This window comes from Daphnia pulex, chromosome 4, assembly GCF_021134715.1.
Source record: "Daphnia pulex isolate KAP4 chromosome 4, ASM2113471v1".
Classification (NCBI taxonomy): Eukaryota; Metazoa; Arthropoda; class Branchiopoda; order Diplostraca; family Daphniidae; genus Daphnia; species Daphnia pulex.
This window is the reverse complement of record NC_060020.1, coordinates 7,866,418-7,937,182: the sequence shown is the minus strand read 5'-3', so window position 1 is coordinate 7,937,182 and position 70,765 is coordinate 7,866,418. Positions and strand designations below refer to the sequence as shown.

The window sequence follows — 70,765 nt, the reverse complement described above, 5'->3', positions numbered from 1 at the left end:
GGTCTCTTATTATTACTCTTTTCCCTTTGGGTTGGAACTAAAGCTTACTCTCCAGCAGACCGGCGACCGGGGCAGCACAGGCACACTCTGCCCTGTGTGTCTCCACTCGAAAATGAAAAGAAGAAGAAGAAAAAGAAGGACCATATCTTTTTTTATGACGACTGCAACAGCACTCTTGATGAATGTGGGAAATAGCTCACCTTTTTCTCTCTCTCTCTTTCTCGTCCCCATCTTCTTTTCGACTGGCCATCATCAACATCTCTCCGAACTGAGCAAACACACAAGACTCTGGCCGGCACTGATGTGCTCTGCTGTGTGTTATTTCGTTCCAAAGGTTTTTATGATGTCTATATACATTTGCGATGGCTGGGCGAGAGAAAGAGAGAGAGAGAGAGACTCTATAGTGGCCGAGACATATTCCCAGCGTGTGAATACGGCTTCTTGGGCACACATCAGCGTGGGCTATATATATACATTCTATAAGTATTTACCTGGTGCTGACGATGCCGCCGCCGTTTGCTGCTGGCAGGGATTATTTGGAACTAAAGGAGACACACAGCGAGACGATCATCAGTTTGATCTGTTCAATGAATACCATCTCCGGAATGGGGATAGAGTACCGGCCAGACTGCAGCAATAACGTCAAAGCTGTTAAAGCTTTTAGCTGACACGAACCAGCAAAGAGCCCAGCAGCCAGCAGTCAACAGTCGAGGAACGAAACCAGAACGAATGGGCCGCCGCTTCGATGAATGCTTCATACTGTCCTTTTGGCTCCAACGGAATAATATAAGACCATGCCCACCCCCCTCAAACCATACGCAAAAAAAGGAGAGAAAGATATATATATTATTATTCCGGTTTGCGGAGGAGAGAAAAAAAAAGAAAAAAAATATTAGAGAAAATATACTTAGCGGAATTTTACCGCTAGACATCGCCGCTGTCTTTTTTTATTATAACATTTCAAAAATGCTGCGCGCTGGATGCTTGAGCCATTTATGCGTGTTATCTCCTGTTATTGTGCGGACTGCTGACTTTTCTGTTAACTCACCGGCATAACTCGACACGAGAATATTAAGGGCGGGGTTGTTATAAATCCCTTTCTTCTCTCCCCTTTTTTTCAGGCGGTAATGGGTTTGCATCTGCACTGGAACATCTTTCTTTATCTATTATTATTATTTTTATTATTATTTCTTCTCCAAGGAAGAATCCGGGCGACATCTGAGGATATCCAGGCACGAAATGTTACAAAAGTGTGTTTCCACATTGGAATGATGTCAACACTGCTGAAGGCATGCTAGGATATACACACAATACGAGGGAGGAAATATTCTTGACGTACCATCTAGAGGAATGTCAACATTTTCTTTTTTTTTCTACCATGGAAAATGAACAAATAAAAGCTACTATCAGTATCTTGACGTGAGACGGTATAGAGGTAAGGCAAGGGGGGACCAAGATCCGGCTTCGTTCAATCAACTCTTTGCCTTGTTATCTACTTTCGTCTTCTTCTTCTTCTTCTTCTTTTTTCTGTGTTTGTTTAGCAAGTCAAGTCCAACAAAAGGCCAATAGGGCGGCCCATGCCATCGGTGCTACTATTATGTACATGTGCCGAGTTATTGGGAAACCAGAAGCGACAAGGGAGAAGGACAATTCCTCGGCAAAGAATTTTCAGGAATGTCCGGAATCCTGAAATGTTGTTGTTGGAGCACGCCAAAGGAAACGACGACACACAAGAAAGAGATAGAAAAAAGGAAAAGAAAGAAAAAGAAAAAATGGAATGGTGGGTTAAAGAATAAATATATATTATAAGGACGATGGCCGGGTTCTCTCTCAGTCTCTGTGTGTGTGTGTCTTTCTTCATTCCCCAAATGACTTTAGAGTTCTCTTTTAGCTTATCGTGTATGTATGCAGCATATTTCTGATGATATTCTTTTTCGACGACTGCATGTTCCTCCTTCATTCAATGGCTTCGCTATGCCCCCCTCCCTATCAACTCCCACCCGTTGAGAGATGGCCCCGGACCTTGCTGCATACTGCTGCATGCTGCTGCATACCCTGGGCGAGCTGGCCTGACTGGGCTGGCTGCTCTTTTTTCTCAATAAGATGTGACAAAAGATTTCCCACACCGGCGATCTGGCTTGGCTTGTATTGTAACCCACGGTGAACCAAACGCACGCACCAAAGGCGACCGAACACGCACAGTCGCACACAGCACCGCCAGGCGGAACTTCAATGCTCCGGTCAACCCGCTCTCTCTCTCTCTCTGTGTGTCTCTCTGTGTGTCAAACTCTGAAAAATATTCAATGGATGAGAAAGAAGAGATATAGTTATATTATAGTATGGGGGCCCCCACCAATATAATAGAGAAGCCCCCCTCCGAAGTCCCTAAAAAGAATGTCACCCTTTTTCTCTCTCCAAGGAAAGTTATTTCTCCTGGAATTCCGGAGGAACGTAAGGGGACACACACACAGTAGAAGACAATCACATCAAGGGGGGGCCGTCCAGTCAAAGAAGCAGTTAAAGAGGTATGCACAATATATAGCCTAGGCGCGCTATAAGATGTATATAAATATACGCTACCAACTTTTTCTTGGATGCCATCGATTTACTCGCCATGAAAAAAAAAAAAAAAAAATGTGTGTGTGTCTATTTCTTAGTATAATGTCAAAGTTCTCCCCCCCCCCCCTTTTTTTTTATTTACGATCTCGGACCAAGTGAAGAAGGAGAGAGAAAGGTGAACATTTGGGGTGGACAGGTGGACAGTTTGGAGCTACCTGGATCCGGACTTCCTCAAAACGGAGTCCTCAAAACGTGATCCACTGCCATTGCTTTGGCAATCCCAAAGCAACATGGTACAAGCAAAGGAAATGGCTGTTTCCACTGTGCAATGTTATAAAATTTATGTTCGAAAGACGTCACTTTATTAAATCAATAAGTAACAAATCAAATTGTTCGATAGACTAGACGAATGCATCGACCAAAGAGAAGGAGTACGCGAAAATGCGAAGAATGACTGCTGCCATCCGCTGAAGTGTTTTTGCCAACACTCGCACAGTTGCTTTGCTCGTTTTTCATGTTTTCATGCAACCACTGTTCCTGGTAATATTATATATTCCATAAATTAATTGAATTCTTATAAATATTTTGGTATTCATTTCAGGTTGTTGGAGAAATTCATTCGTTTTTTCAACCACGAAGTCCACATCCTGTGTGCTGTTAATGAAACAGATTTTTGCAAATCGGCTTCAAAGGCAAAATCGTTAAATCCACGTAACGGACTCAATCCACTCCTGGATTCTTGAGTATCGGGAAAAATCAAAGATTTCTTATAAATTCTTGAAGGCCTTCAAGGAACAAGAACTAAAAGAAAGAAGAATTTCCCATATTACTGGTAAGTCTTCAAAACGTGATCCACTGCCATTGCTTTGGTAATCCCAAAGCAATGTGCTACAAAGGAAATGGCTATTTCCGCTGTGCAAAGCTGACTTAAACGCAACTACTTAAAAACTACTTAAACTTTACTCTTCTAACTCATTTTATACGGATGTTCGAAAGACGTCACTTTATTAAATCAATAAGTAAGAAATCAAATTGTTCCTTATTGCAGGGGTTTGGAGCTGTAGGATGCCTCTAATAGGGCAAAAATAGAGCATCTTCATTATAAAATTACCGAAAAAAAAGGGAAATGCTCACTTGGAGAATTACAAAAACTCCATGTTTTCTAGTGTGCCCTCAGAAAAACCTCCATCAGGTGAATAGCATTACATACATGGGCCACCTTCGGCCATTTTTGACATTCTCAAAAGCCTTAGAGAGGCCGAATTAAAAAATGTCGAAGAGAAAGAAAAAGGAGAGGTAAGTAAACGATGTTGTAAAATTTATGTTCAAAAGACGTCAATTTATTAAATCAATAAGTAACAAATCAAATTGTTCGATAGACTCATTTGAGACATGAAGAATGAATTTGCTCACGGCCATAGACAAAATCGAAAGACTTTGTGTTTTTTTTTTAGCATTTGTGACAAGCATATGCTAATACTGGCAGGATCAACCAGGTATTTCGTGTATGTTTTTTTTATATCGGATCCTTGCCGAAGTTTTAAAAGATGCTGCATCGTGGGTAGATAGACCGTGGTATAACTTTAATAAAGGCGGGAAGGTAGTTGTTAACTCAGTTTATTTATCTAAGCATTGCCTCACAATTTTTTTCGGCGGTTTTCATTTTATAATATATACTGAAAAACGGTTTGGTCCCATGAATTCTTTTGCACGTGGTGAACTTATAGTAAGTAAAAAAAATACGTAGACTAGATTTTTTTTTATCTCCTGTCTTGCTCTTGTAAACGAAACTTTTCTTAACGTTCTTAACGTTTAGCCCTACCCATCGGTTCTCCTACCCCAACTACTGGGAGAACTACTTCTACCCTAAATTTGCCCAATTTACCTGGTGTAAATTTGAGATTTGAGACATTTTCTGATCCTTGCCGAAGTTTTAGAAGATGCTGCATCGTGGGTAGATAGACCGTGGTATAACTTTAACAAAGGGGGGAAGGTAGTTGTTTACTCAGTTTATTTATCTATAAAGAAAGAATTTGCTCACGGCCATAGCAAACAAATCGAAAGACTTTGTGTTTTTTTTTTTGCAAAGAGGAAAGAAAAATCAATTTGAAAGGGCGTATCCGCTTTAAAACACCGCGCATCAGAGCGCCTGATACCCGTGATTGCTTCACAATTTTTTTCGGCGGTTTTTATTTTCAAGAATAACCAGAAGCATCCTGATCAGCCTAAAAAACCCACTAACTTCCTACATGTTGTTCTACATGGAACAAAAAGATGCTGTTTTGGAGAAACAACCTGGTCTTGGAATGGTATGAAAAATATGTAATAAAACCTCTGGATATTTTATTGACCTATACTTTTTTTTTAAATCACAGACGGAGTTGAGCAAGATTATTGCCAAAATGTATCATGAACTTAACAAGACGGATGAGGGTCCAGAGAATAAAAGAGAGAGAAAAAAAGAACCAGTTGACCATTTTCATACCTCAAATTTCTATTTTTTGCGCTCTGGACGTATTTGGTGGTATTGCAGGTCACACTACTACTACTTATAGACCCAGTCACTCTAGATGTGTGTACGTGTGTGTTCTCTTATCTGAGTCGAGGGATCGATTTTCTCGATCTTATTACTCGTATACCTCTTTTTTTTTCTCTGCTGTCTGTCTGTCTCACTCTGCCACAGCCAGCAGTGGCTTAGACTTGTGAAACATCTCTCTAGATCTCTCTTACGGATAATGCACCACAAGGCGCTCTCTCTGCGACTTGCTGGCCGGCCTGGCCGGCTCTCTCACATCAGGGGGGTGTGTGAGGGGGTAGACCGTAGACCCCCCTGTCAAGTTCTCCTAGCAAAGTCCTCATTCTTCTTCTTTTACTGACTAATACAATTAAAGCCAAACCTATTGGGCTGTAAATGTATATATTTATATCCTATTCTGTATATTTATGTGTAGCCGGCCGGACGAGAGACCGCGCGGCTATATACGGCGCTGCTGTGTGGGTTCCCTCTCACTTATTGTCTCAATATACCACCACCAAAGCAAAACTGGCCAACATAAAATAAAAATATCAAACCGCCCAGGATGCTGAGCTGACCTACAGTTCAGCCTTTTCAAAGGCGCTTATCAAAATAGAAGAAGAAGAAGGTCCCTTTTTTTTTGACTGAGTATATAGTATAGTAGACCACCGTATTGTTTGTTCTTTATACGTAGAAATATTTTTCTCCCCTTAAGAGAGAGAAAAAAAATTTCTCTTTGTTTTTGAAACTCGTTTGCTTAATGGCCGAGACCACCTCGAGTTGGCTTCCACATTTTCTCCCTTTTTAGACCTAATATTATTTTGCTTTCATTCCCAGGGAGAGGGGGGCAGGTGGTGGGGGGTCGAAACCGACAGAAATATTTGCCTCCGAAAAAGTCGACGACGACGGTCGGTCGGCTGATGGAGAATGGATTTTGATAGCTCGATATGGCGACCCTATTTGATAAATGTGAGGCTCATAAATCTTTCGCATTTCCCGTCTTCTTCATGGAGAAGAGATGAGGACACACTGTGCAGAAGCTCGCGTAAAGAGGCCTTCGACTATAACACACACACAGCAGAGAAAACCCGAAAGGGAAATCATAAAATAAAATTTAAAAAAATAAACCGACTGATGCTGACGACTTGTCCAGGATTTTAATTGATATCATCTTTTCATGATCCCGTGATGGATGGCCGTTTTGATTTTCTCCGGTGGATTTCTCCCTTTTCCCTCCAAATTCAATCGAAGATGTTTTATGGGGGGTGAAGCAAGCAAGAGGTTTAAAAGGGAAACCTAAATGAAAAGAAAATTCAGTGGACGACGGGGTGAGAATATGGAAGCAAAAAAAAGGAGGGAATTGAGAATGCCATAAATCAGGATTGAAAGATATACTCTTACATATCCTTTCTGGTCCGTTGGGTCGTTATTCTTCTTTTCTCTTTTGACTCTTTTTTTTTCCCTTCTTTTCTTCTTCTTCTTAGGTCTCCCCCCTATCTCTTTCTTTTCCTGCACAAGAGTTTTCAAGCATCACACCTTTAGAGAACCAACTTTATTTTTATTCCTCCCCCCGCCCATTTTGCACACATCCACCGCGTTTTCTATACAACTTGCCCAGCAGTGTCGAGGCAAACAACAATAGCAGAGTGATATCCCATTCCAGCAGGCTGGCACACACACAAAAAAGAAGAAGTGGAAAGAAATCCACAGCTGGATGACACTTCCGGAACGATGGGGGTATAGCAGTATATAGACGCGCACACACACATTTATATATGTATGCATATGCACATAAAAGACTGAGCGGCTCCTGGTTAGCCTTTACAGCAGCAGCAGGTAGGCCACTTTATATATCCACCGAGTATTATGTCTCAAAAAGAAAAGCGGAAAGAAAAAATGAAATAAAATGAATTCGACCTCCTTGGAAATAAATATATAGGCCGCCCTTTTGCGGTCTAGTTTTTTCTTCTTCTTTTTCTCCAGCTGGGCCCATCGGCACCGCAACCGCGAAATAGAGAAGAATAGAATGAAGAGATTTTCGGAATAATAAGAAAAAACTCGTTGGCAGCGATTGTATTATCTACGGCTTCTGCGTCGCATAACGAGAGGTGAAAAGGTGCTGATCAACAAGACCCTATTACGCTGCATATACTCGCTTTGCATGTGATGGGATAGGTGAGAGATATTCGGGTTAGATTGTGGCTAGGAGAGAATTGAACAAACGAAAACAAGAATCATCATCCTATGCGCTTTGCTCCGATGGATGGATGGCATCATAGTTTTATAATGGCGAATACGTAATTTTCGAATCGTGCCGTCCAGACCAGTGGCCGCCTAGCAGCCAACCACCTTACTGGTTTTCCCGTCTCGATTCGTATCGGCAAAGGTTGGCCATGTCCAATGTCATTTTCACGCCTTCGTCAGAGAGAGAAGAGCGTCTTATAGCTACACGCTACACCACAGCCTTTCAACATATTGAACAAGTGATAATGATTGGACAAGACGAACAAATAGCGTAATAGTTGAATAAGGACAAAGTCCCACGCATACATTAACATTATGGCGCGGAAAGAGCAGGAATGATAATTCAGAGTCTAAAATGTATGAACTAGCTTTGGCGCCTCGCATCGAAAACTCTCCTCTTCTTCTTCTCCTATTGGCTCGACGTGTTTGTTGTTGGTTGTGCAGGTGTGGAATGCGAGCCATCCTCGTCTTGTTTATCCGTTTGATTTTCGGATGAAATCGCGGCTCAGCCATCTGACGGGTTCACGGGACTGGAGAGAATCGGGGAACCAAACGGACGACCGTGGACACCACGCACCACGTTGACTGCAATTCTCTCACAGCACAGTGAATATCTCTTCAATAATATATACAGCAACTTCAAGTTTCCAAGTTGTATATTTTTAACCCGTCTTTTCTCTAGTCTCTCTCTCTCTGGTCTCTCTATGTACCCATCAGTGAACAACTGACGGTGATTCGATTGGAAACCAACAGCATTCGAACGTATCGATAAATGGACAAATTGTTTGTCGAAGACGGAGTTCGCATTGACCCGGACAGCAGAGAATGTGAAATTTCAGATGCCAACTTCACACCCGGGTTCAACGGGTGTACATCAAGAGTCGAAGATGCAAACGGGAATAAAATTTCGTTTGCATCATCGTCATAATATAACGAAGCGGACGAAAACGAAAGAAGGAAAAACGAAAGAAAAAAATAAAACCGGATTATAACAAGCCCAGCGTGATGATGTATGCGCGTAACTCATGAATTTGAGAATTGCGCACTAACGCGTAATAAATGAATAAAGTGATTAGAGAGGTATACACGCCAGGAGTCGTGGGACTTTTTATTCTAACTCTCTCGGCAACAATTTTCCAACTGGATGGCGTATGTGCAGTAATTAATAACTGCGAGAATATAATTATATCGTTAGACGTGGAATTGTTATTATTATACTGAAATAGAGACAATGACTTGTTGTTTGTTTGTTGGTCGTGCACTGGCGACGACTTTCCTTTGCGAGGATTCCAATGGGCGCGGTCGTTCTCCTTAATACTTAAGGGCAGCCGGTAAACTGGATGTCTCAAGACGAAGGAGTCGAAAACGTTGGAATTGCCGAGTGAAACCAGTCGAGCGGGCACCTCGAAACCAGAAAACGTCTCCTCTCTTTTGTCTTGGTGTGTCTTTAGGTGGTGGGCAGAACTCTTGGAACCCATCTCCAATCCAATCAATCCATCTGCTAGGGGCCTTCATGCTCTCTCGGATTTGTTTTCCAACATCTCCAATCGAATCAATTCATCCAGCAAGGGGTTCAGAATGCTCTTAAAAGATTTCCCGTCTCTCTCTCGTCGTCCTCCTCCTCTTTTTGGCCGCTCTTTTGGTTTCTTATTTTTGTTCTTTTTCTATTCCATGACGTGGCCTCACCCATAGATCCGTCTCCTTCATCGTTGTGTCGTTTATCCCAACTGCTGGCCATTTTCTAAGGAAAAAGAGTTTTGGTTTTTCTCTTTGACATCATCGGTCAGCCCTGCGACAACCCAAGAGCCAACCCTACGGGATGGTGGCGGTGGTGTAGAGTGTGATGGTAATACCCGGCGACAATTTGTTGCCGGGTTCGCTGCTGGCCAAAAAGAGGTCTGCTGGGCGGCTGTGGGAGCGTCCCCCCGCCGTACGTCCCAGCACTCGGCGAGTGTCCGTGAACGCATCGGTGACTCTGTCAATCGAGCGGAAAACATCTCGAAACCATCTCTATATCAAAAGGTATTTTCAGTCCTTTCCCGTTCTTTGACCGAATCCGTTTTTTCTTTTTCTTTCTTCTTCTTTCTCTTCTTCTTCTTCTACTTCTTGTTGGCCGGCTCACTCGTCCTCTACTAACCTTGGAGGCGAGGAAAAGGTAACACAGAGCGCGGAGAAAAGGAGGATTGAGAGGATTATCTGAACTTGAAATCAAGCGAGCACGCACAGCACGAGCAGAATCAAAGGGATGCTATACACAGAAGAGGAAGAAAATGATGACGACGCTCTCCACATATCACTGAAGAATGCAGTCTCGAATAACAAGGCCATCCAGTTAGTCTTTTCAACGGGCAAAGAGAGTCCCTGCCTGGTCGAGCTGGGCCAGAGAGCCAGAGAGCCAGAGAGCTGCAATGCATGGCGGCCATGGCCGCCAAACGAAAAATATGCAGCCGCAACTGTTGGGAAATCAAATACTGACAATGCCGAACGCCGCATATCGGTCGGCAACAGTGTCGTCAAGTCCCGCGCACAAAACGTGAACCCAACCAGAACTGAGAGAACCAAGAGAGAGAGACAAATAAATAAGCGGAACGCGCCTTCCGCTTCTAAAGATGCATGGCACCATTCATCCGGCGACAGGGTCTTCTCTCTGCTATCCTTGACATCACGCAACGTCGATATGAACCCAATCGAGCGTGAGGGAATATATTTAAACATCCTTTCCAGTCCGATCCTGATCTCTATCTTATTATAGCCTAGTTCTATAGCTCTAGCTCTTCAGCCCATTCTTCCTTGGACGTGAAAATACAAACGGTCGACTATGGGACACACGAGCGGTTCATCCACCTTCCACAAACTCTTTAATTTCCCACCTCCGGCTGGATTCAATCGAAATAATATAAAGATAGCCTAGCTCTTTTTTTTATATCCATACGTGTATCCTGGATGTATATTGTATACATATATATACTTATGGGAAGGATAATATACTTTTTTTTAGGGGGGAATTTAAAATATATGATGAGACGTAATATCTTTTAGAGAGAGAGAGAGAGAGAGAGCGGCAGTGAAATATACACAGCACAGGTAAAGTAACGCCAGCAGAGACGACGAGTAGAGTGTCTGGGCGGCTCTTTCGTTTTTTTTTTTTCTTTTTTCGGAACTTCATTATCCCTATTGAATGTGACGCCGTAATTTTGGCAACGGGGACTTGAGCTAACGCAGTCACGCAGCTGGGCGCACCTGGTCCGTGTGTGACGCGCGCCGTGGGTTCAGTCCTTCCGCCGTCACACAACGGAGCCGCAGCCCCACCAAGTTCACGACCGTCTCGACGAAAAGCGTCAAAAGAATTTCAGGCTAGAATTTACGCCTAGACTAGTAGTATACACTTCTTCTTCTTCTTCTTCTTCTTCTTTTGTGCAAGAGTTAGTATATGTATCTGTTTCTCGAACTGAATCCTCGTTCGCAACGATCATGTAGAGCTCGACGCTTTTTTGGGTATTCTTATTATCAAGTGCAAAGAACTTGGGAACGGAAAACACGATGAGACACGCAGCCGCAGTTATGTAGGGACCGTGATTGTGTGATGTTATTCAACGTGTGGCCCAAAGGTGTTGGCAAAAAGGAGCGAACATTTTCGTGATGCCATCCTGTTTCCTTCTATACAGTATTTCATCTTCTTTTTTTCTTCTTCCCCTTATAGTTTCTGCTGTTCTTCGCCAGCTCTTTCGTTTTCTCTTTTTTCTTCCAAACCGTTTTCTTAACCGGGCTATTCAATTGGCCGTCGATAAATTATTTCCCATCCATCGACATGTCCGCCAGCTATTACTGGCCTGTTGCGTATATAGGTGCAACGAGCAACGAGAGCCATGGCTTTTCCTTTCTTTTTTCTTTTTTTCTTTTTCCTTTTGTAGCTCGCGTATACGTATACGCCATTGGATTTCCCCCTCGTTATTCACTGCGTTTCAAGCCAAAAGAAAACAAAAACCTTTGAGAAAAAAAGGAATATACTGGAAACGATGTGTCGTTTTCCCATTGCGCGCGAGGGCTACAGGCTGTGGGTTACATATAGGCATATGGGAGAATACGAGCTGCTGGGAGATATATAATAGAAACACGTCGACCCGATGGAGGGGGTCCTCTCCCACAGTACATCCGCACCAGATTGTCATGGAGATTCAAACCCCCTCTGCATTTTCCCCTCTATCTCTCTTTCATTCTTCTTCTTCTTCTTCTTCTTCCATCAAACTCTCTTCGCCCCCATATAGCCGAGCCTATTCTTTTCCCGAATTCTCTCGCTTTTTCTTCGAGTTATTTCTCTCTCGTCTCTTTAAAAACCTAAAAGTGTGTGTAAGAACAAGTCCTTGGGTCCACCCGGGTGACCGTCAGCTATATATATGTGTGTATAAATACAATCGTCCAGGGTTACACTCGCACACACACAAACACCTTGAAGACGAGAGTCTTTTTTTTTTCTCTCCTTCTTCTTTCAGCCCAGTGTATAGACAAAATGCTGGCTCAGCCCGGCAGAAATTCGGGGTCCCTTCTTTTCTCACTGATGGCCTGTAAGCAGCCAGTTCCCAAACCATTTATAAGAAGAAGAAGAAAAGAAAAGAAAGACTCTTCTTCTTCTTCTTCTTCTTCTTGTCTATTGCGAGTGTGTTGTGCTTGTGTGACTGGCTGTGGCTGTTTCGGTTGGTGTTGGTGTCTCGGTGGTGGGGCTCTATAATACATTGTCACTGCTTAGCTGCGAGGCACCGATGAGGCAGTTTGAATACATCAACCTCCAACACCAGAAGAAGAAGAAGAAGAAGAAGAAGAAGAAGAAGAAGAAGAATTGTTGTTGGGGGGGGATAGAAAAAAAAAGAAAAAAGAAAACGTTTCTTTTGGGGTTCTTGTATTTCCTGGTCCCTTTAGGTCCCCTCTGAGCTGATTGTATTCTCTCAACTCTTATTTCTTATTGTTGTTGTTATTGTTGTTTGGCCATTTGTACTACCCGGCGTGTGTGTGTGAGCTGGGACGACCGGAAAAGCTTTGGCGCGTGATTCGAATGCTCAACTCGAGCGATGGGTCGGACCAACTTGTCCCATTCACTCGTCGTAAATCCTCCTCCTCCTTCTGCTGGCCCGCTTAGACTTGGAGTCCTCCTTCTTCCAACCTCATCGACATCAATCAACCGTCCCCCAACTGGCTAAACGCGCATCCCAGCCGGGACCGTGCCGGTCGGTGGAGGTGCCAGACGCGCTAGAGAGAGTTTGAGCTTTGGCCATCCATCCATCCGGCCAGTTTGAGCTATATCCCAAGATACAACAGCAACAACAACAACAACAATAATGTGTATAGGACTCTTTTTCCTTGTTTCCATGGTCTGTTGCGACCCCCTTTGTCCCCGCCCCCTCCCCTGCTGTTGCGTTGGCTCAATAACAAATCGAGCGGGGAAAGCCGAATCGATAAGTCACAGCGAGGAGCTTTTTTTAAAAAACAAAAAATTTGTATAAATAGTTCCCGCAACTTTATTCTTTTTTTCTTCTTCTCCCGGATAAGTTATAAATGGCCAAGAGAAAGAAAAGAGACTGTTTGGAAGGACCATATAATGCGTGTGCACAAGCGCAGGTGGTGGTGGTGTATAGCTATATAGGTGGCAGTTGGAGTGGAGGTCGGTTAAGATAAGGAATGAGATATGCACAGCTAAATAAATAAATACATAAATAAATCAGAGACGGAAAGGAGAAGAAGAAGAAAAAAGAGAATCAAGGAAACGTCCTTTTAATTTTCAAAGAGACACAAAAACATGACACAGGCTCTCCCACCCGTGTCGAACTCTTTTTTGTTGTTCAACATTTTTTTGGGGCTCTCCTCTTGGCATTTCCTGATGTGTACAACTCAGATAAGACGAAATGTATCAACTCCTCTGTCTTTCCCCTTTCTTCTTTTTCGGGATACGAGGCGTAGAAACACGCTAAGAATGGGAGAATTGAAGAAGAAGAAGAAGAAGAAGTTATTTTTATTCTTTCTTTAAATAAGCGGGGACAATTGGGAGCAGCCAACGACATTTTTTTTTTGTTTGTCTTCTCCCGTCAGCCAAAACAACACAACAAGGAAACCAACCCAAAAGAATATACATTTTTGATATAATTCGAAACTAGGTTGTATGCAAATTTGTCTTCTTTGACTTTTCTTTGGACAAGCGTCACTCGCCAGGTGAGACGGGACGGACCCTTCTCCGGCTACTCTAAATTTCAGAATAATTAAACGGCTATGCCCTCATCTCAAGTACAGCGTGAAACCCAAGAGTTTTTATTCGCCTCTTTTTTCTTCTTACATAAAAATCAAGATAAAAATTGTACAAGGTTGAAATTATTATTTTTAAAAAGAAATTAGATTTAGGAAAATAAAAAAAAATCCAGCCGCTTTGTGGGAGTGTAAGTGTGACACCTTGTTAACCTGCAATCATCCGCACTATTGTGATAATCATGATTAGTGTGGTGTCTAGTAGCAGTGGTGTGGTTGCTTCTCTCCTCCTTCACAAAACACCAGCAACCCAGCAGCAGCGGACCCTAAAAAGTCTATACACTCCTCTATCTCCGGCCCCGGTTATTTTATAGTGATTGCCACACGGCTGTGGCATTAAACGGCCGTGTGCCCAGAGAGAGAGAGAGAGAGAGAGGTGGAATGATGGGACTATATCCACCAGCAACATATATAGTATATATATAGCATTAGGGGGTTGTAGAGAGGGAGGGGGGGTTAAAGAGGTGTGCATCTATCTTTTAGTATGTGTGTGCAGGGTTTTTTTTTCTTCAGGTGGGTGGGGGGAAACACTTTTTTTTCTCTCTCCCTGTATCATATAATTGGCCCCGGAAAGCTACCTGGGTTTTATATACATAGCACTTAAAATAATATATAAGGACCAAAGAAATGTTTTTCTTCTTTTATCGGCTTATGGAAAAAAACAAAAAAAAAGAAAAGAAAAAAGAAAAGAAAACGATGCAACAGTTGCTTGGTTGCGTACAATATAACAGTGATGAAGACCCATTTCCATAAGAGAATACCTTTCCATTTAGCGTGCGGGATTTATTAGAATCACAAGAGAAAGAAAAAAAAAAGATGTTGGAAGTGGAAAGAGAAGAACTCGGCGTCTTGTTCTTCACAAGAATAACTTTTCCTTCCAGCCTCGTTCGAAACCATCAGCATAAAACTTAATTTACTGCGTATATATAAGAGCCTCGTTCTTTCATTCCGCCAGTGTCTTTTATTTTTATCCCTTTCATTCCATTCTTCTTCTTTCTTGTATTTTGATCTCATTTGTCCCGAAAAATCCTCACTTTCTATACGCGCAACATATGAAGACGTTACGAGCACGCGCCGCCTAGTCTTTTCTCTGCCTCATCACGGCGGTGGCTAAACCGTCGACTCTTCAGCGGCTGGTGTTGCTGGTTGTGCATGGCATTTCGTCGTTTTTTTCTTTTCAAATCGGTCTCCTTTGATCCGTTTGCAAGTGTGACGTGATGTTGGCACACTGGTTGTTATGACAAGTGAATAAAGTCGTGGACGGGCGTGTCAATTCGATTGAACATTTTTGTTTTCGTGTTTTCGTCTCTTGCGACTTTGATTCGGTCGTGGATGTCCAAAGTTCCTTTTCTTCAAACTCGGATGGGTGAACCTTATCAACATCAACACCGGAATTCAAAGGAAAAACAAAAACAAAAAAACAAAAAAGGTCGATGGGATAATCTTCTCTCTAGTTTCAGCTCAGCTCCTTCAATGGACATTTTTAATATTTTTTCGGTTAGTACATTTGTAATCTCTCGCCTTGTCTGGCTATCACTCCCTTGTGGTAGCGCGCACTTTCAGCCGAAAAGACGAATGAACCAAACGAAATAAAACGGTCACGGATTTCCGTTTCTGTATTGTACACAAATGCGCGGGATCATTGGCTTTTAATTCCCCACTTTGCGCTGGCGCTAAACAAGGTAAAAAGCATCGAGTGCTGTACAACACTGCTGCTGCTGCTGCTGCAACCTCCGAGGTAAAGATAACAACCCGAAAGCGCGCTGTAATAGAGAGAGAGAGAGAGAGCTGTTGTTGGTCGCACTGACGGAACGCCCTTTAACAGACAAACAAGAAAATAAAGCGCTAAAAAGAATGGAAAGTCTTCATCAGCCGTGAAACAAAAGCAAAAAAGGTAAAAAAGTAAAAGAATAAAAAAAACAACATTTATACACCGTGAGTGACAGATTGGTGGAAATCAGATCCTGTGTCTCTCTGGCTCTACTCTCGCTTTTGCCTTGGCATGCAAATTTCGTCCAACGTTTCGACCACTCTCGCCTCTCTGGATCGCCGTGAAAGGCAAACTGTTGCGCGCTATATCCCCCAAATTTAATACAAATAATAAACCAGAAAGAAAAACTGACGTGCGGCCAGTTAAGGGAGCCCGTGAGATTGGAACGCACGAAGGGTGGGCCCTCGGTCCCGCTCACGCTCGCACAAATGCGCAGATACGTACTACAACAGACTCGGTAGGAAATCTCGGGAGGGGAAAAAAAAGAAGAAAAAGCAGATACAGAGATAAGAAATGGAGAGCTCAGTTTTTTTTCAAAAAACATTCCACACAAATCTAAATCCATCGAATATTATCGTCTGTTTTTTCTTTTTCTTTTGTGAATCAACGCAGTTTTTTTTTCTGCTCTGCTTCTGCAATCTTGTTATTATTGTTATTATCGTCATTATTATTATCATCGCAGCAGTGAAACCGACTGGCAAAATATGGCTGCGGGCTGGCATGAGTGACTTGCCATCTATACATCGCCATTTTCATTTTCTCTCTCTCTCTCTTTCTCTCTTGTCTGCGTGTGTTGTGTAGATATTTCTCGACGTGGGGTGTATAAATACGTAAGTAGGGAGAGAGAAAGAGAACCGGCGAAAAAATAGAAGAAGAAGAAGAAGAAAAAAAAAAGAACCTATCTTATCTTATACATAGCAGCAGCTCACGTTATATACCACATCCAGTCAGCTCCGAATCTCCTTTTTTCTTCTTCTTCTTCTTCTTATATGTTCTCCTCCAGCTCTCTCACAGCTCTTTTTATCCAAGATTTCGATATAGATAGATATAAAACATTTGAAATGGCCTCGTGATGTAGGCCAGCCATCCAGGACACGTTAGTTTTTTCCAGGCAGCCGAAGTGCTGGGCCCCGACATTCCGCAGAATCGACAAAAACAAAATTCAGGAAAAGAAAAATTTCGGGGTTTTATATTTTGTTTCTTCTTCTTCTCTTTTTCGGCGTATTAAAATGGGTCCTGGATTTTAATTCTTCCGTAGAAGAAGAAGCGCGTCCTTGTCGTCGTCGCAGTGGGTCTTTGACGGCGAAAGATATGGGCCGCACTATCAACTGCTGCTGCTGCTGCCGTCCTCCTGGTGGGATTGAAGGCCAAAAGGCCAAAAACGAAAAGAAAAAGAAGAGAAAAAGAAAAAATAACGAATGAAAAGAAGAAAAGAAGGAAAGGAGAAGAAGGAGGAGGAAGAATGAGATGATAAATAGAAGAGCGCCCGAGTAGATATTGTGGATGTGAATGTGTGCGTCCAGGTATCGGGAAAGGGGGCGGAGTCTGTCAGAGAGCCGAAGGTAAAAGAAGAAGGGGGGGGGGAGTAAGAGGAACCGGGGAGGGCGAACTTCTCTCTCTGCTGGGCCCAGTCTCTAGAGTCTAGAAAGAAAAAGATAGAAAACGTGGAAGAGGTGGTCCAGAGCCAGTCAGTTGGGGACACACTACCGCCCCGTCAGCATGCGCCTTCCCAGTCGCTCCTTCAACTCGAAACATTTCGTCTAAACTCTCGAACGAAAATAACTCAAACACATTCCATTTGATTTTCAATCTCTCTGACATTTTTGAAAAAGAAATTTTGACAAGCCAGAAAAGCAAAAAAAGAAAAGAGACAGTTCAGTGCCAACAAGAAATCGAGACTCGCCAATTGTTTAATTGCTAACATAACCTGTTGGGGAAACCAAAACGTGAGCGTGAAAGTGAATTCCTGCGTCAGGGTTAGACGGGTGGTGTTTTTTGTAAGTGGTGGTTAGTAAGAAAACATGCGCCGAGTCGAGATTGCCTAATCTCATCCCGTTCCCTATCGTTCATCACCTCTTTTATTTTGGATTAAAAACCAACCAGAAAAGACAAACGCAACAATTGTCAATCGTCCGCCGGTGAACATTGGCTCACCCGGCTACCTCATGCGGGCTACCACCGATCAACAGGTAAAGAAACACAAACAAACGACGTTGTTCTTTTTTTGTTTTGCTTTTTCGAGTGTGTCTATCGCCGGTTTATTCGCTGGGCAGCCGGCAGCATAGCTCTATGTGTGGCATGTTGTTGGGCCTTGGCTTTGAATGAGTGAAAGCCTTCGTCATAACTGCGTATATGTATTGCGCAGCATCATTCCCGGCATGCCTATAAGAGAGAGATGGAAAGGAAAAAGAGAGAGAGGCTGAAAGCGCGTTCGTTCGTTCGTTCCATGTTTGACAACGCGTGCGCCCCGGTCGTTCAGCGCGAGCGCCAATAGCCAGCAGCCAAGGAATGTCTAGTTCCTCAGAGTCCGTTGAGATCGTAAAAACAAATTAAAACAAAAACACAGAAAGGAGAAAAAAGAAGAAGAAAAAGAGAAAAGAAAAGGGAAAAGATGAGAAGAAAGAAAAGAAAAAAATGTTTTAGATTTATTTTCTTTTTCTTACTATCCCCAATAACGCCCCCGCGTGCGCAAACGTTTAAACGGTCGGGGGGAAAAAATTTCTCCACAGGTAAAATCCTGTGTATACCTTCTCCTCCCTTTTTTTTGGAGCTTATATAGGAAAAATCGACGCGCGGGTTATCTATCTCTGGAAAGATGGAAATTTGTCTTTTTTTTTCTATGCCATGCGAAATGTTCAATGTCCAGCTCTGGCGGACGACATTAAGCGGCGTAACCGAGAAATAATAAATAAATAAATTCCCCCCTCCAGTCGAGTCTTTTATCTTTATTTTCCATCTGCTCAAAAATAAAAACGGGGTTCAGACCTTATTTCTCCCCTTGTAAATCATAACATGTATCAGAGATAGTGTGTCCTCCTGTCTTTTTTCGGCTGGACCTTATAATCTCCATCCGCTTTTTTTTGTTTTGGTATTTTTTGGTATTTTTGTTTCGTCTTCTTCCCCCTGGAAGAAAACAAAGTCGAAAAGACATTCGAAGGGGAATTATTTAAAGAGAAATATATATATATATATCTTACCCTATATATATAATATATAGATATTTTGTTGTCAGATGTTGTAGTACTATGTGTGTACCTGAGGGGGTGGTATCCCCTTCTGCTCCTCAGCTGCCAATCACACGTCATCTCATATACTTTTCGTGGATAACTTTTTTCTTTTTCCGTTCTCCCCACAACAAAAAATGGTGTCCAGTTATTTTTTTTTCTCGCCAGCAGTTTTGATTCCTCGGACTCTTGTTTTCTGTGTGTCGTACCGTGTAACGACTCTTCTCTATCTTTCTCTATATGCGCTCCGGTGCATATGTCGAAGGTCTCGACCTTGCGGCGCACCTATCCGGAACACCGTGATGGTTGGCCCCTCTCTCTCTCTACTATAGACACCACCAGCCCAGAAACTATACACAGAGAAGAAGAAGAAGAAGAAGAAGAAGAAGAAAATAAAAATAACATTCCGGAGCTTATCTCTATCCTTATGTTCCCTCCTCTCCAAGTTCCTTCTATATCTTTTTCTTCTTTTTCTTCTTTTTCTTCTTCTTCTTCTTCTTCTTCGTCTACACACATACACACACCACATTTATCTTTTTCTTCTTCTTCTTCTGACTGACTGCATGCGCTAGCGTGTGTTTTCACCATCTCTCACTCGCTCATATTACTGGCACTAGTGTATACCTCGGAGCTATAATAATTGAATCAGTCGCGCAAATTAGGATTTACGAGTTTTCCTCTCATTGCCCAAGATGGAAAGAGCCCTGGAAGAGATCCCCGCCGCTGTAGATTTCCTTCTGGCCAGCGCGCGACCGATTCCCCCCTCCCCCTTCCAAAAAAAAACTGATGTTGCTGGATGTCGTTAAGTGTACTCTACTACTGCACTTTAACCAGGTAAAAAAAAAAACACATCTAAATAGGGGGTACCCCCATTTGGTTGTCGGGGGCCAACGAGAGAAAAAGAAAAAGGACCAAGTGCAGTTGTGAAAGAGAAAAATCCGAATGGAGCGAGCGAGTTCGGATCGACAGGTTTCGATCGAACGTATCGATTGTCCAGCAACCAGAAAAATAGAAGAGCAGAGACCTTCTTTTTCTTCTTGTGTATTGTTTCCTTCCTTTTCTTTAGGTACTTCTTCTTCTTCTTACTTTTTTTTTAGTTCCCTTTCATCTTTCTCTGCCTATAAGGGCCAACATTTAAAGGAGACGAAGAAGGAGAGCCTCCTTCTTTTTACCTTTTTTTTTGTTTCAAACTTTTATTTTAAACAAAAAAAAAAGTTGAAGGGAAATATGTTGCCTCTATATAGCCGAGCGCTTATGACAAAGGTATTTCCACGGACGTTGCCAAGTGGACAGGAGACCCCCTGCCATCTCTCTCTCTTTTTCTTTTTTACCTTTTTTTATTAAAAAAAAAACTCCCTATTTTCTTTCCTTTACGAATCGCTCACGGCAGACATTTTCCTCTTCTCCCGACTGTTTTTCTCTCTCTCTTTCTTGGTGTAAAAATGTTTTTTTTCCCCTATTTTATAGACATGTACGATTCAAAAAAGGGCCTTCTTCTCTGAAACTCGTCTCCAGCACACACACACGGGAGAAGTGGAGGAAAACTCTGTTAGTTGGTAGCAGTTTGTGTGTCTAATAATCTATAAGCCGTTTTGTACGCGCACACACAGTGTGTTGTACATAACTAGCTCTTTTATTTCATTTGGTTTTTTTTTCTTTTCTTTTTCTCTGCGTGTCCTTTTACTACTCTTTAACTCGTTTCCGTTTGATAAACTCCCCTCAAACATTTTCCAGTCCCACGTTGTGTCCGCGTTATTTTCTTTTTACCTTCTTCTTCTTTTTCTTTTTTTATCCTTTTTTCTTAGCTGGTAACGGTTGAGGAGAGGAATTCTCTCCTTTGGATATTGTCACACCTGTCCTTTTGAATTGCTGCTGGGTCTCTCTTGAAACTCCTCCCCAAAAGAAAAAAGTTCTGTACCCTTCTGCTTCTTCTTCTTCCCACCTTCTTTCCTGTTGTGTCTCACTGATTCTTTTCCACGATTTGGCTCTCTTTTGATTCCGGCAGCTCGGTGCAGTACAGGAAGAATTTCTTTCTTTCCATTTCAACTCGACCCGCGCGCACATGGAAGCGGTTGACTATTTATTATTACAGCACATACGCCACCACCACCGTCGTGGTTATAGGATCTCGCCTGGGCATGATGATGTATAGCCGGAGAATAGAGAGAGAGAGAGAGACGAACCGGGGGTGGTGGTCCAGCTGAGCGGCTCTGAACAATTGGAACTGTTGAGCGCAGCCACAGGCAGAGCCGAGCCAAGCCAGAGAGCTAGCGCACCTGTAAAAATATTCCATCTTTTTCTTTTTCTTCGTTTGGCTGATTCGATTCAAACGGTGGAAAAGAAGAAGAGAGTCAGAAATAGACAAAAAAAAAAAAAAAAAAAAAAAATAAAAAAAATAAAAAAAAAGGTCCTCACCCTCTTGGGGCTGCTGCATTCTCTTGTTCGGGGTCTTGTCGTTTGCTGCAATGTTGACTCTCCTCTCGAGAGAATTTCTTCTTCTTCTTCTCCTTTTGTTCCCACTTCAAGGTTCTTCCAGCAGGTCCTCCTCTTGTTGTTGATTTACATCCAATGACTCGGGCAGGCATATCTACTCGATTCGGCAGAAGAGAAGAACAAGTCGTACTAACAAAATAACAGCTCCGACTCGATTCGAATAATGGAGGAAGACAGCAGCAGCTCAGAGAGGAGCGGCGGCAAGGACGCGATTGTCCGTCTGTTTGAATAGCTGAAAGAAACGCGCCTCTTCTTCTTCTTCTTCTTCTTACTAATAAATCGGAGATATTCATTCGCTGTTGGCCAGGAAGGTGGGGAAGAAGAATATAATACGCCGTCGAATTTATTCCTCGACTGTCAGTTCATTCTCTTGCGTCACAGCTGCCAGGCCACTTGCTGGATGTTGTGTAGTATCTTATAGAAATAGAATGTCGTCGCTATTGATAGAAGAGACAAAAAGGAAGAGGACGAAACCTGAGCCACAAATGGATGGCCGACCGTGATTAGACAACAAATGGCTCTATAATAGTCGCTGCCAATGCTCTTTTGAAAAAGTGGCCATTTTTGTTTGCCTTCCTGATTAATATTTGCTTGGCCATGCATCATTTGATATTCACGGCGATGGGTTATTTATGCTAATGCCGATTTGTGCTTGTCAATAAATATTTAGAGTCGGAGCCAACGTCGAATTTGATTGACGTGCCTCTGTGGCCTGTCAATATTATCTGACGAGTCGCGACTCTTCTGATTTCTTTCTCGGTCATTTGCATAAGCGCATTCTTGACATTGCCAGCGGAAAACTTACATCTGGTCGTCCCCCCGTCCCGTCTCCTTGGAATAATAATAACAATCAAAAATTAATAATCAAAAAGAAAGAAATCGGTTCAAAAGAATTTCCTTTTCTTTTAGTTTTCTTTTCTTTTTCTTTTCTTCTTTTGATTTTTGAAAAAATAATTCGAAATGTTGGCGCTGACCAAAAGGAGAAACTGGTTTGTTGTCTTTGCTTGTCTTGCACGTCGTCGGCCGTAGCGGCGGCGATTGTTTATAACATGGGTCTCTCTCCCGCACGTTGACATTGAATCATTGATCAACCGGCCGGATTCTTCTCCTCCGTTCCGTACACGATTAGATACAAGAGCGTCTAGTAAAACAGCCACAGCTGGGCAAAGCTTTAAAAATAAAAAAAAGGAGAGACGGGATTAAAAACAACAAAAACAACAAAACAAAAACCCCAAAAAGAGAAGGAAAAAGGAGATACAAGGGGTCGAGGGAATAATATAAGACGAGTCGGACCCCAGAAATCGAATCGATTGCGTGTGTCACGAAGGACAACAACCTGCGCCACCAAATATACAAAGTGGTCGGTCTTGCTCGACAAGGCGAACAACACCTTCGCCCAATTAGATTCGATCAATCAAAGCGACACACAAACACACACACAGCATCTTTCTTATTCCCAAGTCGAGAGCTGATGCCCAGACGTTTACGATATGTCCACCTGTGGTTGCCTCGTTTCTTTTTCTTTGCCACATAAAAAAGGCCGCGCCATCGTCAGCAGACCCCACGTCCATTCAGCTGCTGCATGAGGGGAAAAATAGAACTTTTCCATCTCCTGTTTTTTTTTTTCCTTTTTTCCAAGAATATACAACGCAACTATTTCCGTGTCCGTGTTCACGTAAAAACACAAGACTATCCGCTGGTGTATAAAATTGGAGAAGAAAATAGAGACTTACGCGGATGGCCAGCGGGCCCTGTTGCTCGTCCAAGTTCATCTCACCAAAATTTCGAGTTTTTTTTTCTTCTTTTTACGACTTTTCCTCATTTCTCCCTTGGTAGAAAAAAAGATGAACATTTTTTTTCTCTTCTGGTTTTGTTATAGTTTTAGTTGTTGGTATCTACATACGCAACCCCGTGTAAGAATAACAACCCCCCTGCTCCTCGAGTCACTATTTTGACTGGGCCTTTTGTATAAAATTTCCCTTGAGGAAACCTTACGAGTTTCTCATACATAATCCACTCGACCCGATGTCTCGAACAACCACATTTTTCAATCGACTCTGAAAAAAAAAGAAGAAGTCGACATAACAAACGAAACTAACCAACTGCCGTGATAAAAAGGAGATGAAGATTCATGGCGGGATGTTGAGTCAGCAGAAAAACCAAAATTGAAAGCAAAATAAAAATATTTTTACAAAAAAGAAAAACCACAACAACAACAAAAGGGGCGAAACGCTGGGCTGTAGAGTATAAGATGGTAGGAGGAAGAAGAAGAGCTGCGGCGGAGGATGAGGGTCATTAATTCATCAGGTCCGCGCGTACGACAAAAGTGACAGTTCCGTGTAATAACGGTAGCCGGGAAGCTGTCCGACACCTTCTTTTCGGATTAGATGTATTGTTTCTTCATTCGTTGATGATGACCACTTGTGAGCAGGAGACTTTCTCGCCCTCCCTCATCTCCTGCGAGATAATAAAAGAGCGATGATGATGGAAATGAGGGGCCATGGCAACACACACACACACACACAAAAGCACGTGTGATGGAAGCGTCAGCCAACCCCTGCAGCCATCTAGTACAACATTCAGTGGACGAGCCACAGCAACAGCCCGGAATGCTCCTCTTCTTCTTCTTCTTCTTTTGCTTCTTCTTCTTCTTTCCCCCTCTTCTCTTCTGGATAACGAAGACGATGGCACCTGTTGGCTTTTTGGAAACTCTTGGGAAAGGAGAAGAAAACGGCCAGGTCGAGGCTGGCTGCTGGCACCCCGCTATGCGCTGGCAGAGAGAGAGAGAGAGAGGAATTCCTGATTTTAACGGGCACACATCACACCCCACGTTCCTCACAGTTCCCCTCTTTCTTTCTCTTCTTTTTCTTCTTTTTCATCTTCTTCTTCTTCGGCGATTCTGTGGTCGGGAGGATGTTGCGCATATTTTTTCTCTCCTCGTAATATGCGGAGGAATTCGGAATTGGCGGTGGCCATCATCAAGTCAAATTAAGACTTTGCTTTCATTCCCTCCGCCATCGGCCTCCTCCTCCTCCTCCTTCTCTCTGTGATGTAACAGCCATCTGCCGAGTGTTGGGGCTGCAGGGGGGATTGAAACAACACAAGCGCCCAGCAGTTGATGGTAATGACAGGTGGTTGCTTGTTTGTTTTTGGGTTTTTTTTCCCCGGTTCATCATTTGCCTTATTCCTTGTACTGGACACGGCCGTTTGCGTTGTGTGCTGTCCCTGAGTTTGGTTCTTCTTCTTCTTCTTCTTTTTGGGGTTTCCTTCTCGTGTTCGATTCGATAGAGCGGGCGGGCCCGCCTCCTATTTATTTATTAAAAGATGGTCGACACGCAAAGGCTTGTTAAGAGAAAGCCACTCGCATCCATCACCATTAAGGCTATCACGGACGGACAGCGTGTAGAAATTGTGCGCTGAGGGGCCCCAAGACGGAAACAAGTTCCCCCCACCACCACCACCACCTGATCCGTCGATTGAATGACGAGGCACCGGCCGGGCTCTTTCTTTCTCCATATCTAATTACATCAGAGATAAAAGATGTTCCCCCCTTTTTGTTTTTCATTTTGTTTATTGAGGAAACCTTTCGACCGACGTGGTAATGAATCAGTTTGTTTCTCTCTTTTTTTATTTTAGTTTATCCATCGTGACTGGATCGTGCTGCGATTGCTGCTGGACTGACCCTTCAGGCGGTCTGACGCTACACCACCGACTCGCCATCAAACATCATCATCGACACGCTCCTTTCTGTCCAGCTCCTTTCTAACCATCGGGAAAAGAAAGAAAGAAACAAGATGAAGAAAGTGACGAACAACAATTCAACTTCCGCTGCTGGACCCAATAAGACTGCTGCCGGGGCAGCCGCTGCCACTCCGCAACACACGTACCGCTGGATCAGCGTCCTGCTGGTCATAGGGCACGTCGTGGAGACGGCCCTGCAGATCTACTTGATCCACCATTATTGGCAGCTGACGACGCGATGGGCGGCCGGCCTTGCCGCTCTCCTGACGGCCACGGTGGCCATCATCAATGCGGCCAGCATTATCGGCGTCCGCCGAGGCCTCGACTTTGCCGACAGGTGGTTCGGCCAGTGCCTCTGTTACGTCATGCACTTCTCACTGCTGGGCATGGTGTGGCGATTCCTCAAGCTCACCTTCCTCTATGACCGCACCGATTTACGAGAGTTCGCACTCCTCAGATTCGTCCAGGTAAAAACAAAAGACCCCCAAAAAATATCTAAAAAAGAAGAAGAAACGATAAATTTATCAGACAGACACACTGGGTTATTTTCTTTTGGGCTGAACTGCTGCCGGACCTGTTGCAGCAGCACGCACATCTGTGTTGTAGAGTTTCACCACTTGTTGTTGTTCTTCTTCGACTGGGTTTTTGTGTTGAAAAACCATTTTTTCTCTTCTGTTCCTTAAATATTTATTTGAGGGGGTTTTATTACCTCACGAAACGCATAAAGAGTTCGACTTCCAACAGTTTACAAACACACACGCCGATGGTCCCAGCAAAAAAATGTGGGGGGGGGGGGGAAAGAGGACGGAAAAGGGGGGAATAAAAAGGAAAAGTTTTCTTGTATTTTTGTTGAAAAAGTTCCAGGCGATGACCAACTCAAAAAAATGTTATGTCCATCCCTTAAAAGGATTTCTTGTCTAAAAAACAAAAAAAAATACAAACTTGCATCATAATATAAATACGTAGTATATATTATATATTCCCGGCTTAGTTATTTATTCCGACCAAGTCGGCGGCACGGCCGTTACAAGTCTGTCGACATTTTTTTCTTTTTAAAGGAGAAAAAAAACGGAATGAATGAAATTCTTTTTTGAAAAAAAATCTAAACTAAACTCTAAATTTCCATTTTGATGTTGACAGGTTCACTTGCAGACGATGCCTTCGCTCCTGTTGCAGACGTGTCTCATTTACCAGCACGGATTGCTCAATGCGGATGTGACGGCCGTCCCCATCGGCTTGGCCATCACTCAGCTGATCGTCGCTGGAACGACGATCGCCTTGACGACGCTGGTCCTTTCCATGCCGACGAGCGGCATCATTGCGGCCGCTCCGGCTCCTCAACCGCCTCCCCCGCTGGCCACTTCGAGTGTCAAATGCGCCGACGAGGAGAAAATGATTACGGCCTTCCCGTCTCGGCTGCGACAGAAGGAGGAACGCGGATGCAGCGGCCATCAGTGCATCATCACGGCCGTTAGGAGCATCTGCTTGCTCTGGTGCCGGACCGTAGCGGTCGGCGTCTTTATGACGGAATTCCACGTCTGGACGTTGATCGTCTTTGGTGTCCATTGGTGCATCACTCTTCTGTGGCTGGTCCTGCAGGATTCCGCCTCGGAATTGCCCAATTCCGGCTACGCCACAGCCCCACCCTCGCCGGCCGTTTCGCTCTTCCGGCGAGCTCTGGTGGCTTACCTTTTGGTCTTCGATTGGCCTCCGCGCTACCAGCCCAAACATTCGGGTTGGAGTGCCAGCCACAAGGCCGTCAACCCGGCCGCCATCGTTCCGGCTGTTGGATCCTGGTTGGACGTGGTCGGACTGGGCGGTGAGCCCCGTTCGGTGGCCGTCGCTCTTTATTACGGCATCAGTGGCGTCGAGAATGCGGCAATGCTCTCCCTGTGGTTCCATTTCGCTCCTCCTTCCATCCTGGTGCCACCCGTCGCCCGTCTGACGACGCTGGCCACCTGCACCGCCGCCTTGACTTTGGGCGTCTTGTGTGTCGTGGCTTCGACCCAAGGACCCGATGAGGAAACGCCCTCGTCTTCGTCCAGCTCGTCGGCCACTTTGACCTCCAACCGAACGACTTACACGACGTCCGATTCCACTTCCTTGTCCGCCTCTTCCGCATCCAACACCTCCTCCTTGAAACCCGCCGCCGCCGCCTTCGTTCCACCCTGCACTGTCACCCAGCAACGGGAGATCCGCACCGTGGTGGCTCAAGTTCATCCGCCGAGGCCGACGACGACCAGGTTGACTCAAGCGGCGCTCAACATGGCGGCCAATCACAGTCATCCGCCCATGGAGCCGCCACCACCTCCGCCGCCGGAGACGACATGGGAGAGGGCCATCAGTGTCTGCGACGACGAGTCGTCCAACAGCCGCAACACCAACACGATGGATGGAGCCTTGACGTTGGGACCCGGAAGCGGATCCGGATCGTGTCCCAGTCCTCCACTTTACAACGTCGCCATCAGCGGCGGCCCGTCTTCCAGTCCCGTTGTCAACATGAGCACTCACCCAGTGCCGGTCCAGCACAGGAGCCACCAGGCCAGTCCGTTCAGGGACCCCAGCACGTTCACGGCCAGCCAGAACTCTTACCGTGTGGCCAAAACCGTTGGAACGGCCGGATTGGCCAAGACGTCGGCCATTCTGGCCCAGCAGATGGATGTCATGGTCAAACGGCCTTACCTTTCCGGCTGTCCTCTGTCGTCGACGCCGCGACTTGTCCGTCGCAATTCCTCCTTCGGCTCGTCGCTGATGATCAAGTCGACTCGCTCATCCGCAGCTCGCGGAGGAGTTTGCAAAAGCGGAATCCGATCGGCTCACACGACCGGGCGCCATCGCCGCCGCCACCGCGCCCATCAGAACCACCACGGCTGCCGGCCTCGAGGCTCCAAAGGAGCTTGCCACTGCCGGATCTTTGACGACTACGGCATGGGCATCCTCATCAAGGAGAACCCCATTTCCAAGAGCGGGACGCTGACCAGCGGCGGCCGCAACTCTTCCGGCCGCTTGAGTCACGGCCTGTTCACGACGGCCGAGACGGACGCCAGCAAACCGCAGCTGCAAATCAGGTGCGCCAAGTGTCTGGGAGCTCACGATCCTCTGCTGACCAATTGCGTTCGAAGCAAACGCCAGTCGATGGCGGCGGCCAAGGCGACGGGCAGCGGAGTCAAATCTAAAACGCTGCCGTCGCGTCACCACAAGATTTCCGGCGCCCGCACACAGCACCCGCGCCCTCAACTGGACACGTCCATGTGCAGCACCAATTATCCGTCCGACACGGAAGTCACGTGCACCGGTGGACGGAGGTCCGTTTCATCCTCGTCCGGCAGCTCCACCGACGGATCGTCGACCAGCAGTTTGGACTCGGACGCCACTTACACGACGTGGCCGCCTTCCATCCGCATTCCGAGCATGGAGCGTCTACTCTCCGAGAATACTGATCCGTCGCCATGGAATTACGTCCAGGCTTGGCTGGTCAACGCCAACCAGCCGCAAACGCGTCCGCGCCCGCTTCCGGCCGGTGCCGCCAGTGGCACCGGTACGGCAAGAGGTACAATTGCCGCCATTGGGACGGCCAAGCGGATCGTCAAGCGACTTGGCGGCTCTCCGGTTTGCGGTGCCCAGGCCGGTCAGGTCCAGTACTTGATGCGTCCCCATCGACACAACCACCAGGCCGTCGGCGGAGTCCAGGATGTTTACAGCGCCTACTGCACCGTCCCTCCGCGACTCGGTCAGACCGTCAAGGAACTGAGCGTCGTCCGGCGGAGTCAGAAATCGTCGGCCAGCCCGGCAGCTGTCGAGCATCAGTACAGCACGCCTTCCGTGGTGCAGTACAGCACTCCCACCAGCAGTACGACCAGCGCCGGCCTGGAAATTGTCGTTTAAATTCAAATGAAATCCCCTGATATTTTTAAATGTTCTTTTATTTACTTTTTGTTCTGTTGACGTGTAATATGCGAATTTTAAATCTCCGATGAACATTTGTGAGTGTGTGTGTGTTTTTGTCAAACAACGTCATGATAGACTATGTACATTCCGACGTGATTGTGGCTGTCATTTGTTGCATATATTATAAATAAGATGATTATCATAATAATAATACAGTATGTCTGTTTTGCCCTGTCACGCAATTCGTCGCTCATTTCTTACATCATCTCTCTGTCAGTCCGTCTTTCATTACTCGGCGTAATGAAGCCGTTGGTGAAACAATAAGTGAAAAGAAGAAAAAGAAAAAGAGAAAAGAAAAAAAGAGGCGTTGACGCGGGAGGGAGGCGTTGAAGGCTCGGAGGAGGTGCGCAATCATGTAATCAAAAGGCATTTCAAGAGCCCAGTAGTTGTTAGATAGTATAGTGCCCGGTGTGGGTTGTACACACAAGTTTCTTCTTCTTTTTTTTTTCTTCTTTCTTCCAGGCAAGCACTGCGGGCCGGGTTTAATAGCGGGAATGGGAGTGCTGTGTGATTAGGACTTTATCCCGAATTATATAGTGGGGGCAATCTTCTTTTTTCTTTTCTTTTTGTTAAATGAAATGAATGAAAAAGGGGAGCAGTTAAACGATTTTTGGAATGGACTGTGGAGTGTGACAGGATGGCCACTTCATTGCACTCGGCGATATACATGTATACGAATGTGTAACCGTGTACAACTACTGGAATTGTTTCAATTCAATTCGGATGTGGGTTTCGTTTACTGCGCCGCGCTCTTCTTTCTTTCTTTCTTTCTTTTCTTTTCTTTCTTTCTTCTGTATGGCTGAGCTCTGCTGGTGTATAATTGCAGCCGCGCACGAAATAATAAAACCCAACCGCGCCGCAACGACCCGTTGTTCATTACCACCGTGCAGTTGGCCACATCGGCCCACACCCTCCACACACAGAGATGGGGCGGCAGTGCGTGAATAAAGGACGTTCATGGGGAAAGAAAAAGAAAAGAAAAAAACGTTTGTTCTCTCTTTCTTCTCGCACCTGACAAACGAGCGCTCCATACGAGTATACAACTACTTATACCCACCTGGAGTCGAAATAATCATAACAATCAAAAGAGAGAGAGAGAAAAAAAAAAGACTTTGACTTTTGTTTCTTTTTTTTTGTTGTCTTTGATTCCAATTTCTTGGCCAAGAGTCGGAAAAGTCATTTTTATTTTTGTAACTTTTGGCTTGCGCACAGACAACGTCTAAACCACTGCTATATGCTGCGTGTGTGTGTGTGTCTGAGCGTTATAAATGACACAGACAGAAGCCGACATCATCAAGCGGGGCTGGAGAAAGAAAAAAAGAAAAAAAGAGTCTATATGTAATAATTTGCGCAATAGCGCCGCGCGGCTGCTGCTGCTGTTCCCGGGCCGCTACACAAGTCCCGGTCTTCCCGAAACTCCGCCGTAATTGGTCGTTTGCGGGGCTTAATGAACGTCGTTAAATGAATTTCTACAACCTCGGCAGCTTATTCTTTTTTTTTTTCTTTTTTCTTTTTTTCCTTTTGGCCTCGGTCTTTGATTCCAGAATTCTATGGCATTCCCTTATTTTTTCTCCCCCTCCTCTGTCGACATTATCTCAATCGTCCTCTCATTTTTCTCTTCGCTTTATTTCCTCTTTAATCTATTTTGGTGTTATAGGCTTCATTAAATAACCGATTGGAGCGTGAATCCTTTCGCTTCGGGACCCAAGTGGGAGAGAGAAGAAGAAGAAGAAAGAAAAACGTCTCTGCTGGATAGATACATAAACATTTGAAGAGGGAGAAGAAATGCCCCGGCGCATGTACATATAGATGTGAAATTCCGGCGCCGCTCGACATGTAGTCCGACCTTCCTATTCCAGGAACCACTTCATGACTCTATCAATCAACAGCCGAATAATAAGGGGGGAAAGAAAAGAAGGCGGTAGTATAGTATAGTATAATAGAGCTCGGTAGGTCGGCCATTTGGAGATTGGCAATTACCATTAGAAGAAAGTGGACTATTGTTCATCATGTAGACTTTTGTAGAGTCTACGTTGATGTGTTGTGAGCTGCGGATCCTCTGTGGAAACGAGAGCTCTCCCAAGACCCTTGTTAAATGTCCCGTGTACGTTTGCTCTTGCTGTGTCTATGTTTTTTCTCGAGAAAAATAGGCGAGCGGCTTGCGCTGATTCGCTGCTTTATCCTCTTTTCCGGGGACCAGGTGGAAAGCGACAGATCATCATGAATGTTCGAGCGTTCTCTCCTCTCTTATTCGTCTATACTCCATCCAGCAGAGAGAGAGAGAGAGAAGCAGGATCAGAGGCCACCTGTGATTCTTTTCCCCCTCTTATTCCCTCATTCTCTCTTTTCGTTCATTCTTCTTCTTTCTTCTTTCTTCTCCTCGTCTTTATCAATACCTCTTTGGGTTTGTTGTTCCCATCTCTTATATATTTCCACCACAGAAGAAACTTACCAAAGTAGAAGTTTCTTAATTTTCCTTTTTTTCTTTTTTTCTTTTTTTGGGGGAAAATCTATTTTATAAGCTGTTGGTTGGTTGGGGCCCCTCCTATTCTCATCCGCCCTTTAGCCCACAAAGCTGATTAACGTCACATCGGGACGCGACGTCGACTGATTTATCACGTCCGCTGCATCGTTAACAGCCCATTCAATCATTATCGATGCTTGTTTACACGCCGCATATCTTCTCTTCTCTCCTTTTTCTTTCTCCCAAGTCTAAATTTCCAACATGGTCTCGTCGTCCTCATTCCCGGGCTATCAGCCGGGGGAAACATATTACAGTATATACGCGTCCACTACTCTCTCTCTCTCTCTCTCTTGTCTTTTTTCTTTCTTTCTTTCCTATTTTTATCAAGAATTTCGATTCTATAAGAGAAAAAAAAGAACAAGAAGAGCGGGGCTATAGAGATGCGATGAGTCCTGACTCCATAAAAAGACGACCAAGACTAATAAGGTATAGCTTAACCAACTAGAAGAAAATAGAAAAAAACAAAACAAAAGAAACGAGGGGAGAACCAAAAAGAAAAAGAAAAAACATTCCCCATCTGTTGAAGAAGAAGATGATTCATAATTACGTTGCTGATTAGAACTTAAAAATTTAGACTGGGGGGGGGGGATGGTGTGCTGTACAATACACGCACCGACCATCACGAGTGTGTGTGTGTGTGTATAGTGGTAGACAATATATATGGGGACTATATATATACATGTACACATAAATATAAATGCTGTTGTAGTACTTCACATATATATACGTAACTATCTAATATATATAAGGAAGCGGGTCCGCAGGACATTCATCACGAGCATCGCAGCGGGAATCTCTTCCAAATGCCGGTCACGCTGAATTTTCCATCACCGGGGAGGACCGGCGGCGGCGGCGGCGGCGCGGCTTCGCCGTTACAAGCAGCGCGCGGTTTTTTTCGTTTCGGCGTTTCTCTCTCCTAGCTCTTTTTTTTTCTGCTATTCAACAATAGCCAAAATGTAGTCTAACTTTGAAATAAAAGAGAAGAATGAAAAGGGCTGGCCAGGAAATAAATAAACAATCACAAACATTGGAAATGACTTTGTGCTTCGCCACACTTCGTTGAATAAAAGACGAGAGCGATGCGGTCGGGAGTTTGTTTCTATTTTGTTTTTCTTTTTTTTTGTAATTTCTTCCAGAGAAGAATGTACGAAAAAAGAAAAAAACGAGTCAAATATTTCTTTGAAAAGTAGCCGAACGACGGCCACGCAACATCTAAACAGCGTGCGTGCTATTAAAACGCATTCGATTTATCTTTGCGGACGCATCGCGAAAGCGCATTACGGAATTACTGGGAAACGTCCGTGATGAGGGCGGATAACAAAATTCAAAAGGATCAAAACCGGCTCGTTTTACGTTTAAAAAAACGAGTCTAATAATAATGAAGACTACGTCCGCTGGATAAGTGTTTTATCGCCGTTGCATAAGAGCGCAGAAAAAGCGATGGATTCCTAGAATCGACTCTCTTAGTTGGGAGAAAGAATCCGGAAAGAAAGACAAGACAAACGCCAATTGACTTTTGACCATAATTGTACGGTATAGTGCGTGTTTAACGACCAACAGTTTTTGGAAGTCTGAAAAAACGCAACTCGAGGTCCAAAAAACCTGCGACCTTACGACTTCACAAGGTTGCCGATCTTGTTTCCGATGGATACGCAACATCTGAGTGAGTTCTCCGTTGTGACATGGGAATTCTTGCGCTGACGAAACCACACATGTCGGTCAACTTCTACTTGTTTTGACAGAGATTCAAGGCGATGACTTGGAAGGGTTGCTCTTATAGTCTTTTTAGAAGTAAAAATGTAATAACCACAAAACTTGAATTTCGATCTTGAGCGAGAATCGCAAAAGGCTATGCTAATAATAATAATAGAAAAAAAAGACAAAAAAAATGAAGTTTCTTCTTCCTGCTTTTTTTTTAAATGAGAATCTACCTGGGCTCATTCTCCAGAAACGTAACAATCATTCCGTTTCACGTGAAGGGCAGCTAGGAAAAAGCCGTCCATTGTGACATCTTGAATTGATAACGATAAGAAATCTTTCTCCCCCACCATTTTCTTCCTCGGCAACAACTGAGACGAAACAAATATATTCAAAAATGAATGAGAGAGAGAGAAATAAGAAAAGGGAGAAAAGAGGAACTCGAGAGAACGCCACCAACCAGGACCAGGAGGAATTTTCCAACCTGCGCTGAATCTTTTTTTCTTCTCCTCCCTTCTGGTTCGATTCAAAATGGAACAAGAATAATAAAATAAAATAAATGAAATAGTATATATTCAAAGATCTGCCGACAATCAAAGACACTGATCTAGTCAAAAGAAATGAAATAAATATTAACGACAGAGACAAGAGACCGAGATGGACCCCCCTACACACATGGACAACACGAACGGGCCGCAGAAGTTCAAGAGATAGATGATGTTTTTTAGAATACACAGAAAAATGAGAGTCTATATACATTGCAAAGGGGGGTGGTGCTGGTGGAATAAGGCAGCTGCGGAATCAAACAAAAGAAATCTCTTGATCGTTTTCATGAAGAAAAAATAAATAAATTCGAGAGAGAGCGGCGGCGGCGACGTTCAAAACAACCAGCCAACCACACACAATTAAATTCTCGTCCAATGTTTCCTTTTTTTTCTCTCTCTCTCTTATTCCCTTCTCCTTTCGCTACGTGTCTAAGCTATTGCGCCACAGTGGGCGGCATTTTATATATACGAATGACTTTGTGCATTTTTATTTTTCCGCTTTATTTGGTACTAGAATTTTTACAAATGGAGGAAAGAAATATATAACAAAAAGAGAAACGAAGACAACAATCACGAACGAGAGAAGAAGAAGAAAAATACATTTCTTATCCATCCCAGTTGGATTTCGGGGTTCAAAAAAAATATATGTTTCCGCTTCATCGACACAACTGTCAACAAAGACGCGCTCTGTATATTAAAAAGAAGCTCAAACAAAACAAACACCGAAAATATGTGAGAGCGGCTCAGACCAAGAAGCTTCTATACTCTTCCGAAAGGACCGGGCTTCCTTCTCAATGGAGAATCGCGAATCCGGCGGAGCGTGTCTGATGACTTGATAAACCACCAAAGTTTTATCCACCACCACCACCTCTCCCCCCTTTTTTTTTAAACAAATGGTTGTCCTCTTTTCTTTCTAATATTTCCAGTAATATGATTCAGAGTATTATTATTTTTATACAGTCTGTGTGTGTGCACTAATACACACATACATATGTAGATAAAAAACCATTTCCTCTTGTCGGCGGTGCTTTTTTAATATCAATGTCTTTTCCTATTTCATATTTTGTCTTATTATTCTTTCCCTTCTTAAGGTTTTGTCCATCTCCCATGGCTGTCCGAGAGAATGAGAGAGAGAGAGAGAATTAGAGATTCTCCCGGCCTGTTGGACTGATGCAGCACACCGCCTAGGGTTTGAGGAAATATATCTACCTACAATCCTACATGTTTAGTGTAGCGTATATACGCATCCAACCCCATACTATATGTAGAGTAGAAGTGTGTATGGAAAAGAGAGGCCCCATTCCGCCGTCCCACGCTTTATGTGCACTATTACAGCCGTAGATGGTCGACACTGCTGGACAAAACGGTGTGGGAAAAGGGGAAAGAAAAGAAAAGAAAAAAAAGGGGAGAAACAAGGAACGAAAAGGCGAGAGGAATTTGTATAAAATCGACATTTGAAGCAAAGCACTCGCTGGTTTTCCGAGAATAAATATTTTCGATATCGAAGCAGAGAAAGGACAAAAATGTGGCCCCCAAACTAAATAGCTCCCACGTAGCGTATATATCGACTCTCCCACAGTTCCCTACCTCCTCAATCCCACGTTCCATCGTGCCAAACTCGTTCAACTGGTTCCCCTTTTTTCCCTCCTTATTACACCGGTAAATCATTTTAATACGGAATGGGATGAGCACGGAATCAAAATAAAGAAAAAAAAGAAACGAGTCTTGATTCATCAATAGATATACTTCAGGAAACAAATCAACTGAAAACACGTCATCTGAATTGCAATAATAGAGCGAGTACAGATCTTTTTTCTTTTCTTTGAACGAGAAGAGCATATTTTGGACGGGCGAGTTTGCGTTGGGAGGGTATTCTTTCATTCTTATGCGGATTGGATTGTCTTTCTTTAAATACAGCTGGCTCAGTCAATTGAGAGACACGACACACAATTAATTAATAACAAATGTTCACCTGTGGCACTTCTGGTTACAGAAAGTATGAAACATGGCGCTTATAAAAAAAGGCCTTCAACAACAGATTCAAACACAGCAAAATCAAAATCGTAAAAAAACAAATACGGAAACATGAGAAACAACAAAAAAAAAGATAATGTACGGAACTGTACAACCAATTCCAAAAAACAAACAAAAATGCCTGTCTCCTGATCACACAAAAAAAGGCACGAATTCATTCATTTTCGAACAGACGGAATTCGAAACAAAAAAGAACCTCTCCGAAAATACTTTCTTTTCACGACATTGCGCGTCAACAGATAAGAGAGGAAAAAACAACTGGTAAATATCTTTCAGGAGTTGTGTAAGGTGGGTTGAGTTGGGGGGGGGGGGTGAAAGGAGTGAAACAAGTTGACGAGGGAGTGGAGAGGAAGAGAGTGGGCGACAATCAACGGAAAAGGAACCAAGTCCTGGAGACGACCCGTAAATGGAAAAGTGAGCATTTCACGGCGGAGTTTTATGGTTTTCTTCTCTGTTGGGGTAATTGCGTCTGGTATTACAGAAATGAAAAGGTCTTCCTGTCGGTTGTTTCTTTTTTAAAGCTTCGTTTCGTGCTGATTGGGCAAACCCCAGCCTCGGAAGGGCGATTGCATTCGATTGCGGTTGCCGTAAGCGTTGTACGGAAGCGCGTGTGGATGAGGCGGTAGAGACGGCGGCATGACCGAGCCCGTCGTGTTGTCCACGTCGTTGTCGTCTGCTGAATCGACGTCACCTACAAGCAGATAAGAGGATTAGAATCGTGAGGCAAACGACCGACGCAGTAATAAAAATTAAGCAAATTACCGTCGCTCGAATTTGTTGAATGAATAAAGTGCTCTGTGCGAATAGCTTTGCGCGATTTTGGCTTCTTGTACTTGAACTCACGCGGCAGCGTGTAGGACCGTGGGAGTGAGATTTGACTGTCAATGTCGGATGGATTGCGGTACGACTTGTAAATCACACCGCCACCACTTTTGGAACTCACGGATGTCACCGTGTACGTTCGATCCCATTGAGCTGTGCCGGATTCCACCGAGCCCTGAGGATGGTAGGACGGCCCGTTCCTCCAGCGGGGATCGCAATAGTCGTAGTACGTCACTCGCGAGTGTTCCAAATGGTGTGGCGACAGCAGAATTTCGGGAGTTTTTGATCGGTACTTCCGATGTCCTGATTCACCTGCGTTAATCAACACAAGATCGTAAATTTGCCACTGCACTTAAAGAAATAAAAAAAGTCATCAAATACCTTGTGAGCCGTAGGCGAAAATAGGTGGATCGGGTATCGAAGGGCCACTCGGCCATGGCTGTTTCTTTGAGCGAGGAATGGGCTGTTTGAGCGTGCCAGACTCACTGACATCGCTCTGCGGTGGCCTCTTGAGCTTGCCCTGTTTGATTTCCTCCTCGATGACCCGCAACTCAGCCAACTGCTGGCGCTTCTTTTCCTGCAATTTGAGCTGGATATCGATGCGTGAGCAAATGCTTCCTTCGTTCTCGCTGGAACCTGAGCGCGGATGCAGAGGTCGCTTCCAGAAAGGCTGCGACATCTTGCCACCGCCATTGACCGCCATGTTCATGGAAGGCAAGACGGGCACCGGCGGTGGAACGAAAGTCGTCGGTTTCTTCTTCTTCCGCATCATTGCCGGATTAAATCGGCAGTTAAACACGCCCGGTACGTACGGCGGATTCTCGGTGCAAAATACCGTGTGACCATTTTGCTTCACGAACGTACCCGAGTTCTGGATGAAAAACCAAAAATATAATAATTACAGATTCGATTGGTAACAGAAAAAGAAACGGGTGAGCAACTAACCGGATTACTGCTGCCGTTCTTCGATGGGCCATTCGGATTTGAAGTACCGTCATCAACGTAAGTACCGGAAGGCGTAACGTAAGAATAGGGCTCGGGCGGATTGTTGTTGGTCGGGTACGACGATGCGGATGAGTAACTTAACCGCTTCACGTGGAAATATCGATAATAAATGCCTAAGAAAAGGACGCCAACGACGAATGAGAGGAACATGGTGACGGTGGCCAGCTCGTGATACCAGGGCTCCTCACGATGAACGCCAATGAGCCACACAGCCACCAGAAGGGTGTTCTCCAAAAACATGGTGACGTAAAAGGCGGCCATTTTCATACGAGGATTGACGTGCTGCAAATTAACGTAGCAAAAGATGTAGACGACTGCAATCAAGGCGCAATACGCGTCTTTCTTGATCTTGGACATCTTGTCGCCGTGGAAGACGTTGCGTGGCGATATCAGCCAGAAGAACATGCTCAGCCAATGTAAACCTATGACCAGGAAAACCCAGTAACCGTAGACAGTGGCGTAGACCGTCAAGGCAATCGCTCGAGATGTTACGGTTCCTAACCGCCATAGGAACTGGAAGATGACGCCAAGCCAGGTCAGCACGAGTTTGTGGACGTTCTGTCGTCGAACGTTCTTGTTGAAGGACGCCAATGCCCAGCACACACTGACCAACGACAGCACTGTGGACACTATGTTCAAGTCTTCGACGTCGTCTCGCTGTGGCTTGAGCCATATTAAATACAACTGCACCAACAACATTGGTGCGGCCTCGATGAAAGCGTGAACCAGCCGGAGCATGCATAGGTCTCGCACTTCATGTTTCACAATTCGCAAGTCCACCGGGATGAATAGTTTAGAGTAGCGCCACAAGACACCTATTCCAGCTAAATGCATAGCTATTAGCGATCCTCTGTTGACATCTTTCTCGTCATTATCGTCGTCGTTTGCTGGTTGGCAGGAGGAATGTCGTTCCAGAAACCATTTGGCCGAAAGCAATTGACTGACGATCAACGACGAGGTGATGAAGAACACAGCTAGGGATAGCCAAACATATTGCTGCTGTTGGTATAAAGTGTAAGCAGTGATGACATCGAAAACGACGTCGCAAAAATACGACGCCATCGAAATGATGTTGAACAACACATCACACAAAGGTAGAAATTCTTGAGTCATGATGGCCAAATGAGTTCTCCAATGAAGGGTATTCTGAAAAAAATAAAATAAATATTATTGGTAACTAACTATGATTCTTAAACTATGAATGAACTTCACATATCATATTTAATCACCTCTACATGAAATCTTTACTGCAAACTTCAAAAGTCTTAATAAAAATAAACCAAAATTGCTTAAACCATAAACTAAGAAAACTGTTAACAAGTACTGGACAAGCCAAACAATGGAATAGCACTGCACTACAGCTGTCAGTTGGATGCTTTTACATTGTGTTAATACTCAAAATACAACATTTTTCAGCTGTGACTACTTGTATCAATTTCCTTTGAATCACTTGTTTCAAATTGTATTAGAGATAACTTTGGCTATTTGATCCTTACTTTTCACAGCTCAGGGTAAGAATTTTGATGCACGCACAGGTCACAAACCACGTAGATGACATGAGCAATCGTAGGATCTCTAGGATTCCAGATAATTAGAACTGAATCAAACACAATGAAATTTCACACCATAAATACCTTTTGAGCAATCAATTTAGCTTCAAAGCACTTTATAATTCATTTATATACAAATCACGCTGGGCGTTTTGACGTCTGAGACCTTGGACTCCATGTTGTTTAGGCCCACCTGGCGGCAAATATGTCAATCGTATTATTTTAATCATTTATTGATTTAAAAAGTTGTTAAAATTTATAAATTCTGTTTTTTAAAATGAAAAATTATAATTAAGTGTTTTATATCCGTTCCTATCAAGTGTTGTAGTAAAATTAAAGTAACCGATGTTACCTGGCAACAATTTAGGTACGACTCCTCCTCCTCCAAACATTTTGCCGCGAAGCCTTTCTCTGTTTTCTGTAAGTCTCAAGCGGTCAAGCCCAACTGCCCAAGACCCGTTATCGTTCCGATAGTTCAGATTCGTGTATCAAATATCATTGTCGTGTTATTGTCTTTCTTCAATTTGAATAAGATTTTACCCTTGATGAAAAATGGCAAGTCCAGCAAAAAGTCATGCTAGTAGCCGTACTTCAAGATCTCGACGTCGTTCTGCAGGAGGTAATAAAATTACCTAAATAATTTATGATTATTGAAACCTCGATTTCAAACATTTCACATTGAATCTAGCGATGTCGGATATTTCTGATGTTGCTCCTTTGCCTTCCACTCCATCTCATCATGGTGATAATGATATGGATATTGGAATGAGTCCTGGAGGAGGTATGTGAATATACTTGTATTTTAAAATAGCAACAGGGTCATCTTCAGTTCTGTATTATTTCCAGCTATTAGTGAATTGGATTTAAACTCTCCTCTCAATTATGGAACTCCAAGTTCAATTTCATCTTTGAGAACTCCTCGCTCTGGGGCAAGAGGGACCCCTCTACATCAACGTCCTGATGTTCGTTCTGATAGGAAAGTCCGCCAAGTCAATTTGGGAGCTAATGAAGTATTACTTTTTTAACTAGTTCTTATTGTTTCAATGTGCTAATCCAAATTTTAGCAGGGAAATTTGACCCCAATCAAGGAGCAAGCAGAATCAGGAGGGCCACAGTTGGTCATTTGGGGAACTGATGTGGTTGTGTCTCAATGTAAAACTAAATTCTGTCGCTTCATCAACCAATTTTTGCAAAGTGATGAAGAGGATTTAGGGGAAAACATGAATGTCAATGAACCTTACTACCTTCAAGAACTGCAACAGGTAAGAACTGATTCCTAATCCCACAAAATATTTCTTTATTATTATAAAATCTTTCTTTTAGATTGCTGATTTGGAAGATCCATTCTTGAATCTGAATTGTTCACACTTGAAGGCCTTTGACGCTGACCTTTATCGTCAATTGATCTGCTATCCACAAGAGGTTATCCCGACGTTAGATATGACTGTAAATGAAATGTTTTTTGAGAAATACCCAGATGTCATCCTGCCTCATCAAATTCAAGTCAGGCCCTTTTGTGCCGACAAAACCAAGAACATGCGTGCTCTAAATCCTGAAGGTATTTCTGTTCTACCGGTTCAAGAAAGAAAAAAAACCTATAATATTTTTACCCTTTTAGATATTGATCAGTTAATCACTATTAGTGGTATGGTTATTCGCACGAGCAATATCATTCCTGAAATGCGTGAAGCATTCTTTCGCTGCAATGTATGTAGCAACACGGCTTCTGTTGAAGTTGATCGTGGACGAATTTTGGAACCAACTCTTTGTGCCATGTGCAACACAGGGCATTCCTTTTCCATCATTCACAATAGATCACAATTTTCCGATCGTCAGATGGTTAAACTTCAAGAGTCACCAGGTAGAGATAGATTTGCTGATCACTATTTTGCAATATTTTCAATTTTTTAAAAATATTTAACGGAAATTTTATTGATTAAATAGATGACATGCCAGCAGGTCAGACACCTCACACCGTGTTTGTCTTTGCTCACAATGACTTAGTGGACAAGGTTCAGCCGGGCGATCGCGTTACCGTGACCGGAATTTATCGTGCTGTTTCGTTGCGCGTAAACCCAATTCAAAGCAATGTCAAATCTGTTTATCGTACTCATATTGACGTTGTACATTATCGCAAAATCGATGTCCATCGCCTTCGAAATCAAACCGAACGAGGGTATTTATTTATATATTTTGTGTAACATGTATCTTTTATCGATAATTATTGTTTAATTCATTTTAGGAAAGAAACGCGTTTTTCTGCTGAACGCGAAGCATTACTTCACGAACTTTCCAAGAAACCAGATATTTATGAACGTTTGGCTCGAGCCATCGCTCCATCCATTTACGAGAATGAAGATATCAAAAAAGGAATTCTCCTTCAACTCTTCGGTGGCACCAAAAAAGATTTCACGGAAGTTGGTCGTGGAGGTTTTCGCTCGGAAATAAACATCCTTCTTTGTGGTGATCCTGGTACTAGCAAGTCTCAGTTGCTGCAGTACATCTTTAATTTGGTCCCACGATCACAATATACCTCTGGCAAAGGAAGTTCGGCTGTTGGTCTCACTGCGTATGTGACAAAAGACCCTGAAACCAAGCAGCTTGTCCTTCAAACTGGTGCTCTCGTTCTGGCAGATAATGGTATCTGTTGCATTGACGAATTCGATAAAATGTCCGACGCCACTCGCAGCATTCTTCATGAAGTATAAAGTTCATTCTAGTTATTAGTGGATTCAGCGTTAATTTATATATATTTGTATAGGTAATGGAACAACAAACGTTGAGCATTGCTAAAGCTGGTATCATCTGTCAGCTAAATGCTCGTACATCGATCTTGGCCGGAGCAAATCCAATCGAATCTCAGTGGAACAAAGACAAAACCATCATCGAGAACATTGAACTGCCTCATACATTATTGTCAAGGTAGTACCATTCATCTGGATATACCATTTCATTGTCATCATAAAATTTTATTGGTTAAAACAAGGTTCGACTTGATTTTTTTGATGTTGGATCCTCAAGACGAACTTTATGACAAACGCCTTGCTCGTCATTTAGTTTCTTTGTATTACAGTGTAGCTGAAGAAAATGAAACGGATTTCATGGTATGTTGCCATTTCTTCGATATTTACGATCAAATCTATTATTAAATTTACGCAACCTTTAGGAACTCGATGTCTTACGCGATTATATGGCTTATGGTAAAGAGCATGTTAATCCGATGTTGAATGACGCAGCCACCGTTCGTCTGGTAGAGGCCTATGTTGAAATGCGACGAATTGGAAGCGGTCGTGGTCAGGTGTCTGCATACCCTCGACAACTGGAGTCACTTATTCGTCTTTCGGAAGCTCACGCTAAAGTTCGTTATTCAGAAGTCGTCGAAGTTTATGATGTCGAAGAGGCTTATCGGTAACAATTTATATATGGTATTTCATATGGAAGAATACTTAACTTAGTTTTCCCCCTATAAAGCTTACATCGTGAGGCGCTGAAGCAATCTGCCACCGACCCCATGTCAGGCAAAATTGATGTCAACATTCTTACAACTGGGTTAAGCTCAATGGCTCGGAAGAAACGCGGAGAAGTGGCTGCTGCACTCCGTAAGATGATAGAATCAAAAGGCAAAACCAGTTCATTAAACTATCAAAAAGCCTTTAATGAATTCAAAGCAGGATCTGCTGTGGTAAGTTAAGCTTGCGTGTATTTCAAGGATAATTATAATTGCTTGTGGCTCTTTTACAGATGATCACCAGAGACATGTTCGAAGATGCGTTGAAAGATTTGCAGGATGATGGAGTTGTAGTCGTTGCTGGCCGTTCTTCCATCAGAATATGTCATTAATAGTTTGACGAGTTATCGTGCTTTAAGTATTTAAACTGGCGATGCACTGAAGGTGCCAGATTGAAGGCAACAATGATTTTACTATTCGTGTCTACACGCTTTTTTCCCCAATAAATGGTCTTGCATTAAAATTACTAGAAATTAGTGTATGTTTGTTTTTATTATTTACACTCCCATTTAAAAGGAGGAAGTTACAAGATCCCAATTATTGTATAAGAAAAAGAGTAAAACAGAATTTGCTGTAACTTGAAAAAAAAATTAAGAAGCCCATGCAGCTAGTTCCTTCATATCGTCATCATCTTCCTCTGCTTTAGCTCCTGGAATTAAGTAAAATTCAAATTCGGAATCCGTGCAAAATTTTGCTGTACAACTTACGAGAGGGACGAGCAGGAACGGAACGACTGGGAACTTTGGCAATGGGCTCCACAGTAGGAACAGATGGTAGAGCTGCTGCAGCTGGTACATTAAGCAGTTCATTATCCAACTCTTCTTGTTCTAATTCCTCCAATTCTCTTTCCAGTTCATCCTAAATACAAAAAATATATATTAAGAAACTCGCCCTCATGTTAAAAAAATAAATCAGGAATTTTGAAAAAGTTACCTCATCAATGTCTTGGCCAAAAGCCACTGGGTTAGAAATTGCTTCAGAGATTTCTCTAGCTACTTCTTGTTGCTCGGCAATATCATCCATCATGTCATGGACTTTGTCAACATCCCTAAAATGTATTAAAATGGCATGGTTAATCTGATCAACACTACCTAATGAAGTACACTTACATATGTTGATGGGCTGCTTTCAACGCTTTAGCAGCATCACCCATTGTTTGAAGGACAGCTGTGTTAGTATTCGCACCTTCCAAAGCTTCTCTCTGCATTTCAATGGTAGAAATGGTGCCATCAATCTGCTGCAGTTGTTTTTCATATCTCTTCTTCCTTTTCAAGGCCTGAATAGCAACTGTAAACACATACAAATTTAATAAGAAAAAGTAAGAAATGTTTTGCAATAGCAAACCTCTTTTGTTTTTAGTGCCATTCTTTTTTGCAATATCCAATTCTTGATCAATTTTTTTTTCAAGAAATTCTTGCTTCTTTATCAACATTTCCTCTGTTTCTCTCAACTTTTGTATGGCTTGGCCAGTAGTGGGCATTCCTTTATCTTTGCCCCCAGCACCAAACATTTTCTGCAGGAAACTCATTTTCACTATAATAAAACGTTAAACTAGTAGACTAAGTGGACAGAAGCTCTTCACTTTGTTGATTGCAAAACTAAAGTAAAGAAATGTAGAAAAGTGATTCACCCGTTCACCAACGAAGTGACAGATTAATAATGAGGCAATCTAAACGTTGCCATTGCAAAACAGCGAAAATGTTATTTTACATTTCACATTTGTTAATGGTTAAATTAACAGGAATACCAAAAGATACAAAAATAAACTAACTTTTTATTTAGCAATTGTAATTTTGATTAATGAAAATTCAAAGAACAAACAACGAAAACATTTTAAATAGCACGTTGGCAACGTTGATCACGAAATTCAAATACTTGAATCATGATTTGAATTGATGATAATAACATCTCATTTGAGACGTTTGGGCATTATATAATTATTAATGGTGTTTTTTTATATAATCAAAGATTAAAATAGGAAAATGTTGTAATTAATTCGGTATGGACAATGACATGCTGATGCTGGCATCCCGTTCCGGTGTGCGGTTGGCACCCTAGCGGTGTTGTACTTATGTACTAAATCAGAGCCATAGAATACTGGTACCGCCACTCATATGGCGAGCCCTTCCATTGCTTTTTTCTCTGGAAGTGAAGCCTGCTTGCCTGCCCTGCTCCTTAGCTATAAGCGCCACGGCGGGTGTGTGGGGAAGTAGGGTATAGGCATGGTTATAGGAATGGAGGGAAAAGTGGAGGAGTCGCAAGGAGCAAGATCGATATCTTAGCTCCGATTTTCACTATCGATTGCTAAAGTTGGCTTCAGTCCCAGAGAAAATTTCCGAGAGGAGGAGTTAACATGGCAGTGGCGCTACCAGTATTCTATAGCTCTGACTAAATGGTGAAAAACGTCTATAGAGTGGTTCGAGGTTGCCATCTTGGATGGGTTTTAGCCCAGTTTGGTGCAACCTCAAACAAAAAAGCATTGACGTTGTCCATAAGCAACTGTAGCTACGAATGGAAAGACAAAGGGAGAGTGAAAAAAAGAAGGACCGACCTCTTTCTTCCCCACTCCATTCTTCCCTTCCTTGACTGTCCTTCTTTTCGTACCCCGTTTCTTCAATCAGCCGTTCATTTTCAAGATCTAAATTTTCCAAAGTTTTTTTCAAGCATTATATATGAACATCGGCAGTGACGTGTGACAGCTCTAAAGCAATGCAAATAAGAAAACATAGATTAAAATCAATACACAGTTATACCCAGTTACACGCATAGAAGAAGTACTAATTAATTACGTACCTTATTTTCCTCTCTAAATCATTTTTTTCTCTGACATGGAATTAGGTGTTTCACAATTCTTGTTCTGCTATTAGCTCCCAATTTTCCCTTAATAAATTGAAAAGCCGTTTCTCAGTGTCGACAAGAAAGGAGAGAAAGGAATCAGGGCTGTGTCTCCGACATGGACTTTGCTTGTTGACAGTGTTTTTGAATGTGAGCATTCTCCTAACGTGGGCTTGAGATGTCCTGCTATCACTCACCCTTTTCATCCTTAAATTTACCTGGAATAAATCAATGTCGTTCAATTTCTGCATTGGTTTGGCCTTGAAGTTTTCTGAAGCTCTCTGTCACAGGAACACTGAATGACCAGAATGTCTGTCAGCGTCCCAAGAATGAAAGCAATTTTTGCTCATTGTAAACTGCAATTTGTTTATCTAATGCATACTCTTCTCCTGTAAGCTACAGCATATTTGTAAATTATATTCGTTGTTTAATTTGTAAAATCCCCTTTTTCACCCTCTTTCTTCACTCTATCTATTGACCTCTACCTTGTCAGCTCCTAACCCAGCTATCGAATTAGCAAAACTATGTAATTACGTCAGTGTGTAGATACAAAGGGAAACATGTATCATCACATCCTTACAAATTCTTGGAAGTTGAATGGTCCGAAACCACCAACCAAAGTTCCATTTACAACAATGGGAAAAGAAATATAGAAAAATTTACATTGAGAATCATTATAAGGATAGATCTCTTCATATTTTAGCTAAATATTAAATTTTGACAATGAAAAAACTATCTAAAAATCGTCAAAATCGATCTGGAGGTAAAAACAGATCAAGGAAAATAAAATGGATACATGATCAGCTCTTACTCTTAAAAGTTCTTCATTTATTTTAGAGACCGAGGAAGCAATGGAATGAAATGATTGAAAACTTTAATTTAATAAGCGTAATTTAATTTTTGATGTTAAACAAATGTAGCGTCTTATTTCTTTTCCTTTTGATTTTCTTTTTACACTATTCGTCTCTCCGCTGAAATGTTCTTCACTAAGATTTTTGCTTCGAGCTTTGGAGCTGAAAAATAAATTTTATTTGCGTAATCCACGAAATTTTTCTGTTGATATAATCCCAAGGTTGGTGCACTATGGCACAGTTAAAGGAATAGAAATGAGTATTGATTCGGCCTTGAAGTTTCTCTGAGGATCTCTGGCACATGATTGATGACCTTCGCAGATAGATTCCATGACCGAAATACTAGATTTTTGAACATTGGTCCAAAGAGGTTGGATTATCCAGCATGAAAAACACATCAGTTGGCTTAGCCATAGTTGTTGAACAAGGTTGGACATTACATAAGCGTACAGTAGCCAGTTTTACACAATTTACGTAATGCACCCTAACCCAACAGTTGACGAAAGAAAAGACAACAACCTTTACAGGATTAAAAACTTTCATTTTAAACTTTCAAGTATAATGCTAAAGCTGCTGTTAGATGACTGTAGCCTACCCCAAGAAGTAATAAAGGAAGGCGAGAATTGGGTACGTAACTGCGTAGGTCTACTATTGTAAAACATATTTATTTTTATGTGAATTTGTTCATACAGGAATGCATTCCATTTAGGTAACAATGATCTCTGGAATAACTTAAAGACAAAACCAATAAACGAGAATTAGGTAAGAATTAGAATGTGTCCGAGCAGTACTGATGTAAAAATCACCACTGCTCCTCTAATAGACAGATGGAGAGTCTCACTTTCCATGCTGTTATCAAAAATCAAATAGCCACAGTGCCACAGTCCTTTTCGTAATCACGTCCCTTACACATTTAACTTGTAAGAATAGTTCCCTACTAACACAGAGGCGTTACAGGGATCTAAACAGAGTGTAGGCCTACTGACAGGGATGTGGGAGATACTAACGGTTCATCAATAGAATACTTTTTATATGTCCTATCCCTGCATCTACTAGAGTTTTTCATTTAAATGTGATTTAAATTTGTTCGATGGATAAACCGACAGTAGAGGTTTAGGATCAACTACTAATAATAACCTCGTTAAATATATGCGCGGTTCATACCGATATAACAAAAGAGTATTCCGGTATATCCACAATGTTACTTTTTTGTACACATTAAATTCAATGTTAACCGTTTATTAAAGTAAAATGGAAAAAAAAACAATTCACCGTTAGTTAGACAATACACGAATACAATACACGATTGTACTTTTATTGATTGCACCTTTATTACACAGCACAAAACACAATTCCGTATTTGAAGAAACATGTGTTCATTTAATACAGTTATATGAACAAACCTGCAATAAGTATGAGGATATGCAATATATTACACATGTACAGCGGTTGAAATTAATACACCAGCAAGTCTTTTGCACCGACATAGAACAAAATTAATTAAGTGAACAATGGGGGACAAGACAATGTAAAACACTGTCACTCAGTTACAAGTAAAAACGGGAATTGATTCGTAAATGACAGAACAGAATTAGAAAAAAAAATCTAATTTTGAATACGTCTAGCTGGATTTTCCACTACTGCGGTAGCAGCTGCAGTCAACTCTCGGCGTTACACAGCCTCAAGGGTTCTTACAAAAGAACAAATGGTTCCGTGTTCTAAGGTTACGTCCGTACAGCTGGATGTTTGATATGATTCCAGGCTTCCAGCTAAGAGTAAAAAGAGGAATACAATATTTTGAATCAGAAAACATAAACTCAATAAAAAAGTAAATCAATATTACCAAAAATTGCAGCAGTTTAAATAGTAGTTCCATTTAAGCAATGCTTCTGGTTATGGCCGCGCTTGACGCCATGGAAATTGAAAAGCTCTCTGCAATCAATAGTTAATAGACATTTTTTTCAAGCTCTCTGTACAGGAACTAAAATGATAAACAAATAACACATAATAAAATATCGAGTAGAAAATCTTGTTATGATGTCACCTACCAAACTAGAATATTTTTTTACCGAGTCCTTCAATTGCATTTCGAAGGTCTTCTTAAGAAGAAATAAGAGATTATCTAAAGATTTACTTCCTTCAGTAAGAATGTCTATTTTTCTAATGTAATTTTTGTGAGTACTTTAATTAGATCCTTTTGTTCGTTAACCTCTAATATCGGTCCTCAAAATGACCCTGTAAATCTTAATAGTCCATGTCTTCAATCCTATAAACCCTCTTGCGTCTAAAGGAAAGCTCTTCATTTGCCATAAAAACAGTAACTTGTTAAAAAACACAAAAACTTTTAATGGGGTAAAAACCCCAGTATTCCCGTTCCACCAGTTACGGGATTAAAAGCCCCAAGTTTTATGGGGCCTAATGCAATACGAAAAAATATGGTTTTTAATATTACAATTTTGTATGAATTTGAATCAATGCTAAACCAAAAATTGAACGTAAAATGTTAAAACTATGTAAGCGAAACAGTGTATTAATATCATTTACGAAAAATCAATACATATCGCTACAAAAACTATGGTCTGTGTGGTTGAAACAAGAACAAGTGTTGGAGGAATAACATAATATTGAAACAAGATACAGCTTACGAAAAATTTATTTCTTCACTGAATGCTAAGAAGTAAGAACTGATATACATTCTAACTCTTTCCTTTTCTTTGGAAATCGTAGGAAAATAGCTAAATAATCAGTGTTGAAAAAATTGAAAAGGAAACAGCAAAGAAATGAAATTATTTGACTCGAGATGGTGTTACTCCTTAGATGTTTGCTCTCTTTCCTTTTCAATTTATTCATAAACATATTGAGTGTTGGAGTATTAGTTAAGGTGTCAGTTTTTCCTACCAGTAATCTTTACAAAATAAGAAAAGAGTTCAAAACTTGTTTCTTATAGGAAATATTGCAAACGTAGAGGGAACAAAACAAATTTCAACGACCTTCTGTAGGGGTCGACGACGTCACAAAAGGTTTACTGTCGACTATGACGTGAAACTCATCCTCTAGGTGGATAATGACTGTCTTACTTTCGTCTCCTTTAAAGTGATGTTGTGTGAAACCGATTCATTAAAATAGAAAACAACGAGGAAAATGTTCTTATTTTGCACGAAAAATTACACATTTACCTCTTTGGCATAATAGATGTATTCGATAGTATTTACACCTTTTTTAATCCTTGTCGGAAGAAGAGCGACCAGTTATTGCAAAGCTGTTCACGCTATGTTTTCTGTATGGTTAGGTTTGAAGATTGATTAATTACATGGTCAATCCGCGCGGATTTGACAAATTCGATGCGCGACCAAAACTCGGATTTCGTTCAAATTTGGTAAGTGAATCAATAAACATGTTTTCAATTTATTGGCCAAAGGATTTTTTCGCGTAATTAGGGTAAAAGTTGTATCGAAATGAAAATCAGATTTTTTCATTTTGCCGTAACTTTTCCGCGTTTTCATTTTTATTTATTTAAGACTAGTGTTTATTACTCAATTTTTTTTGAATATCAGTTTTTCACGCTCCTTTTAATGGTATTTTTTTTTCAAAATTTTCAAAATTATTTCGTTATTTAACTTTTAAATGTTCAGAGAATTTTTTTTACAAAAGTAGAAAGTAGAGTAGAAGATTTTTGCTTCCGATTTTTGAATACTGAAGCTTTTACAAACTTTAAAGGCTAATTTACTAGACTTAGACATAATATTAAAAAAAATACAACCAAATGAAAGCTCATAAAAAACTAAGTAAGAAATTTATATTTAAATTTCTTAAAAAAATAATTGATAGGACCAAAACATAAAAAATAAAGAACCCCGGTAAAAAATCCTCTACGGCAAAATGAAAAAAATCGATTTTCATTATGCGGTATCTGGCAAAATACTCGTCAAAAGCACAAAAAAAAAATTATAAAACAGATATGAATCCATTGTCTATATTTAAAAAAAAAATCGGTCACTTACCGCGCCCAAGATCTGACGGATTGGTGTGGATTGACCCATATGGCAGAAATCAACACTGCAAATGCAAAAACTACATTTAAATCCCTATCTTGATACAATTAGAGGTTTACCTTAACTTTCGAGATGTTTTTGCGGCTGTTTCTCGTCCGAAGGAGTGTCGACGTAACACCTTTTCACATTTCGAGAGTGAATCTTTGTTTAAAAGTAATCGCTTGTTCCAACAATTCTGTACAGCCTTTCAGCAAGTTCTTGTATATGTAGACGAAGCTGGAATGACTAGTGATAAAGGAAATCGATAAAAAAAGCTTGTTTTTTGAGTATTGTTTGGTTGGCAATTTAGAACAAAAACATCGATCCTCCCTCAAGTCAATTTTTCTTTTAAGTATTTTCAACAATACAATGATATTGTATATGAAAGCCTCTTCAAAGTTTACCTACCCATTTATCTAACGAAATCTGGAAAATGACAAAAGATTTAAAAAGTTTGGTTATGAAAAACAAGGGCGGTTTATTGAGCTATAGGGCCAAACAATCTTCACTTTCTACTGATTTACGGAAGAAATTGTTCTGTTGGAATTTTCTCCCGATTCAGAATAATTTATTTAGACTTTGAATTATTCTTTCAAGACAATAATGCTGGTACCTCCACTGCAGCAACGACTTCTAAAGTAAATACTGCTCCCGTTCAAACCCAAATACAAGACAAAATTTAATTGGTTAATTATGATCTTGTCGGGCTGCTTCAGAGAGATAAAAATGGTCTTTTAACTCAAAACAATCAAAAGAATTAAAAGATAAGAAAACACCTTAAACGCAAGAAAGAAGATGTATACAGAGAAGAAAATAAAAGTCGGCACAAAACCTGGCAGACCAAGTCTTGAAATGTATCAACCGTCACTACTGAAAACCATCGTTGACTTAGCCATGGGATATTAGGGGATGGTATGTTCTCGCACTAGAATTTTCCCATGAGGCGCTAGATCCTCGGTTTTTCATGTTTTTTTTTCCAAAGTCCTTTGCCACGATAAATGGTTCTGCCACCTCGCGTAGCGTCACCTTCAACTGTGTTTGCGAAAGAACAAAGAAGAAAAGAAGAAACAATGGTGCTCGTTTTACGTTGTTAATTGCAATAATGTCTGTTTCAAATCCTGGAAAAGGGAATAGAAAATTTTGTCACATTTGTGGCAGTATTTTTGAAAACGAAAACAAGAATGTCAGCATTTTTACAATTCCTAAGAAAAAGTTGTCATCTTGGCAATTAATCATTCCTCAACTGAAGCAAACCTCTGTCCTGTGTGAAAGGCAAAACGATCCTTCAGATATTGTGAAAAAGGATTTACAGATGGGGAAGTATTTCATGAATATCAAAGATGGAGATTAAGTCCTTCTGCAGTTCCAAAACATTTATTGGGTAACATACTATTTAAAAAAAATTCACATTCGGATGTTAAACTAATGTTTGAAACAGGGAAAACAGAAGCACCAACCAAAGTACCAACCCATACACCCTTGAAAGCCCTTTTCACAGATAACAAACAGATTATGCAAGGTCGTCAAGAAACACAGATTCCTATTTCTTCTTTGTCAAAGAATCATAGTAATCTGCAAAATTGTGGAACACCTTGTCAAAGAAAGCAAAAATGTAAAGTTATCTCTACAAAGGAGAAGGAACCAACAAACATCAATGTTGAAACCGAATTATTAAATAGCAATTCTACTTCACTTCATTTGGGATTGTTACCACCAAGGTACCTTTACTTATGCAATTATAATTTGAAATGCCGGTATATGTTAATTTTTCTGTTTAATGAAGGTGGGAAGTAGAGTAGTTATTAACAACAGCGAACGAATTGAAGATAATAATGTATTGGCCGTGCCACTTGAAGTTGAGTGTGTGTTACCTATGCAACAAATTGTTAATTCCAACTCAATTCCCATTCATGCCGAAAACGACAGTACTAAACAACTTTATTCTTCATTATCTCAACCTAGGTACATTTTTTTCTGTTTTATATATGTATGTAATCCTAAAATTAATTTATGTTTGCCTTTTGTTTTGTATAGGCCTGGCGCACAAAAAGCTACCACATCCTTTATTGTGTCCAATGAAGATGTCACAACACTACCAGTAGCAGAAGCAAACAATTTAGTTGGATTACCCATAGAAAACCTTGACAACTTTAAAGAAGAAACTGAAACAGTTGTGTCATTGGAAAATAATGAAAGACAAACTATTACAAATAGTGTACCGAAGAACACTCAAAAAAGGAAATACCAAATAAAAAAAAAATTACTGTTCGTGCAAGAAGAAAATAAAGGGGGAGTGTTTACCTTGTCAGAATAGGGATCTCAAGATGCTTGTAAAAGAAAAAAAAAAACTAAAAATTGTCCGAAGTTATCACAATAAGAACTACGGAAAGAATTATTTAATGCAAAATCTGAAATTTCTCAACTTCGCGCATCCTATACACGCGAATGTAAAATTTTGTTTGATATTTTTTTCTTCCTAATTTAATCGATTTTTTATAAATAGTGAAGGAGAAGGCCCAGATTCTTGGCGCGGTGGACAAAGCATGCAAAGTACAGGACCAATTGACCGCTAAGCTTACAGCGGTAAATATAGAAACTCCTTTTATTACGTAACGTAATCTAATCTTTCATTTTTCTTTTTCTCAGAGTTACAAGAAGAGGCACGATACCGAATAGTAACGACCGTGGGCCACGGCCACGAATCAGGGAAGAATATACTTATCATATTACATTTGACTACTAAACAAATAATTACCCATAGAAAACCTTGACAACTCTAAAGAAGAAACTGAAACAGTTGTGTCATTGAAAAATAATGAAAGACAAACTATTACAAATAGTGTACCGAAGAGCACTCAAAAGAGGAAATACCAAATAAAAAAAAAATTACTGTTCGTGCAAGAAGAAAATAAAGGGGGGGGGGGGTGTTTACCTTGTCAGAATAGGGATCTCAAGATGCTTGTAAAAGAAAAAAGAAAAACAACTAAAAATTGTCCGAAGTTATCACAATTAAACTACGGAAAGAGTTATTTAATGCAAAATCTGAAATCTCTAAACTTCGCGCATCCTATATACGCGAATGTAAAATTTTTTTGATTTTTTTTTCTTCCTAACTTAATCGATTTTTTATAAATAGTGAAGGAGAAGGCCCAGCTTCTTGGCGCGGTGGACAAGGCATGCAAAGTACAGGACCAATTGACCGCTAAGCTTACAGCGGTAAATATAGAAACTCCTTTTATTACGTAACGTAATCTAATCTTTCATTTTTCTTTTTCTCAGAGTTACAAGAAGAGGCACGATACCAAAAAGTAACGACCGTGGGCCACGGCCACGGATCAGGGAAGAATATACTTATCATATTACATTTAACTACTAAACAAATTTATTCTTCATTATCTCAACCTAGGTACATTTTTTTTCTGTTTTATATATGCATGTAATCCTAAAATAAATTTATGTTTGCCTTTTGTTTTTTATAGGCCTGGCGCACAAGAACTTAACAGTAATAGTGAACCAATGGAAGTTATGTATTCCTTGATTGAGTTAGAGGAAGATAGTGAACCAATGAAGCTACCACATCCTTTATTGTGTCCAATGAAGATGTCACAACACTACCAGTAGCAGAAGCAAACAATTTAGTTGTATTACCCATAGAAAACCTTGACAACTCTAAAGAAGAGACTGAAACAGTTGTGTCATTGGAAAATAATGATAGACTAACTATTACAAATAGTGTACCGAAGAACACTCAAAAAAAGAAATACCAAATTTAAAAAAAATTTACTGTTCGTGCAAGAAGAAAATAAAGGGGGAGTGTTTACCTTGTCAGAATAGGGATCTCAAGATGCTTGTAAAAGAAAAAAGAAAAACAACTAAAAATTGTCCGAAGTTATCACAATAAAGCGAAAATTAACTACGAAAAGCTGAGATTAAGAATGAAGGAATAGGACAAGAAATTAAATACAATAAGGAAACAGTTGGCAAAAATGCGTCACTATGCAATGGTAAATTACATTTTTTTTTTTAATTTTTGAGTAAGTAATTGTTGTGTCTTCGTAGCGATCATCAGATCGTGATTGTTTTAATTGGCACAACGAGGATGAAACATTTAAGACTGCACACAGAGGGGAGACGGACACGAAAGGGGAACCTTTAAGCGCAAAGTCGCGAGCCCGAATGCCCACCTATCATCTCCCTCTCTAACCCGTTGCTGCCATGACCGTCGCGACATCTCTCGTACATGGTGAATGTCATCGATACACAACAGTAATCATAATTAACCAATTTATCTTTACATTAATTAGAATGTTGCAGCAACACTCTCTAAGCTGAAAGATGATGTAGTAAATCTTTCCGCAAATCAACCAGACGAAAAAGTGAAGCATCTAACTCATGGAGTAAGTGAGTAATGAGACGAAATTGTAGTGCAAAACCTCAGTAATAGAGGTCGTTCACCTCTATTACTCTGACTCTACTATTACATAATTGACGGATTCCTGAACTACTAACATTTTATACTATATCACTCTTTACATTTACATTTAATTTTCAATGACTTGACTTTCAAACCTTTTATAATGATTTACATACTTAATTTACTTTCTAATTAGTAAAACTTTTGGTGTTGTAATAATAAAATACATTTAGATAATATCTTCAAATATTTTAGTGATTCCATCATTTACTTTTATGAAAGAGTTATTATCAACACATTCATCATGAAGGGAAAAGCTGAGCTAAATGCAGATTCAGGAAGACCACATACGATGGAGGTTTCCTAATGCAATGTTTGCTTTTAAAGTTGAAGAGCAGCTCAACATATCACCATCTTCGTAAAAACAAAATCCTTCCTCTTCCAAGCTCGTCAACGATTCGTCGACGGCTTAGTTCATCCCATTGCAAGTTTGGATTCAATGAGTTAGCCTTGGAAAACATTAAGAAAGCACTCGCGAATCTACCACATTGTAATCGTTGGGGTTGTTTAATGTGGGACGAGGTTTCACTTAAGAAAGATCTTACATGGCATTCTACTAGACTTGAGTGGAATGGAATAGTTGATTTTGATGACGATATTAAGGGTGCAGTCAAGAGTGGAATTGCAACTCATGCTCTAGTAATAATGTTCCGTCCGTACAAAGGAAAATGGGTGCAACCGTTTGCCTGTTTTGTGTCCAAGAATGCAGCTAGTTTCACAATTCTTCATGAAGTAATTATTAAAGCAATTGTTTTACTTCACAACAACAATGCAATAGTGAAAAATCTAGTGTGTGATGGATGTACATTGAATAAAGCGGCTATGTCTCTCTTTAAAATTGCTGGAAAAGTATCAAGAGAAAAGGTCGAGAGAGATAATTCCTATTACACTATACATCCTATGGATTCCAAAGTGAAGATATATTGGTTGTTTGATGTACCGCATCTCCTAAAGTGTACTCGCAATAAAATTTTAACTCACAAAGTGGTTCAGGCAAGAAATGTTGTTACTAAATTTCTGGTTCTGTCCGTGATATTAATTTTGTTATTAATAGTATGCAGGCACAGCTGCTCGTTTCATTTATTATGAACGTCTACACAAATTGGAGAAGAAAAATCACTTTAGAAGAGCACATAAACTAACGGATTCTCACATCAACCCCACTAACTTTGAAAAGTTGAACGTAGCGAAAGCAGCTCAGCTATACTGTCGGATACAGTCGCTCATGCTATTCGACGATACCGAAGGCAAAGAAAATCGCCTATCTTTTCAAAGGTTGAGAAACAACCGAAAAGTTAACAAAAGTGATAAACGATGTTTTTGACGTTCTAAACGGACGTTTTCTTGCACAAGGGATGAATATTACTAATTGGTGTAAAAAGAAAAATATTTTGGATAAATTTCTTCAAATTTTTGATGTTACTGAACAATGCCACCGATCAAGAAGTCGAGTCCCGTATTTTATTAGAGTAGTCCATGTTACATTACTGTTTTAACTGGGAAGTTAAACCAAGACCCACTTGAGGTAAAAATCAACTTAGTAACATTTTATTGTCGTAATTATAATACATGTATTTTCTGTTTCAGCGTTTTTTTTGAATTGTTAGAGGAATAGACGATACACCGACTGCGCACTCATGGCTGCAGATTTTTCGCATTTTGTCCCTTTACACTCAAACAAAGGCGACTATTGAAAAAGGAAATGTAGATAACGACGAAGACAGTATTGGTTTCTTATGAACAATGCCTTTTAAACAAGTTTAAAAATTGCGAGAAAGAATCTGCTCAAATTCGTGAATCGTTCAAGGATAAGTTGTTGGATGAGTTGTATGTGCGGTACGTGAATGTAATGGAAGATGAAATATCCAGTGACGAAGGCAAAGATGAGATTATTTACGACATGTGCGGTTATCTTCTGAAAACTCGTGATTCCGTCTGGATAGACTGTGATAAATGCAAAAAAGGTCTGATCATTAAATATGAGGATTTACCCACAAATTTTTTGTCCGCTGAATATACAGCTGAAAGAAATCATGGAGGTCTCACATTCGTCACCATTAATTTCTTTAAAATAATTAAGAAAGTTGAAAATGTCATGACAATTTTTTAAAATAATGATTCACATATTTATGTTAGTAAAATTGCTATGAAATTGCGATGGAAGAGTTAATTAAAAATTGATTAAAAATTCCCGACCACCTGTTGAGCAAATTAAATGGAACATTTCTATTTACTGTAAATAATAGCTATGAAATTCCCTGTATGCATTTAACCCTCGAAAATTTCACACATGTTAACAGATGATATTCTGACTAATGTAGATAACTCAAAATTAGACGATAATGACAATTAAAAATTTTTCCGTTAGCAACTTAAATTAAATATTTCTCTTTTATGTAAATAATAACCATGTAAAATTTCCCTTGATTATTTTAGCATTTTAATACTTGAATCATCATAAAAATGTTCAGGATTATCGTAGTTAAGAATATTTTGCGTTTTTAAAATATATAATATCCTAGCAAAATGAAAAAAAGATTGCTTTATTCCAAATAAAGCAGATTTTGATTTTTGACATTTTTTGCGTTCAAATGCACAGGAATGCCATTAAAAAATAAATTTAACAGGATGCATGCTTCTTGAAATAGAGGGGTAATTTTCTAAAAAATCTGTAATATTCTAATTTTACCGTTAGATGGGTGTTATGAGGGATATGAAACAGCTTTTTCTTGCACATCACTCGTATTAGTCTAAAACTGGTCTGAAAGCCTTACCGTGCGTGTTGCAGGGGTTCTATTACAATCCCGTATACGATAACAGCACTTAGCTTGTTGAATTCTTGATTCAAATTTCTTGGGGAAATTTGAAAAATTCTGATTTTAAGAGTACGGTTGAATACATGAATCAGCTCTTTCTCTTAAAAGTTCTTCATTAATTTTAGAGACTGAATCACTGAAATTAAATGCTTGAAAACATAAATGTAATTTTTGCTGTAAAACAAATATATTTGAGTCTATATTTCTTTTCATTTTGATTACATCATTATTCGTCTCTCGGCTGAAATTTTCTTCGCTAAGATTTTTGCTTTGAGTTTTGCAGCTGAAAAAGGAATTTCCTTTGCATCCACGCCAAAACGCGAAGTATTTTCCTGATCCATAGAATTTGTATTTCTCTAAGCACTGACAAAGATGTATCTCAGAAATAAACGATAAAATGATCTGCATACGATAGTAGATTTTTTAAAAGATAACAATACTTAAAAGATGAAGTAGAGAAGAGATGAAAACAATAGTTGATAAGAAGGTTCAAATCGGAGGCTCTGTGGCAGTTTTGGCAGGAGAAGGCTGATATTAATGCTAGATATGACCGAAATTGATGCGGAGTAAGTCGATTAGAACCAGCCTACTTTTGTTCCGTATGTTGATCCAAGCCTTAAGACGGATGCCTAAGGTGACGGCATCATGTTGTTGGAGGGTAGCCATCACCCTAGCCCACCAATATAAAAAGAAATAATAGTAGGTCCAAGTTGACGATACTTTTCCATATTTTGGTGGAAGCCGGCAAAAAAGGGAATCGGGGTCTTCAAAAGGTCACTTCGATGATTTTCGGCGGAGTGGTGGAGGTGGCTACGATTTCTGGTCGAAGAATACCTGTTGACGCGTGTTTCGTCGCCCGATTTTTGAATGGTGTCCACTAGCACCACCAAAACATCGTCGTGACGACGACTAGCAGGAAGGTTGACGTGGCAATTGCTGGTGACTTGGGATGTTGTTTCTATGTCTGCTTTGCCCCTGCGGTCAGAGGGTGTTATTCCCGGAGCACCAAGGAGAGGTAGGATGCCAAGACGGCTCTGATGGATCAGACGCACGTTCATCAAATGACAGACTAGTGCGACAAGAAGTTAGTTTAGCCATGTCGTTGGAAGAGTCCAGTAGTAGGCCTTGGGCAACTCTACCCTGGTGTCGAGCGCTGGCGAGAGAAACTTTACAACAAGTCCGGATGACAGAGCAGAGGACACGGACGGATTTTTACAGAAGAGAGACTACGTCAGCAATCATTTTGGATAATGATTCATCGCCGGAAATATAGATCCTAACCTTCAACCTGCAGGCCGCCTTCTTTTTTCTAGACCAGGTATTGTTTCCACACTTGAAGAATTGACGGGTGTCATACAGTCCTCCACTTGTTGATCCACATAGAAAGTCGGAGATGGGAGGGGGTACCACGTGTGAACTGCCAAGTCCCTTATAAATGTGTTGCTCAAGTTGAGATGGACCTCACAATCATCGTGAGGTGGATGATTTTTTCTGTCCATTAGTTGGAATGCCCAAGCAATAATCCGAACATCAGCATCAAACTTGAGCTGAGAAACGCCAGCTGGTCTTTTGGCCAAAAGAAGACAGTGTGAGCCGTGTGGAGGACGTTGAATATATGGCGAATGAATTCAGCACAGTGTGTTGCGCTCTTCTAAAAAGCGACTAGTCCCCATACTCGCCCTCAGTCAGTTAGCGAACTTTAACCTCAAGGATAAACAGGTTAGTATCGGGATCAGCCTAGCCTTTCGTTATGACGAGGGAAGAGTACTCGGTAGCATTGAAACGCAAACCAAGAGCAGAGGCCTTAACCAGCATGCAGTCGAGAGTGGATTGAAAGTCGCCTTGGGAAGGAACCAACCAAGGAGATGTCATCGGCGTAGGCGGTGGCTTTGAGGAAGAAGCAAAAGACAAAAATATTACCGTTATTGGGAACTTTAGCACACCATACAAGGCAATGGTTTCAGTTTTTAAAGGAATACAATAAACTTTTAAAATTATACATTTTTCTGTGGATATAATCTTAAGGTTGGTGCAATGTGTCACAGTTAAAAACATAGTCTTGAGACATGAACAAACTGGTCAACAACAAGAAAAATACATGTAGGTCTGATGCATTGCATTTTATAAAATTTGAAAAAAATTAGCTTCTACACGAGTGTATACAGTGATCATTTCCAGATATGAAAGTCCACCTAATGTTTGCTAATGTTGATACATGTAAGAAAGGCAAACAATTTATGGCAAAAATGGTGGTCAAACTCAAAAGACATTTTGCATACAAAGAGATAAAGCAGCAATAATGCAATAATGCCGCATAAACTTATTATTTTTTACAGGTGTTTTAAAACAAATGGTTTGGCCTTCTCAAAGCCCCGAATTCCTATCGAATAGATTTGAGATTTTGTGAAAACAAGATTGGAGTAATCTGATAAAGTTAGCAAGAGAACTATTTGAAACAAACTCGACGAGAAGGCATGGCATATCAAGTAACGCCTGGATTGCAAGAAAATATGCAAGCACTATGGAAGATAGGTGCGAAGCTGTAATGTTTGGCTAAGGGTGGACATACTAGATATCGATTGTTTTTTAATATTTTGAAACCAACTCAGATGAAATAAAATCTTTAATTAAAATTGCATTGAGTTCAATCATTTCTAATACATTAGATTTTCACAGGTCTCATGTTATACTTGAAACCTTCCCCTCATTGAGTATCTCTGGTTGTTTTCAGTTTCAACGGCACAATTAGTCTTAATAAAAAGTTGTGATTTTTTCTCCCTTACTTTTGAGTGAGCCAACTTCAACAGACATGGAAAAGTTCTGATACAATATTTAAAAAAATAAATCTATAGTCATATAAATCAATAAAAGCTGCAAATTTTAGCACAAAAGATTTAAAAATGATTAATTATTTATTTTATATTTTAAAAAACCAACAAAGTTATGCTACGCAGACGGGATCATAGAGGGGTGTCGATTAAGAGGGGTTTATCGATTAAGATAATCGATAAACGGTGGTGTAGCGACCTGGGGGTGTTCCTAAAAAATTACAGTTTATAACTTTAAAAGATCTATTTTTCTTCTTCTTTAAAAAATTAGAAAAATTCTAGTCTTAACCGTTTCCAAGTATAGCAATGTTAGTAAGGGTAAGTGTTATCACGTATAGGGCCAGAAGAAAACATGCAAAAGTGGGGAAATGTTCTTAATTGGTTGATGGGTACTGCATAGCAAAGTAAAAAGTAGCTTACAGTTTCAATAAATAAAGTTTTTGTTTACTTGACCATTTTTGTTGGAATTTATTGATTCCTAATATATCGACCCTGATTCCAATAATATTCTTGTGTAATTTTTAGGGACCTAAACAGAGATCACTTTTTTTTACCCTCTCTCTATCCACTCTATCTATTGATCTCTACCTTACTTAGCCCCTAAACCAGCTATCACAGTAGCACATTTCATATATTTTACGTCAGTGTGTAAAAACAAGGGCAACAGAAACAACTAGTGCCACCTCTTTACTTATTCTTGGAAGTTGAACGGTCCGACACTTTAGATAATATCCTTAGGGCGTTAAAATTTTCCCAAGCTTCCGTTAAAGTCCGTGCTGCCATGTGCTGGTATCAGTATAGGAAGTAAAAAGTAAATCAGAACCACTTCATTGTCGATATTTATCATTTTTTAAACCTCTATAAGCTATTTTAGGGCTTGTTTCTGCGACAACATTTAGGTCAATTTTTCAGTTACGATTTTAAATAATCTAAAATCTGATAAACTTTATGAAATTCGGACTGTTGTTGGGCCCTTCTAGCTTCAGGGAATTATGGTAGCCTCGAAATTATGGTTATAGATACAAAGAAGAAAATTTTTTCATAACTTTTTTTATTTCTTTTTGTTACCTTAGTAATAGTTGAGGATTTTTTTAAATTAGCATATAGCATAGTCTATTTTCTTTTTTATTGTGATGATCCTGTGAATAAATGGATGCGACGACGTAAGTTGACGTAGAGTGGACGACGTAGGGGCATCATGGGGATGATGAGAAGAGAAAGACTCAGGTAGTGCGGGGCCCGGAGTTGAATGTAACGGCCAAGGAAGGAGAGACGAGCGTGCAAAGGGAAGAAGAAAAATGTGATGCGGAGAAAGAGACAGATGTGAGACGTTACATTTAGGGCATATTCTCATGGCATTCTTGAATTCAATTTTTGATTTTTTAGGGTCTTCAAAATAACCTGTTTTCCATTAGAAATCTAAATAATATTCTTTAAAATAATTATCCTCAATGGAGAATAAAAACATGAAAAGTAACGCTTTTTACATGTCTATGAATTCCTGCTTTTGGAAAAAAAAACTTTTTCCAATGTTTCAGTGACACCATGACAGTCAAATGTCATTGAGGCTGAAAAATCTCGTTAATAACGAGATTTTAAATGCTCGAAGCTTATTGAAGTTGTCAAAAATATTGAATAATATGAAAGCTACAAAAAAAAAGAAAAATACGTAAAATACGTTTGAAAAGAACATATAGATAATACGGAATAAATTACTAGGTCCCTCTTTTTCAAAACTAAGTTCGGCGAACTTTGTAATTACAAGATTCACTAATAGAAATCCTTTGGATTTGACCTAGGCTTACTGTATGGCTTGCTCATAAGTTTTTTCTCCAATTAAACTACACAAGGTTATTACAAATTTTCAGTCTTCAAAAGAAAACTATCTTCCATTAAGCCATTAAGCCACGCCAGTTAAAACAAAAACAAGATGAAGCCAATGAGCTGGACGGGAGTCAGAGTTCTCCATTACTTTCACATTCAGAGTTCTCCATCACATTCACAGTTCAAAAAATGTTAATGGAAAACTTCTGGTGAACGAATAAATTAAACAGATCAGATTTCAGTTAAAACCAGAGGTGGGCTAGCTCAGGCGGGGGTGAGCTTTTGAACAACAATCAGTCTAACGCTTATGAGGAGTTGCGGCCATCGCCCGCTGGCTCAGTGCAACCCGTGTGGCTTTCGGCGTGTCATAGATTCGGCGTGCCATAATAGAGAGATGAGAGAGATGTCGCACATACGTAAGTACGATGACGGCGTATGACTCGACAGAGAAGGAAAGGAGTAGGAAGTACGTCGAATGAGGGGTTGCCATCAGCAATAGTTGGTCGGAACAGTTAACACTTCCCCTCGATCCAACAAGACAACAGGCACAGGTAACAACAAGCAGACAAGAAGCACAGGTAACCTGGCGCTTTAAGGATAAAATCAAGAAGTGAAGTACGGAGGATTTTGAGACACAAAAGAACTGAATTATAGATTGTTTTTAATTGATTGTTGATGGCCTCTGGAGGACTCCGATCCTGAGACGGTTGAGTTCGAATGCCGGTGCCGGCAGTGGCTTCGTAAGGATGTCGGCGAGCTGGTCGTGGGTGGTAACGGAGACTACGTTGACCTCTCCGGCCTGGATTTGCTGGCGGATGTAGTGATACTTGACCCCAATATGCTTGGTTCTGTCGTGGAAGAGCGAATTATGCATCATCAGGATTGCGCTCTTGCTGTCACAGTGGAGCGGTGATGAAGTGAGCTGTTGGATTTCTAGTTGATTAAGGTCTTCGCGTAGCCACACGATTTCTCGGCATGCGAGTCCGGCAGCGTAGTATTCCGCCTCGGCAGTTGATTGGGCTACGGGTTTCTGAAGGTGGCTCTGCCATGCTATAGGACCGCCGTTCAGAAGGAAGACTAGACCGGTCGTCGATCGACGAGTGTCGGGGCAGCCGGCGTAGTCCGCGTCCGCGTATCCAAGGAGGCGATTGAGGTCATGTTTTACGTCCAAGTGACCTGCCAGCTGGTTCGATGTTCCGCCGTCAGAGAAAAACAGTCCGTATTCCTGTGTTCCAGCCAGATAGGCCAGGATTGTCTTGGCGGCCTTCCAATGAGACTTGCCAGGGATCTGACAGTGGGGAGATACTGCAATGACAGCAAAGGCGATGTCGGGGCGGGTCATACCCATTGCGTACAGCAAGCCGCCGATAAGTGCTCGATATTGCGTTGACTCAGTGTTGCCTGTGGGATTATCTGTAGCTGGTGTTCTGGTGAGGCGTGAGAAAGGGTCAGCTGGGATCCTTGATGGATTGCAGTTTGTCATCCTGAACCTTTTCAGAAGGACCTGGATGTAGCGGGATTGAGTCACGTAGATCGTCTTGTTGGGTCGGTCTCTTGAGATTTCGAGGCCGATGAAACTGTTGGCTGGGCTTAAAGTCATCTCGAAGTGTGTTTTGAGGAATTCAATAATGGCTCGTACCTTTATCGTCGACCTGCTTGCGATCAGGCCGTCATCGACCCAGATCCCTATTACGATGAAGTCGTTCGGGTCCTCGCTGCGGCTGTAGTAGAGGCAGGGGTCCACGTATGAGCGGACCAGGCCGAACTTAGTAAGGAATGAATCGAATTTCTCGTTTCACTTCCGTGGTGACTGCCGTAGGCCGTACAGCGGCTTGTGGAGGCGGCAGACCAGATTTTCTTCCCCTGGCTTAACAAAGCCTTCTGGCTGCTGCACATACATCTCTTCCTCCAGATCACCGTAGAGGAATGCGGTTTTTATGTCTAGCTGATGGAGCTCAAGGTCCAGGGACGCTGCGATGGAGAGAATGATCCTGAGCTAGTCATGTTTGATGACCGGAGAGTAGATCTCATCCTCGTTGAAGTCAAGTCCAGATACCTGGGAGAAGCCCTTCGCAACAAAGCGGGCCTTGTAAATGTCCTCTTGCTGACCGTATCCTGGTTTGAACTTAAATGTCCATCGGCTTCTGATGACGGGGTGATCCGGGGGAAGTCTCACTATTGTCCAGGTTCGATTTTTGATTAGAGAATTGATCTCCCTGTCTACAGCTGCCGACCAAAAGGGGGCGTCGTCGCTTGCCATTGCGTCGCGGTACTGATCTGGTTCGTTGTAGGTGAGTGCTGAGGCGGCCGTGGTGCTGTTGAGGTCTTTCTCGATACGAGCCTTGACTCGAGCGGATCGCCGAATTTCGTTGACTAACGATAGAGGCTGCAGTGAAGAGAGGGTCGGGTGTTTCTTGATAACGATTCGGTCTTTTCCGAAGTCCGTTGATTGGCTTTGTCGTGTCGGTACTTTCGGTGTCGAAGGTGCCGGTGGTTCACTTGTTGGGAAGATATCGAGGCCGTTCTGCCGGTCCTCTTGAGGAAGGCCCCTTTCGTAGTGGTGGCGGCTCGGAGTGACGTCGCGGCTGGTATTCACCTTTCCAGTGAGTGCGTCCCAGTAGCGGTCGCCTTTTTGAGTGTCCCAGTTGCCAACGAAGTAGCACAGTAGGCCCTTCGGATCGAGTTTCCTTCTGATCTCTTTCGGTATCAGAGTGTAAAACTCGGAGCCGAATATACGGAGATTCGAGAGGTTGGGTTTCTTGCCATACCAGGCCTCGTACGGGGTTTTGTTGAAGTGTGTGCTGGAGAGGGTACGGTTGAGCGTGTATGTCACGCAGCTGACTGCTTCGGCCCAAAGAGTCAGCGGGAGATTTCGGTTGGAGTGGATGAGAGTCCGCGCGCCTTCCATCAGGGTTAGGTTATCTCTCTCCGCGACGCCGTTCTGTTGAGATGTGAGTCGGACGGATGTTTCGTGGCGGATTCCCTTCTTTCTTAGCCAGGCCTGAAATTCGTGATTCTCGTATTCCCTCCATTGTCAGAGCGGAGCACGGAAACCAGTTGGCCCGTTTGAGCGTGCAGTAGGCTGACAAAGTCTTTGAAGCAGGTGGCGACCTCGGACTTTTGCTTGATAAAGCGTACAACGCGGAATCCACTGGAGTCGTCTTCAAAAAGCACATAGTAAAGTGCGCCGCCTATGCTTGATACCTGCATTAGTCCGCAGACGTCACTGTGGATGAGGGAGCCGATGCGGGTGGCTTTTGGAGTTGAGCTGTTGAGGAAGACGAGACGTTTCATTTTTCCGACCGCGCACTCATGGCAACGTGCCAGTGGAGGTTGGGTCCCCGGTTGCAGATTGAGGCCGTCCACAGCACCGCTTTCTGCCATCTTAATAATGGTTCGATAGCCGAGGTGAGCCAGGCGTTGGTGCCACTCCTGAATTGAGCTCTCGATAGGTCGGGCGATTGATGCGAGATCGTTTGTCACGACGGAGATGTTCAGGAGGTATAGAGTCCTTCCAACGCGTTCTGCGGTCATCTATATGGCTCAGTTTCGAACAATGAGGGCTTGGGAGCCAGTGAAGTGGATTTCTGCGCCGTTGTTGGTAATGGCGCCGACGGATACCAAGTTTATGCCGATGTTTGGGGCGTACAGGACACCATGGATCGTGTGGCTTTTAGTGAGCCCGTTAACAGATGTCAGTACATCCATGTCGCCTTCGCCTAGTACGTCTACTTTCGTTTGGCCGATACTTCCGATCCATCTTGATCCGAGTGGGAAGGTCCTGAGGTTTTTAAGCAGCCATTTTTGGTCCGTGATGTGCTGAGTCGCGCCAGAGTCTAGGAAGTAGTCGGTGCTTGATCGTGATCCAGACGATGGAAGTCCCGCTGCGCAGGCAGAGTTTTGATTCTCTGAGTCGATTTTTTGTTCGGAAACGCTTGCCTTTTTGAAATCTTTAGTTTTGTTGTAGCACACCTTCTCTACATGTCCGACAATATTGCAGTAGCAATAATATTCTCTCGCACTGAGAATATTATCGACTGTTAATCCTGTATTCGTCAATTTTTGTGCCTGAAATGCACTCAAAATGAAGTGAGCCTCACTCCCCGACATCAAGAATTCAAGAACCACTTTTATAGCAGGAATTTCCTCGTTACCTTTTACTACTACCGATTGTAACCTGGAATTATCCACATTATAACTTTCATTAATTTCCATTTTTTTTAACCTAACTTAACCAAGTTGAGCATTAATGAATCATCTAAATTTACTTGTTCGCTCTTACCATAAAAAGGTAAATAAACTTTAAATTAAAAATGAATCATCAAAAACAAATTTGGCAGAAACGGTCAAAAGAGAAAAGGTATCATATTTTTACCCATCATGGTTTGGTGGGTTGATTCGTCACCACTTCAATGGAAGACACGACATTCATCAAGGGTATACCACGCGTCAAGGAAGTTGCCGTGCGTCACGGTTGGCACCTAGCGGCGTTGTACCAAAGCGCAACAGCCGCTTCGGTCTTAACCCTACTCACCCGATAAAGCAGTGAAAGACATCTATAGGGTATTTGCAGGAATGAGGGAGCGGGTGGAATTCAATACAATTGGAATAATTTTTTCACGCTGATTCTCACACTTTTTTATTTTATATTTTAAATTAAAATATCCCCACGTAATCTCTTGAAAGTTTAGACGAGTTTCATCTAAATCACCATTTGTCTTTCGCTTTTAGGCCCTAAGGGCAAAACAGGGTTGTAAGCAGCCATAGGCAGCAAGAATAGGGTCCTTTTTAGCTAGAGAACGGCTCACTCTTCCTACCCAGACGTGTTATATTATCTTGTTGAGTGGTTTTTTACCAATATTTTTAAATGGGAGACAATCGATAGAGAATTAAAAACTTATTTTAAGTCTCCAAAGCCCCCTGATAGTAAAGTAAATAACTTAAAAGATATTTGTGTTCTAATTTAGGGGGGAAGGGACAGGTGTTCGTTCGTCTCCGCCTAGCGCTCAACACTTCAAACTGTTGTCTTGTTTCAAGGGTAAAAACAATCAAAGGCTGTGTCCAGACGGTATTCAATCGAATTGGTTTTAAATGAGCTGATTTTCACAGTAATAGGTGGTTCCACTTGCGACTAATATTTCAGTAACACCATTGGTTGTTAGAGATCACATGATCTAAATTATCAATCGAATACCGCCTGAACACAGTTTTAAAAGATAAAAACAATGAAGACATAAATTTAAAATTTATTTCATGAATTAAAGTTTTGACAACGTTGGTTGAACTATACTATTTTTCTACTTGATTTAGTGCTATATTTCGAAGAAGATGTAAGGAACACGCACAAATATTTTTTATTTCTTTCGGGAAAGTGTGAAATTTGTTTCATTATTGAGCGCTAGGTGGAGACAACCAACGAACACCTTTCCCGACCCCTCCCATTTCGGATGCAAATATCTTCGAAATTAAACATTTCACGCATAGAAATAATTGATAAGACTGTAGTTAATTTTTAAAGTTATGTAAACGAAAGAAATTAAAAAATATGAAAGCCGACATATGTATCGTTGAAGTTACCCGTCCTCTAGTTTAAGTAGTCCACGGTTAAATTTCCCTTCCCATTCGTGAAACGCTGGATACCACTACTACTTACAAGACTATTTGATTTGGCGCCTAAATTATCTTTCCCAACAACACAAAATCCAGCGTTTCATGATTCATCATAATTCGTCACAAAATAAGCGAGAAAGGGTGTCTTGTCTATCATGGTAGAAGAGGGGGTGGTCTGTTCACGTACTAGAATTTGCCCATAAGGCTAAATCCTCAGTTTTTCAGGGTTTTTTTTTCAAAGTCCTTTGCCTCGTAATTCACATGGAGAACATTGAGTGGCTAAAAAAGACCCAGCTTGATTGACGGAAGATTAAAGTGATTGGACACCAAGTGGCGTGAACGTACAGATGCAACTTTTCGCTAGACCTTATAGCCTATATTTTTTTTTCTTTATCAATATATTTTTACCGTTAACAAATTTCAGCTGAAGGTAATGATTTTTAATATTGTCTAATCTACAGTACCTAAGAAAAAAAACGGCAAAATTTTCTCCGAATGATGAGTCTCTCTAGTGGTAGGCATAGCAACTTCTTGTTCAGAGACGAGAAATTTTGCCGTTTTTTTCTTTTTCTTTTTTTTACACCGCTAAACTTTAACAAAAAAATAAATTGGATAACTTAAAATGTAGATAAACTTAGTCTTCATCTTTTAGTAAAAGCTAGAAGTGCGTAAGTATAGCGGGTTTTTTTATGATTTTTTTAAAACAGGGTCCATTTTTTGGTAGCGCCATAAGAAAAGCACGGCAACTGCCCAAAGTTTCGCTCGGCGAATCGGTTACGCATGGCGCCAGTTCCAGGGGGTAGGGAAATGTACATAAAGGGGGGGGGGCGTATTTTTTATCATGTTAACAGTTATATAGTGACCCCCTCCCCAAAAATCTTAACACTACAGCAACTAGGCTGCTAATAAAAAAATAAAAACTAAAGTCGCGTAGTGCCATAAGACGCCATGTAAAAACGGGCGAAGTTGGTACCAACTTCGCCGGTAGGTACTGTATGAAATGCTATATCGTGATTTTGTTTTATTGAAGCACTACCCCTGAAAGCACCGAGTCGTTAGGTCATTAACAAAGAGAGTTCCAATCGTTGTTGAGTAATTTTGAAATACCAGAAGATGTAAATCCATCAGTTGTTGTCCGCACTTCCCGAAGATATGAGACAAGAAGTTATTGTCAATCAACTTCGTTTGCTTAGACTGTGTCACTTTGCAAGGGCTTTAACCATTACCACTACGGTAGTGGTAAGAATAAGATACAAGTATTTTCCCGTAAAAAAATGCTGTGAATTTTCATGTTTGTTGTTTGTTGTTTGTGTTTGATCAGGAATATTTATTAAATAACTTCAATCAATGAATATGAATTTGTGTTACAGCCTTATTCCGGCACAAATGCTACCCAAAACAAATCCTGGAAAAAGAGACTTTTAGTGTTAATAAACAAAACAAAACCCACCCACCCCCCCCCCCCCAAAAAAAACAGAAAATTTTGAAATTTTATTTATTTTCATTTTGATCCCTTGTTTTAATATTCTTAGCATTCTGTACTAGTTCCTTCTATTTAGTATCTATAGCCTTTTCTTACTTCATTTTTTGTGTGTGTTGTCGTTTCTGTTGTTCATTAACCAGGCAGCATCTCAGCCTACTATGACTAATCGCCCCCTACCAAAACTCTTCCCCCTTTTTCCTTTTCCAGGAAATCCCCACTTGATTTTGTTCCTCCTTCTATGTTTACACTGCCGTTGTGTTATCTAAATATATCCGCGATAGGCCTCGCTTGCTCCCTGCAAAATACTGTAGTGCTGACAGAGCGGCAGTCAGTTCAAGTGAATTCATGTGTAGTTTAGCTTGCGCTGTTTTCCATGGCCCGCGCGAAGTGATGTCGTTACACACTGTGTCAGAGCCGGATAAAGAGGCATCTGAAAAGATTTCAATGTCGGGGTTCTTAGGGGAAAATTTTTGCCATTGATTTCGTTAAGATTGTGAATCCACCACTCTAAATCCGACCTAGCTCGGGACGAAAAAGATCATTTTATGCTCAAATTGCCTCCAAGCCTCTTCAATTTAGAGATGTAGAAATGATGCATACTTTTTGCATTTCTTTTTGCATACTTTTTGCATTTCAGTTTTCACTTGGGCTATTGTAGATAAAGTGATCAGTAAAATGGGTACTCCGTCTCATAAAAACAGTTAATTCTTTTAAAAACCATTAGCTTTTTTCTTCAGCTGAATTTTTCCGACAGCTGGAGGAGCACTCATCTGGGGCTGTTGAGGAGCAGCCTTTGATGGTTCTGGTAACTCCTTTTCCTTCTTCTTTTGGACTTTGGATGGTTTTTTAGGGGAGGGCTGCTTGGGTTCCTCTTTTTCATCATCCTCAACCACTGGGATACTAACCTTCCCTTTCTTCAAGGCTTTTCCTTCTTTGGACTTCTCGGGTTGGGCCCTCTTTTTTGCGACCTTTTCCTCGTCCACATCTTCATGTTCTTCTTCCTCCTCCATCACTTTATCCAAAGTATACCCTATGAGGTGGACCGATGCTGGACCAAGACAAAAAAGAGAAAACTTTTCTCCAGCCTGGAAGTGCAAATCCAAGCTTAATTGCTTGGTGTAAGCACTAAGATAACATACAATGTATTCCTTGTTCCTGTTGTATACCCAAAGGACAACATCCTGAGCGGCGTCAGGTTCAGAACTTAAATCGAGAGAGGCTCTTGTAATCTGGATAAAGGTTTTAACAGTTTCGGAATGGATAGTCCCAGGGTGAAGGACCAGACCCCAGAACATTTTTGATCAATTACTGAGTCAAACGTTTAAAAAATCATACAAAACTCAAACTCAACCAAGTAGGCAAGTACTGACGTGGCTTCTTATAGTTTATTAGTGTTATAGTTTATTCTTATAGTGGGATTGTGCGAAAGGGATGGTCGGTGCGATCCATGTGAAATTACCTAATATAGACGCAACTGCGCAAAGTGGGATTTTGCCGTCAGATAAGGCTGTTTTTATGAACAAATGAACCATGCCGATCGATCT

The 70,765-nt window shown here is 41.4% G+C and overlaps 5 protein-coding genes across 6 annotated transcripts; 2 read left to right on the top strand and 3 right to left on the bottom strand.

Annotated features, from left to right (window-relative positions):
• Positions 1 to 17,024: 17,024 nt before the first annotated feature.
• On the top strand, positions 17,025 to 28,960 carry LOC124192015. Its single transcript, XM_046585139.1, has 3 exons — positions 17,025 to 17,566; positions 24,731 to 25,302; positions 25,976 to 28,960. Exons 2-3 carry the CDS (start codon positions 24,889 to 24,891, stop codon positions 28,718 to 28,720), a joined length of 3,159 nt encoding a protein of 1,052 aa, XP_046441095.1. The 5' UTR covers positions 17,025 to 17,566; positions 24,731 to 24,888; the 3' UTR covers positions 28,721 to 28,960.
• Positions 28,961 to 35,273: 6,313 nt separating this feature from the next.
• LOC124192073 lies at positions 35,274 to 39,174 on the bottom strand. The gene is made up of 6 exons (XM_046585218.1): positions 39,046 to 39,174; positions 38,908 to 38,986; positions 37,352 to 38,557; positions 36,788 to 37,277; positions 36,347 to 36,718; positions 35,274 to 36,275 (listed from the first exon to the last, which is right to left on the bottom strand). The coding sequence occupies exons 3-6, from the start codon at positions 38,522 to 38,524 to the stop codon at positions 36,100 to 36,102; spliced, it is 2,211 nt and encodes a 736-aa protein (XP_046441174.1). The 5' UTR covers positions 38,525 to 38,557; positions 38,908 to 38,986; positions 39,046 to 39,174; the 3' UTR covers positions 35,274 to 36,099.
• A 192-nt stretch (positions 39,175 to 39,366) lies between these two features.
• LOC124191976 (DNA replication licensing factor MCM4-like) lies at positions 39,367 to 42,935 on the top strand. Of its 2 annotated transcripts, none has more exons than XM_046585056.1 (13): positions 39,367 to 39,580; positions 39,650 to 39,742; positions 39,808 to 39,971; positions 40,029 to 40,223; positions 40,285 to 40,519; positions 40,580 to 40,822; positions 40,906 to 41,137; positions 41,204 to 41,663; positions 41,723 to 41,883; positions 41,948 to 42,065; positions 42,128 to 42,369; positions 42,433 to 42,643; positions 42,703 to 42,935. In XM_046585056.1, the coding sequence occupies exons 1-13, from the start codon at positions 39,514 to 39,516 to the stop codon at positions 42,799 to 42,801; spliced, it is 2,520 nt and encodes an 839-aa protein (XP_046441012.1). In that variant the 5' UTR covers positions 39,367 to 39,513; the 3' UTR covers positions 42,802 to 42,935. The 2 variants fall into 2 exon arrangements, with proteins under 2 accessions (XP_046441012.1, XP_046441011.1); XM_046585055.1 differs by having other exon boundaries at positions 40,026 to 40,223.
• Positions 42,645 to 44,135, bottom strand: LOC124191977 (charged multivesicular body protein 4b-like). The gene is made up of 5 exons (XM_046585057.1): positions 43,814 to 44,135; positions 43,579 to 43,756; positions 43,403 to 43,517; positions 43,177 to 43,327; positions 42,645 to 43,118 (listed from the first exon to the last, which is right to left on the bottom strand). Exons 1-5 carry the CDS (start codon positions 43,995 to 43,997, stop codon positions 43,060 to 43,062), a joined length of 687 nt encoding a protein of 228 aa, XP_046441013.1. The 5' UTR covers positions 43,998 to 44,135; the 3' UTR covers positions 42,645 to 43,059.
• A 25,796-nt stretch (positions 44,136 to 69,931) lies between these two features.
• Positions 69,932 to 70,516, bottom strand: LOC124192547 (46 kDa FK506-binding nuclear protein-like). The gene has a single exon (XM_046585902.1). It carries the CDS (start codon positions 70,514 to 70,516, stop codon positions 69,932 to 69,934), a length of 585 nt encoding a protein of 194 aa, XP_046441858.1.
• Between the last annotated feature and the right edge of the window lie 249 nt (positions 70,517 to 70,765).

Coding starts and splice junctions, on each gene's coding strand:
- LOC124192015 (XM_046585139.1), top strand. CDS start 24,889: ATGAAGAAAGTGACGAACAACAATTCAACTTCCGCTGCTGGACCCAAT. Junction 25,303..25,975: donor CACTCCTCAGATTCGTCCAG/GTAAAAACAAAA, acceptor TGATGTTGACAG/GTTCACTTGCAGACGATGCC.
- LOC124192073 (XM_046585218.1), bottom strand. CDS start 38,524: ATGACTCAAGAATTTCTACCTTTGTGTGATGTGTTGTTCAACATCATT. Junction 36,719..36,787: donor TTTCGCCTACGGCTCACAAG/GTATTTGATGAC, acceptor TGATTAACGCAG/GTGAATCAGGACATCGGAAG. Junction 36,276..36,346: donor TTCAACAAATTCGAGCGACG/GTAATTTGCTTA, acceptor ATCTGCTTGTAG/GTGACGTCGATTCAGCAGAC.
- LOC124191976 (XM_046585055.1), top strand. CDS start 39,514: ATGGCAAGTCCAGCAAAAAGTCATGCTAGTAGCCGTACTTCAAGATCT. Junction 39,581..39,649: donor TCGACGTCGTTCTGCAGGAG/GTAATAAAATTA, acceptor CATTGAATCTAG/CGATGTCGGATATTTCTGAT. Junction 42,644..42,702: donor TCAAAGCAGGATCTGCTGTG/GTAAGTTAAGCT, acceptor GCTCTTTTACAG/ATGATCACCAGAGACATGTT.
- LOC124191977 (XM_046585057.1), bottom strand. CDS start 43,997: ATGAGTTTCCTGCAGAAAATGTTTGGTGCTGGGGGCAAAGATAAAGGA. Junction 43,757..43,813: donor TGGCACTAAAAACAAAAGAG/GTTTGCTATTGC, acceptor ATGTGTTTACAG/TTGCTATTCAGGCCTTGAAA. Junction 43,328..43,402: donor TTGGCCAAGACATTGATGAG/GTAACTTTTTCA, acceptor TTTTGTATTTAG/GATGAACTGGAAAGAGAATT.
- LOC124192547 (XM_046585902.1), bottom strand. CDS start 70,516: ATGTTCTGGGGTCTGGTCCTTCACCCTGGGACTATCCATTCCGAAACT.